Raw genomic sequence first — 72,089 nt, 5'->3', positions numbered from 1 at the left:
ATGAATCTTTGCCTAGCCTAGCCTTCTGGATGGAGTTTCATTAGACTGATCAAATGATCTTAGTATACCATATTTTATTAAAAATTCATGCTTGAAATTTGCTACATCCACTCTTTTTGGTAATTTTAAAAACCTAAAAGTTCACTATGAAGAAGAAATTTCAAGTGTAGAAATTTATAAGAAGAGACTTATTTCAACAATCAAATTTCAAATATCATTATCTTCAATTTGTTTCAGTATTGGCTAAAGCCCGTACTTTACAAGAAATATCATACAAATTTACATGACATGAGGGGTTTTCCCACTGTAGAAGTTCTTTAATTCCCTTCTCAATTTCTTTAGTCTCCTTCACAAGATTATCCATACAAAAACCAAATGCACTCAAACTTAAAACCAATTCTCCCTTGAGTTTCTCATCATTTTCACCACCTTTTAATATAACATCCACAACTTCATTTGAATGTTGAAGAAAAGAAACTAAGTTTTCCTCAATTTCCTCTTCATTTAAAGACCTTATATTATAAGGGGTTGGTAATTTTCCCAACTCAAGATCAATAGCAACTTTCTTCTTCTCAAATTCCTTGTCAAGTACCACAAGTGATTTTACCAAACTAACCTCCTCAAAACATTTTGTATAAGAGCCAATTAAATCCTTAAAAAGCATGAGGTCAGCATCTAGTTTTTTCACAATTGCTTTCCACATATTACTGTCTATTTTTTCAGATTCTTGTTCTAGGAATCTTAGTGCTTGTGACCCAAAAAGTAAATATTCCACCATTTTTGATAATGACCCCATAAGCTTACCATAGCAAGCATTACTAAAAGGCAAAAACCAGAAATTGGGCTCTGCCTCAGCTTCCGCAATGAATTTTCCTAATTCATTTACGTGGAATTTTAGCTTCTTTTGGCTTTCTTCTAAGCTATTTTTGCTATATGAACTGAAACTTATTGAGTCAATGCAATCATGCAAAATTCCAAAGCTCTTGGAAAGTTGGATTTTGGCTAATGTAGAAGCTCTCGTTGGTTGTAACAAAATTTCCACCATAATTGAACATGATAATCCAATGAAAGTTTCTGTAATTCTTGCTATGGCAAATTCACTTGGGGGACCAAATCCTTGTCTACCTAGAATTAGTACTGCCCCGATAACAGCAGAAATCCCACCTAAGCACAAAGCAAAATGAAAAAGATCAGAGACATAGCCAAAATTTTAAACTTAATTAATACGTTAAACTTTTGATTTTAATATTTGTTGACACGTTAATAATTTTTCACTTGTATACCTATATTCCATATAAAAAATAATGGTTCGATTGAACAAAGAAGAACTTTTTTTGAGTTCATAAATACCCTGCCCCCTTTTGTTTTAAATACTCAATAATAAATCTAAATAGTCGTCCACCTCACATCAGGAGTAAAGTGTGCGTACGTAGTATGTACCCTTCCCAAATCCCACTTGTAGGATTATAATATGTATGTTGTTATTGTAATCGCCCATATGCTCAAACTAAGAATAGGCGACGAATATGTACTATATTTATAGTTCATGTATAATGTATATAACCATATATAATCAGTATATAATCGATATATATTGGCTAGAAAAAATATACAGTGAAACCAGCCGATTTAATTGTGTTAAGATTCCTAAAATATTTTGCGTTGGACAAATTTCACTAGAAATGTTTGTAGTTTAATCTTAACTTAGTACTATAATATATATATAAATTTTATCTTTCAAAGCCACAAAAAAAAAAAAAAAAGGAAAAGAAATCCCACCTGCTTGGCCGTACATTTTGCTACGGCTCAAAAAGCTGCTGACAATGAACCAAGGAAGCAGGGACAAGAACCTTATTTGCACAAATCTTTCAAAGAGAAAACATCCTATGACACCATATACTGTTCCCAACACTGTCCCTTGAGCTTTAACATTTGCAACTTTGAATGTTGCTTCTCTTGTTGCTGCTAGGCTTATAGCAACAGGCAACCCAGCCCAAAATCCATTTTCCTTACTATAAATAGATCCAAAGAAAATTGCAAGGCCTAAAGAAAGTGAGAGTTTGAAAGCAGCCATAAATCTTCTGCTATTTATAGTAACTGCCAAATTGGTCCATGTCTTACTCATAAATCCTTCTTCTTCTTCTTGTTTCTTGGATTCTTTTTTGGATGAAAGGAAAATTGGTTTATTTAACAGGAGTTTTAGGCAAAAAAGAAAGAATAAAGAGGGTAAATCTTTTTTTGTTGGTTGAATTGTTTGAAGTGTTTGGAGGAACTTTTCAGCATTTTCTGCATTTGATTCTGGGACAGTTGCTGACTCAAGGGAAATGTTTTTGACTTGCTTTGAAATGTGATCACTTAGTTTTTCTAGACCATTTTTTAGCTCTGAGTTAAGAATATCAAGTGGAAATGGAGGAGATTTTTCCAATGCAATTTCCATTCCTCTTAACGGTGTTTGAATTTCTTGAAATTTATTTCCTGGATTGTCCCCATATGGTCTTAAAAACTTGAATGGAAATCGTTCCCACTTCATGCTTTCCTGTTACAAAATTATTTTACAAAAAATATGAGGACAAATTTAACTTAGAATTACTACTGAAATAGTAGTTAATAACTATGTTGTTCGGACTCTCCAAAAACGTTGTTGCATCCGTAACGGATCCTTAAAAGACGCACTATATTTGGAGAATCTGACATGCATGCGACGGTATTTTTGCTAGTCCGAACAACATAAGTTAAACATGTAGTAGTTTATCATGGGAGCTTACTTGTTTGGATTTAATAGCTTGGAGAAGTTTGGGTCCATTTTTAACTAAGGACTTGGCTTGAGAAATTAAAGCAAGTGCAGATTCTTTGTCTTCAGCTGAGAATGCCTTCACAAACAGGTTAATCCTCTCCGAAGCATTTTCTACGAAGAGCCTGCTTTTCTCTTTTACCTATAAACATTAACCAAAATCTTGTTAAAATAAAATATTTATTCAGTATATGTATATATATATATAATCTCTTGTAGAAGACTATAGAGATTATATATATATACGCACTAGGTAATCGCACACCACACAGAAAATGTAAACCGCACTAGGCAAGCCCTGTGCGACGAGCTCTGACTGAGAGACTGCTGGTGAGGGGAATCGGTCCTAGATTCGCCCAACCAACTCAGCTAACCCGTTATGCGCAGATTAAATTATATTGATAGTGTAAAGATATACTGATTTTTTTTGAAGAGAAAGTGCATGCAAATGTTGAAAATGAAACGAGTAATAATGCATTTCACACTAACTTTCATAACATTTAGTCAAGTAGTGATTAGTAGTATTTAAACTCGATATACCGCTAGTGCGCGCGCTACTACTTTTATTTTCAACAACCATGAGAATTAAAGAGAAGTTTAACAAAGAAATAATTCTAATTCTCACCTCACAACAAGCAAGGTTTGGGTAGGGTAACAGCAATGCTAAAACACAAGCCCCAACTCCAACAGCAGTGCTAGCCGCAACATGAACCGGGTGCATAACCGGTTCAGTTTTTCCACCATTAATATAACCTATTACGTACACAATAACAAGCTGTCCTAGCGCTATGCGCTTAGCTATCAAGTGAGTGTTTTCGGGTAGCACCACGACGAACGCGCTCAATGCCACCGCAATAGCCGTGGTACTGGCCGTGAGCCGGGCCGGGCCGATCAACCACAAGCTCAATATCGCAGGACAAACACCTTGGACCGTGGCGTAAAGCGCGAGCCAACAACAACGCAAAGTGTCACCTAATGTTGCATTAGTTATAACAAGAATAACAGTAACGTAGGAAAATGCTGGGAATGCAACTTGAGTCTTGAAACATTCTGGCCCGAAAAGGGTGACTACACCAACTATGGAGCAAGCTAAGGCGGTCCGAAAGGCGGACGCTAGGCACGTCCGCCATACAGCTCTAGCTCGATTGGATTCGAAGCTAGAGGTTGCCATTGGAGAGGAGATGATGACGTTTTCTAGTATTGGCTAAGTTCAGTTAAGGCTTTGAATTCCTTATTTTGTGACGTTCGAATGAGTGGAAAAAATTGGGACAGGAGAAAGGTTTTTATAGAGTTGGATTTTGTAGGACAGCACGTGAGAAGTGGTGGGATCCTTGTGGGGTTGGGGTACTAAAGTGGAAGGCTACGCCAGCCAAGAACGTTCTATGAGAAACTTAGGGTGAATGAGTTAATTAATTTAGTAATATATGGATGAGGATAAGAAGATTTTATAAATGAGTTGACAATGACCCTTAAACTTATTTTCTGGATTTCGTCATGATCTGAGTCTTTTTTTTTTGGTCAGTAGAAAATGCTACACTGAAGTAAAACTTTAAAAGACAAAGGAGAATCAATATTTTTAGTTATCTAATCCTCATTGATACATCCTTGAGCAAGCTCGTTCCTAAAATTATCCTTATAGGCATCCATTTCATTCATTTAAAAATCAAGGTTGAGACATAATTAAGTAAATTAAAGTCTTTTTTTCTTCTAACAGCTTAAATTATTAGGTGAGATATGTATATGATTCACTATGATATCAAAGCAGACAGTGGTTCTAATTCGAATCTTATCACCACCCTGTTATCTAAAAGAGAATTTCACATGCTGGACTATGAAAACTAATCAGATTCGTACGTGAGAGGACGTGTTCATATATGTAGTCCATCTTTTCATCTGTACCATGAAAACTATTGAGATTGACTCATATACGAGTTCTTCATGTGACCTTAAAAAGCTTGTGGTACGGCTTGGAATTATGTGTAACGACGTATTTATGTGGTACTCCTGATGAAATGGCACTTGGATATAGAACTTTGGTTAGCCACAATGAGTGACTCACATATATTTACAAAACAGTTTAGGATGAGCATCAAAAGAAAGTGTCTTTTTGCCCCCAATTAATAGCTCAATCTTCACCTTATCATCAGTGTAGAAAACAAGCTTGTTGTGCATAAGTCCAAAACCCATATGTCAAGACAATACGTTGAAAACCTGCACCTTGACCATTATCAATTTGTTGGTTAGCAGCACCCAGGGCAGAGCTAGAGAGAAGTAAGTATCTTTTGTTTTGATAATTATGTATTTATATTAGAAAATCCATTAATTATGTATAAAATATTATTGCGAACTCAATAACTAATTAAGACGAGTTATGGGCAGAGGCGGACTCCGGTTTTGGCGGTAGTGGAGACATCATAAAATTTAATATAAACTTATCACTGTTCATAAAGATTGGTAAGGGAGTCTATGCTAATATCTGACTATTTTTGAAGACATGTACAAGTATATATAAAGTTTTTGCAGAAATTTTCGAGTAAGAGTAATCCATCAACTCATCATGTGCGTCCGCATCTGATTATAGGTTCAACGGCAAGTGTAAAACTCATAAATTTCAAATTCTGGCCCACAAGCTTCCCATTTGCGTCCCTAAAGAATTCTAGAGGCGGCTTATTATCGTACATACATTTGGTACTTTCTTGTGATTCAAAGTAAATAAGGGTACAGTGCCTAAAGGATTACAAGAATATCCACTAAGAATAGTTTCAAGCACTAGCAACTTCATTTACTACTGTATTAGCTAGTGCTGGTTGGTATGTTAAACCAAAATCATGATATTATTGTCCGAAATTTACATCTCTTTGAAGATTATGTTATTATGAAAACAATTGTCATATCTGATGCTTTATGCCATTTCTTAGTCTTTCAAGTCATTTGAAAAGAAATATTACAAAGAAAATATTTTTACTTTTGGACATAAAAAAAAAAAGAAAAAAAATATATCTAGAAACTTCTATTCTTCTACCATGATCTCAATCTTGCTTCTTGAAATTTATGTTGAGGGTTTTAATGTAGGTTGGATTGTCAACACTAATATAATTAATTATTACTAACTGCATAACTTAGTATGAATAAACAAAGATTAGATCTACTAAGTTCGATGGGCAAACTAAAAAGAAAAGACAAGATATCATGTTCCTTAATAGTGTCTTATTCTGCACTTAATTACAGATTAATTAAAGATTAATATCCTTTGACAATAAGATGCCAAGCATGGTATTGCTCAGGCTTGATGTGGAAAAAGTTTAATGTGCTAATCACCTATAATGCTAAGTAAAAGAAACGCAAGCTTGTCGTACGGCTTGAGGACAAAAAACAATTTAGGTGAAGCAAAAAGCTAAATATTGAACAGTCAATATTTAATAATAAAAACATTGTGTGTAGAAAAATAGTGGCATAACCTTAGGATTTCCACTATGAATAAGTTAGGTTTTGGTTGCATGCCACATGAGTTAATTGATCTTTGAAGAGGGAAAGGGTCAATTGGGACGTGGAAAAAAGACTCACTTTTATATTTTTTTAATATCACACCAAGTTAGTTAAAGCTAAAGATTAACTAACATACTATTGTCCTAAAACTTTTTATATTCATAAGGATATATTTTTATAGTATCAAAATTTTTGAACAGACAATTACTGATAAGGAAATAGCAGTTTCCCTATTTCACGTATATCCATGAATACCTCAAGCAATTGGTCTATTATCGGAGGCAGCAACGGATTCAGAAAGTTACAAGTTAAATTATACTTATAGTGAATTTCTTTGGGTCCAATTAAATTTGGATTAGCTTCGGAAAGTAGCCCGGGACTTCTAACTTACCACAACCAGAGGCGGATCCAGGATTTAAATTATATGGGTTCAATTTTAATATTTTTAACGTTGAACCCACTATAATATGGGTTCATATCTACTATTTTTGCAATTTTAGTGAATTTTTACATACAAATTTTGACTCCGCATCGAAAATTATGAGTTCAGTTGAACCCGTAAGTTATACACTACATCCGCCTCTGACCACAACCCTGATCAATTTTACTCTACTTCTCTACATATATATACATATAGAGAGAAAGAAGAGGATAGTGCGGTTTTGGCTTATGTAAGCTATATTTGGTGGTTTTTTCTTCCTTTTGGTTGGGTCCTTGTTTGGTTGGTGGAGCATTACGTTAGTGCACGTACAAACACAAGCATATCACCATCTATCAACTTTCTACTAACAAAGCTGACATCAATAAAAGAATGTAATAAAAGGCTTCCTTTGAAATTGGTAGATTTTACATGATGGGTTCCAATATATATGTATTACATTACATTACATCAATATAAACAATCAGAAATTTGTCGACACTCAACCTAACTTTTTCTTCCAAATCTTTATATGGAAAAATCTCTCAATATGCTGTCTGTGTAGCATAAGATGTGGAACTAGGTTACGTTGTTATGTGGTTTATTTGCTTTTTCTTAAAGAATTTTTTTCTCTAACGAAACAAATATCAAAATTTATGTCAGGATAACTGAAGTAATTCAAACTAATAAGAAGTCGAATGTGAAGTTAATGGAAGTTGATAGGTCCTTCAATTATCGAGTATACCATCGACTTTTCATACTTATCATAATAATATTACCGATCTTTGGTGCTTATGGAAAACCCTATCATACACATTCACCTCTAGAGTCTTTGTAATAACTTGGCTTTTCTCTTCACTTGAGCTTTGAGATGATTTTAACCTGTAACGACCCAATTGGTCGTTTCGAGAGTCGTAGCCCCGTTCCTCCCATTTTCTGCTCCTTATGTGCTTTGTGGCTGTTATATGACTTATAACCGTGTTAGTTGGTTCGGGCCCGGTAGAATTTCGGAGTGAATTGAGACAATTAGTCTCATAATGGAAAGCTTAAGTTGGAATGGTTGACCGGATGTTGACTTATGTGTAAACGACTCGGGAATGGAGTTTTGATGGTCTGTTAGCTTCGTTGGGTGATTCTAGACTTAGGACCGTGTCCGGATTGTGATTTGAAGGTCCATAAAGGAATTAGTTAAAATGGCGAAAGTTGAATTTTTGGGAAGTTTGACTTGGAGTGGACTTTTTGATATCGGGGTCGAATTGAGATTCCGGAAGTTGAAGTAGGTCTGCGGTATCATTTATGATTTGTGTACAAAATTTGGGATCAATCAGACATGATTTGAGAGGTTTCGGCGTTGTTTGTAGAATTTGAAAATTTCAAAGTTCATTAGGCTTGAATTGAGGCGCAATTTGTGTTTTTGATGTTGTTTGAGGTGATTTGAAAGCTCGACTAAGTTCGTATCATATTTTAGGACTTATTGGTATGTTAGGTTGAGGTCCCGGGAGCCTCGGATTGATTTCGGGTGGTTAACGGACTTGGAATTGAATTAGTGAAGTTGTTGAAGTTTGGGTTCTGCTGGTATAACTGCACCTGCGGAGCTTTGATCGCAGGTGCGGGGAGGGCAGCGCAAATGAGGAGAGGAAGCAAATGGTTATAGGTGCGAAGGTTCTCCCGCACCTGCGTGACCGCAGATATGGCAGGAGGACCGCAGAATCGGAATTGGCCTATGGAGCTGGGCTCCGCAAAAGCGAGTCCGCAGGAGCGGAAATTTGGACGATGGTGCGAAGATAGCCACAAATGCGGGCTTTGAGTCGCTCCTGCAAGGCCGCAGAAGCGGCTAAGTGAGCCGCAGAAGTGAAATAGCTGGCAGAATATATATATATATATATATATATATATACGAGGATTTCTAGATTTTCACAATTTCTAACATTTTGAGCTCAGGTTTTGGAGATTTTTAGGGGATTCTTGAGGTAAGTCCCTTTATGTTTATTTTTCTTAGATAATTATGTTTCCCCACGGATTTTCCCACATAGTTGGTATATTTTTGAGGTGTAATTTGGGGGTTTGAGGTTAGGGATTTGGAGAGTTGATTTTGGAGATTTGAGTGATGATTTGATGTCGGATTTTGATAAATTTGGTATGGTTAGACTCGTAGTTGGATGAGCTTTCAGGTTTTATGACTTTTGTTGGATTTCGAGATGTGGGCCCGGGGTCCGGCTTGGAGCAAATTCCGGATTTTTTGAATTTATAACTTCATAATTTCTTGTAGAGTTGATTCCTTTAGCCTGTGTTGATTGTATCATATTATTTGTGGTAAGATTCGAGGCATTTGGAAATCAATTCGCAAGGCAAAGGCATATTAGAGGAGAGTTTTGCTCGGATTGAGGTAAGTAACAGTTCTAAATATGGTCCTGAGGGTATGAACCTCAAATTTTGTGTTATGTGATTGGTGTGGAGGTGACACACATGCTAGGTGACGGGCGTGTGAGCGTGCACCGTGGGAATTATGACTTGGTCCGTTCTATGAAACTGTAAAGTTGAATAACTTGTTGTTAGTTATATGCTCTCCCTGTGTTATAGAAATTTGACTGGAAATAATATTAGAAATCATGTTTAGGCTATGTGTTGATATTGTTGGGACCGCAGAGGTCGTGTACTTGTTGAATTATTTGCTAATTGATATCTTATCCTCAATCACAGTTTTACTTGCCTATCATATCTCCGTCTCTTTTTGTTTCTTGTTGATACATTACATCATTTCTGTTTAGCTGATTTTATTGAGAGCCCAAGAGACTGGAGAGGTTGGTGACTGAGTTAGGGCCTGAGTGCCGAGCTGTGAGCGATATATATATATATAGATCGGGTTGCATACCGCAATGAGCCTTAGGGCTGTATATATATGGATCGGGTTGCACGCCACAACGAGCCTTAAGGATCGGGATGCACGTCGCAGCGATATAATGCTGGGGCTGAAGGAGCCCTTCCGGAGTCTGTACACCACCGGTGAGTGCATGTACCTATTGAGTACGAGTGTTGAGTGCCGAGTGCTGAGCTATTGAGAAAGATTGAGTGACTGTTGCTCTGAGAGAATGCTCTCGACTTCATTATCGTTGCACTTAGCTGCCATATATCACTGTCTGGAATTTTTCTGAAAGATGTTATATTCTGTATTACGTAAATTTGATATGAGATAACTGACTTGGCCTAAATTGTCGAACTTGGAAGCATGCATATTTTCTTATGTTGAAGTTACTGAAGTTTAACTATAATTGCAGAGCTCATCATTACTTTCAGTTCTTTATTTAGTATTGTTACTTACTGAGTTGGTTGTACTCACGCTACACCCTGCACTTCGTGTGCAGATCCAGGTGTTTCTGAACACGGTGGGTATTGATACCTTGCACAATTTATCTTTGGAGACTTCAAGGTAGTTGTCCGGCGTTCGCAGTCCTTGTTTTTCCTTCCTTATCCTTCCTTTTATTGTTTTTCGATCCAAACTTTCATAGATATTACTTTTCTTGACTGGTGACGTATAGATGCTCATGAACCTAGTGACACCCCGATTTGAAGTTTTTCTCCATTTGTGTTTTGGGTTTTTACCCCGTTTATGAGAATTGTTGTCGTTTAAAACTACTTTGACTCATTTTTGTTAACTGTATGAAATATTTTGAAAATGTCGGTTTGCCTAGTACCACGATAAGCGCCATCAGGATATGTTAGAATTTGGGTCGTGACATAGCCATCAGAAACTCAATAAGCACCTTTGGGTGGTGCTTTTTCGATTAACTATCTGATGTATTTAGGACGACGGTGAACCAAGACATGAAAAAATGCAATGCAAAAGAAAGGGATATTAAAGGCCTAACATAAATAATTTATTTTTCTGAAACTCCGTTATAATTTCTAGTGGCAAAGGAAAAGAGAAAAGTTAAATTGAATTCATAAGTATTGCGTGAGAACTTCCACTAATACAATAGAAATACATACAGAATAATAAAAAAGTTAAAGTTGTTCGTTCTAAACTAAAATGGTTGTTTTAAACAACCAAATCTTTATCTTATCAAAGGTGTTGACATATGCAGTTAGGACAAGGAAATTGCTAGGACAGATGGTGGCATATGAAGCTTTTTCTAGTGATTGTCCATTTTCATTTTTTATAGTGATTGTCCATTTAGTGTCAAGAACTTGATGTGAAGAATAAACTATTCTATTAATATTCTTTGTCCACATAATAACCATTACTGAGGAAATATATAATAATGAATTGAAATGTTTGCTTTCGTATTAGGGAACGAGGAGTTATAAGTTATAACCTATCAAAATTTCAGACTAGTTTCCTATGTCAGCTGTTTTATCTGTTCAGGATCTGAAAGGTCACAAAATTTAAGTTGTTTAGGATTTTAATTTGTTAATTTTCCTTAAATGAAATCTTAGTGCACAATGTGTGTAAGACATTTGAATATTCTTTGATATGAGTCACCTTACTTTTTAACTAACAATTCTTTTTCCCCTTTTCTTGTACACGAACATTCTTAGCTACAATTTCAAATTAGTCCAATATAGTCTTATTTTAACTTATATAAATAATGGTAGCTGATGCATGAAGTATTTCGCGTGTATGCAGGGTCTGGAGAAGGGCCGCACCCCAAGAGTGTGATGTAAACAACCTACCCCGATGTAAGCATAACTCGAATTCGTGACCTATAGACCACGCAGAGACAACTATACTGAATAATTGTGCTCCAAGGCTCCCCTTCATTTATCTTATATACATTAATGATATAAAATTTTTTTAAAAAAATCAACTATGTTTTAACTTGTTGTAACACATAATTACTTTATTTTCTAGGTTACTAATCGAACTATTTGTGAATAAATATATGTACTTATCCTTTAAGTTTTCTAATAGTGTAAATATTTTTACACAGTAAATATATTAGTATATAGAGTTTAAATTCAATTTATTTATTTAAATATATATTAAAGTCCAATAGAAGCCTTCGTCGTTGAAATGTATGCAAGTGAAAGGGCCGCCTTGAGTACAAAAGTAAAAGTAAAGCAAAATATTGGAGGAATTCTGATTCAGAAACTCTTCAAATCTTGAACTATTTGAAAATAAGCAGAGTCAATCAAGATGGATAATTAAACTGCAACTTGCTTAAAAAGTATACAAAATGTGCGCCCCAAATTAAATCCAAGAAAATGAAAAGAAAAGATAGCATGCAAATGCAATTACAATATAGAATAAAGGAAGTGAACAAAAGAAGATACGATCTAGAATATATAATAAGAATAAATGAAAGAAAGATGTGGAGAAGCCTTAGAGCAAACGTTCAACTTGTATCCTTGTGATTTATATGCAGGGGTGGATCCAACTTTAAAGTTATAGGTTCCGATCCTATTAACGTAGCCTAATTGCTTTTGCCCAAAATTTATATTTGTATTAAAAAATTCACTAAATATTTATAAATTTTTAATTGTGAATCCAATTATTATTATATATAACTCGAAATGATTATAGGAACCCATAAAATTTAAATCCTGATCTATAGGTCACGAGTTCAAACCGTAAAATTAATCACTAATATTTGTATTAGGGTAAACTACTTACATCACACCATCTTAGATGCAACCTTTTTTTAGAATTTATGTGAACGCGGAATACTTTGTGAATCAGAATGTCCTTTAAAAATGTAGAGGAAGGGAAGCCTTATTTCCTCTCTATTTCCACTTTTCAACGAAGTAAAAAATAATCATGACGATCTTTCTCTTTTCGCCTTCCTTTATCATTCTAAAAAAAAAAAAATTGTAACCAAAGTATTGCAGTTAAGAATTTGAAGTCAAACACAAGTTAATGTTTGTTACGGTAGTCAAATCTTACAAAGCTGCCGATCGAACAACCAGATGCATAGTCAAATTAACAACTGGATCTCATTCATCAGTGAATTGCTTCTTTGTTTAAAAGATAAATTGCTTCTTAGTTTGCCGAGTCAGGGCCAGTGGTAACTGATATCGATACACATCCTAAAGTATGTGTGCTGAATCTTATATAATAAATATAAAAATTAAATAAAAAATAAAAGATACTGAGAGATCTATCTCATGAGGTAAGGTTGAAACGTGTGTGCGCAGAGTTAGAGTTTAAGTTTCATACATTATCGATATAAACAATATTTATACAATCTCATCTACCTGGTGTTGAAATATGTACTTTCTTTTCTAAAAACTCAAGCGGTTTGAGAGAATATACTCTTTATTACTCCATTTAGTTGTGTCTCAACACGTAGCCTCATATGCATGCTTAGTTCGTCTGTATATAGGTAAAACCGAGGGTAACGTGTACCTCAATTTCCCGGTGGTCAAACGAAGCGGAGACATAACTCCATGGGATCAGAATCGAAGCCAGGGACTTCTCGTATCAGGGGTCAAACGGAGTGTTTGCCATTGATCCCGGCAAGACAACACTCCCCGAACCCAGAGCGGGCTCCAAGACCTTGGGAAGCACTACGAACGGTTGCACGCGACTAACAGAAAGTTGTTATATCCGCACCCAACCAGGTATCACGGTACAAATCTCGCCCGACGTTGATAGCATATCAGTAATTGACGAGAAAGGAGCAATTTTTTTACCTTTTTAGAATTGTACTAGGGATGAAACTCTCCTACTATATAAAGGGGAAAGTTTTTCATTCAATAGATATTGTAACACGCATATCAAAGCAATACTAACTTGTTTTTCTGTTTTCTAGTTACTGAAAATTTCTTATAGCTCTTTATACATATTTGGCTCCGAGTTGAGGGTCCGGTCTAGGGCAGAACTATTGTTAAGTTAAAATTTGAGCCCGGACTTAACGTCTCAACTGGTTTGGCTATTTATTTTATCTTTAATTCGTTTATCTAACGTTCATGATTACTTAGAATCAATCCAAATATCTTTAAAACCGCGTACAAATTTAATTGTTATCCATTTTAAGAGTTACAGTTTGGCACCCACCGTGGGGCTAAGGATAATAGTGGTGGTTTGATACAAATCTCCATAACACACTCTATTTTGCATTTGTTTTTTGAGGTCTCAATTTTAGGTCAGCTAAAAAATGTCAAATTCTCAGTCCGCTCACTTGAACATTGAGGATGGGTCTGGCCATCATGGCGAAAACAACAATCAGGTGTCTAGCAATGAGGTGCCCCTGCTGATCCCAACGGGGTCCCAGTCATAGACCCAGTTGATCCTAACTCACATGTGACCAACGACGCCAACCTTCCTACCGACCCCGAAAATAGCATTTGCAAAGGAGCCCGATCGACAGCTCATGGAGCACCCGAAGGCGAAGGCAACGGGGTCAGTCTACGATTGATTTTCGAAATATTGTAGGCTCAACAGGCGGCGATAGCGCAACGACAAAACCAAAATCTCGCCACTAGTAGAGTTGAGATCGAACTGCCCTCAGGAAACACCCAAAGAAATGAGCAGATCATCGAAGGGCCTGGTGAAGCTCAGTCCGGTGTCACCCCTGAAGTAATAAAAATGCTAGAGGCATTAATGAAACAACTGGAATCTGGTGAAAATAAAATCCAGGCAAATGACAAGAAGGTAGAGACATATAATTCCCGGGTTGATCAAATCCCTGGAGTGCCTCAAATACTGAAAGGCCCGGACTCCAAGAAATTTGTCCAAAAACCTTTCCCTCCGAGCACGGCGCGGAAACCAATCCCGAAGAGGTTTCGTATGTCCGATATTCCAAAATATAACGGAATCACGGATCTAAATGAACATGTGACCTTCTACACATGAGCCATCAAAGGCAATGACTTGGAAGACGATGAGATCGAGTTGGTGTTATTAAAGAAGTTTTGGGAAACTCTGTCAAAAGGAGCGATGATATGGTACCATAACTTGCCCCCAAATTCCATTGATTCGTTCACTATGCTCGTGGATCTTTTATAAAGGCTTATGTCGGGGCCATCAAGGTCGATACTAGAAAATCAGACCTTTTCAAGGTTAAGCAAAGGGATAACGAGATGCTCAAGGAGTTCGTGTCAAGATTTCAAATGGAACAGATGGACCTACCTCCGGTTGCGGACGATTGAGCAGTTCAGACATTTACTTGGGGGCTCAACCCCGAAGCTCTTTGGCATCACAGCAGCTGAAACAAAGCTTGGTAGAATACCGGATGGTAACTTGGGCTGACGTCCACATCATGTACCAGTCAAAAATCAGAGTCGATGATGACCAATTCGGAACCCCTTCTGGGTTTGTTTGTCCCATCAGAACTGATGACAGACCTAAGAGAATTGTCAATCATGAATCAAGGTCGGTCCGAGATTGGTATCAACCATATAGTGCATATCGAAGGAAAAATGGATTCGGGTGCAACTCTACAAGAAACGATAAGAGAAGCGATTGAGGGTCCAATAACCGAGGCCTAATGAGCAAAAGTGGTTTCGACAGGCCGCTCGGCAGAAGGGAAACTCCAATATTGTCAAAGTATAACTTCAATGTTGACACAACAAGCATCGTATCGACCATTGGGCACATCAAGGAGACCCAGCGGCCTCTACAATTACAATCCGATGTGTAAGTATTATGATACTCATGGCCACAGGACCGAGGAGGATTCTCAGGGCATCGTGCAGCCTCATAATGATGCACTGGTAATATCCATACTTGTAAACAAATCCCGAGTTAAGAGTGTGTTGATTGATCTAGGTAGCTCGGCCAACATGATTAGATTGAGGGTCGTAGAATAGTTGGGGCTACAAGATCAAATAGTGTCGGCGGTCCTGGTGTTGAACGAATTTAACATGGCATGCGGAACTACCAAAGGAGAAATAACTTTGCTAGTAAAAACGGCCGGGACGATTCAGGATACCAAATTCTACGTGATCGAAGAGGACATGAGGTATAACACCTTATGCAGAAGGCCTTGGGTTCACAACATGAGGGCAGTACCCTGGACATTAAACAAGGCATTGAAGTTCCCCGCACCGGGAAGAATCAAGACGATTTACAGAGAGCAAGCAAGCGTAAAATAAATGTTCACAGTCGACAAGGTGATCCCGGTGCCCACAGTCTCGACATCAAAGAACACGTAGTTGACAAAGAAGGAAGAAATTAAATAGCAATTACCGATACTGGTCCCGACCGAACCGGAAGAGCGAGGAGTAGGCGCGGATGATGATTATGGAGTCCCTAGGTCGTTCATTGCCCCTGATGGTTCCGTTGCCACCAAATCAATGGTCGAGGAGCTGGAGCAAGTCATATTGATCGAATACTTACCCGATCGGAAGGTATACCTAGGCACGGGGTTAACTCCCGAGCTTAGGAAAAAATTTGTTAAATTTGTTATAGCTAACATAGATTGTTTCGTTTGGTCCCATCTTGATATGATAGGGATCTCGCTGGAGGTGACCATTCATAAGCTAAGTTTGGACCCGAAGTTCTATCCGTTTATACAGAAAAGGAGACCACAGTTCGAGGTCAAGCGCACATTCATCAAGGACGATGTATCTAAACTCCTTAAAATAGGATCCATACGGGAAATTAAGTACCTAGACTGGCTAGCTAACGTAGTGGTAGTACCTAAAAAGGGAAATAATTTAAGAATATGTGTATATTACAAAGACTTGAATAAGGCGTGCCCTAGGAATTCTTTTCCTTTGCCTAACATTAATCGGATGATCGACACGATGGACGGGCACGAGATACTCAGCTTTCACGATGCCTATTCTGGGTACAACCAAATTCGGATGGATCCGGGCAACCAAGAAAAGACTTCCTTTATCATTAAATTCGGCACCTACTGTTATAATGTAATACCATTCAGATTAAAGAACATCGGTGCCACCTATCAAAGCCTACTAAATCGGAAGTTCAAAGAATAGAAATGAAATTCAATGGAAGTTTATATTGACAACATGTTAGTTATGTACCAGTGCGTAGAGGACCATTTGAAACATTAGAAGGAAAACTTTGATATATTGAAAAAATATAATATGAAGTTGAATCCAGAGAAGTGCACATTCGGGGTTTGATCGAGAAAATTCCTCGGATTCATGGTATCCAATCGGGGGATCGAGATTAATCTTGACAAGATTAAGGACATAGAAGACATCACCATGGTAGGCACCGTCAAGGTCATTCAGAGGCTGACCGGGCATATAACTACCCTAGGCCGGTTCATATCAAGGTTCGTGGACAAAATCCAAAGATTTTTCTCACTGTTTAAAAAAGAAGAATAACTTTTCCTGGACCCCGGAATACCAACAAGCTTTAGAAGAACTCAAACGGTACCGTTCGAGTCCCCCTTCTCCACACTACGAAGGCAAATGAGCAACTGCATCTCTACTTGGCGGTGTCCGAGTGGCGGTAAATGGAGTTTTTGTCCGGGAAGAGGAAGGTACGCAATTTCCTATTTACTATGCCAGTAGAACTCTAGGCGAGAAAGAAACAAGGTATCCTCATTTGGAAAAATTGGCGTTCTCTTTGCTAAGCGCCTCTAGGAAACTAAAATCGTACTTTCAGTGTTCCCCCATATGTGTTGTAACCTCTTACTCACTAAGTAACATCATGCACAAGCCTGAGCTCTTGGTTCAATTGGCCAAATGGGTCGCCGAAATCGTGGTTGACTTTATGTCGGGCTTAGTGTCCGAAGCTGAAAGAGAATTATTATCAGCCATGGGGACTACCTCGAGAATCTGGACCTTTTTTACAAACGGTGCCTCGAACGCAAAGGGGTCTGGGCTTGGCATCGTGCCGAAGCCTCCTTCGGGGAATGTAGTTAGGCAGTTTATTAGAACTATGAAATTGATTAACAATGAGGCCGAGTATGAGGCCATGATTGCAGGTCTCGAATTGGCTAAAAGCCTTGTGGCCGAGGTGGTCGAAGTTAAGTGCGATTCCCTCATTGTGGTAAATAAAGTCAATGGGACGTTCGAAGTAAAAGAGGAACGAATGCAAATGTATTTAGACAAGTTACAGGTAACGTTGCATCAATTCAAGGAATGGACCCTACAACACATGCCCCGAGACTAGAACAGCAAGGCCGATGCTCTGCTAACTTAGGGTGCTTAGTTGATGATGATGAGTTCATCTCGGGGACAGTAGTACAACTCATGAAGTCAGTGATAGAAGAAGGTTACGCCAAAGTAAATTCCACGAGTTTAACTTGGGATTGGAGGAACAAGTACATAAATTACTTAAAGACTAGGAAATTGCCCTCGGATCCTAAAGAATTGAGAGTTTTGCGTACAAAGGCTGCCAGGTTTAGCTTGTCCGAAGGGGCTCTATTCAGACGAACGTTCGACGGTCCACTGTCCATATGTTTGGGGCCGGGAGATACGAGTATGCCTTGAGAGAAGTTTACGAAGGCACTTGCGAGAACTATTCAGGAGCGGAATCTTTGGTTCAAAAATTAATCAGGGCCGACCACTACTGGATCGACGTGGAGAAAGACGCGAAGGACTTTGTACGAAGATGTGACTGCTGCCAGAGACATGCACCGATGAGCCGTCAATCGGGAGAGCTACTCTATTTGGTTTTGTCCCCATGGTCGTTCATGAAATGAGGAATGGACATTGTCGGTCCCCTGCCATGGGCACCTGGTAAGGCTCAATTCATACTATTCATGACTGATTATTTTGCTAAATAGGTCAAAGCTCAAGCGTTTGAGAAAGTTCGGGAAAAAAGAAGTTATTGACTTCATTTGGGACCACATAATATGCCGATTCGGGATACCGGCCAAGATCATATGCGACAACGGGAAACAGTTCATCGGCAGCAAGGTAAATAAGTTCTTCGAAGATCACAGGACTAAGAAAATACTATCAACACCTTACTACCCGAGTGGAAACAGACAAGCAAAATCTACGAATAAGACCATTCTCCAAAACCTGAAAAAAAGGTTGACTGATGCCAAAGGGAAATGGAAGGAAATCCTGCCCGAAGTCCTGTGGGCGTACCGTACGACCTCAAAATCTAGTACCGGGGCCACCTGTTCTCACTGTTCTATGGTGTTGAAGCCTTAATACTGGTCGAAGTGGGAGAACCAAGCCTCAGGTTCCAATATGCGATCGAATAGTCGAATGGCGAGGCCATGATCATGAGCTTGGAACTATTGGATGAAAGGCGTGAGGCCACCCATAGCGAATAGAAAGATACTACAACCGAAGAGCCAACCTCCGACATTTCAAGATCGGGGACTCAGTGTTGAGGAAAGTAACATTACACACCCGAGACCCGAACGAGTAAAAGTTGGGACCGAATTAGAAAGGCCAACATCGAGTCATCAAAATTACAGGTTAAGGCTCATAAAAACTCGAAGCGGGAAACTGTGTGCAACTACCGAACAATTGAAACGTGACACACTTAAAATGGTACTACTATTAAGGTACAATCCCAACTACTCTTTTATCATGTTATGAATCAAACTAACACTTGTAGTGATAACTTAGATTTGAAGTCCGGTCTCAAATCGAAATCAATGGGCGTTCATTGTGCATCAATAGTATCTGAGCCTTCTCAAGCTCGGCCTCGAATATTGGGGGACATCACCCTCGGATTAAGGTTTTTAGCAAGGAAAAATTTGACAAGGAAAAATTTGGTGGTTAGGATTCATTTTAAGGGCTAAACAGCTGAGTGACTCGTGCCTACATAGTCCACTTTATCCACGATACAAGCTTTTATACGCTTTCGATCATGTACTTTACACACAGAAATGAATGAAAGTTCCGCCTTACTACTACATATTTCTGCCCCCTAAATTCCAGATCCTAAGAGCCTATGGGCTACCCCTATTCGGGAATATCGAACCCAAGGGCTACCCCCACTTGGGGACTGTCGTCCGAAAAACGTTCGGGCAATCCAGGCTACGAAACCTAGAGGCACCAAACCTATTAGGCGGTGCCTAAAGAAAAAATGCTACGGCTTCTCTAAAAACGGCTCAGAGACGTCTGAAGCTCGTAATCAAAGTTAGGCCTTTAGAAAAAATTCGAAACCTGTTGAAAGGTTACCCTCGGCAAAAGCATCGTCTAAAATCAATTAAGTATTTTGAAAAAACTTCCACCGAATATTCAAAGCCTCAAGCAAACAAAGTTGTATTGAATCCAGGCTTCGTCCGAACCTTTAAAGATCGGATGCCCTATAACTACAATCGATTTTACACTAAGGCATCAGAAACATTGCAAGAATAAAAATTATGAAGAGGTACTAAAAAAGTTAAGACCCCTTGGAACCCTCAGCACATTCAGGCTCGAAAAGCTTCTTCGCCTCACCCTCAGATCTTTTGATTTCTTCGATCTCAGTCAATAGGTCAAAACCTCAGGCATGGATCTCCTCGAAGGTCTCTCTGTGGGGTAGCAGCTTCATATATTTGTCCTTTACCTTCAGGCAGACTTCGGCTACCTCCACATCGGCCTTGTATTAGGCCACTATTTTGTTGTCATCGGTGGAGGTCATAGACAATTTGGACTTCACTGCCTCGTATTCTCTACTGAGGGCGTCCTTCTCTGTGATAGCCAAGCTCAATTTTGCTCGGAGATCGTTGTTCAGTTGAGACCACTTGTCAGCTTTCTCCTTCGCCACCCAGAGTTGGACCTCTACCAATGCCAACTTCGCCTTGGCAGTTTCCTTCTCCAAAGCCAGAAGGTCCATTTTGCTTTTCAACCTATTGTCCATGGATTAGACCTCATTCATCTCGGCTCGGAGTTGGTCCATCAGGTCGATCATTTGTTGGGCCTGCGAGGTTGTGTTGTTAGTCACCACTACTAGATCCTCATTTTTAACTTTAAAGACCTTTACCTTTTCAATCACATCGGCATGTTCTCGCCTCAGGATCGAAGCCTCCTTCTGAGCCCTGTCCAGTTCGACCTGAAGATCATTGATGGCCCCGTCCTGTTGCTCACTAAGGAGATTGAACATATCCTTTTTTCAGGCCTTCTACATGAGGTTGAACTCGAGCTGGCTGATTTCCAAGTGATACCGAAGGAAGCTCTCATGGTGAAGCACTGAAGCCTGTAAAGAAAGGAAACTAAGTAAGAAACGTCAAAGGGAAACTTTAGGTGGTTCATAAGGGGAGTTTAAAGTTTTTAGAACCTTACCCGGTTCAATGCCTGTTGTGCCTCGTTGAAGAGACTCGACATGCCCACCTCATTCATCTTTGACCGGTACTCCTAGGTTACCAGACATCGGAGGTAGCTGGCTACGCCTACTAGAGCGGATAGGATCCGAGCATCCTTCGGGACTGTGATAACAACCGTCCTCTTCTGCTCGGGGTCCGCACTCGGCACAGGGAACAACTTTACCAATCTTGGGCTCGTGCTCGTGCTCGGCCTGTCAGATCCTAAAGGCATGTCCTTCTTCGGTATATCCAGGTGACCCAGCCCCGAAAAATCTTCCAATGTAGACGTATCCAGCCCTTCGAAGAAGGAGTAGAAAGGGTCTTCTGCACCTTGTGCCCCTTCACTTGATTTTTCTTTGCCCGCTTGGACCTCTTCGATCATGGATTTGGTGTAGGAGGGGTTCTCCATGATGTCTATCACACCGGTCGCCTCTTTCGATACAGAAGCAGCTTCTTGGGAGGTCTTAGCCCTCGTCTCCATCTCAGCCTCTCGAATCAGAGGAAGATCAACATCTCTGATCTCATCGTAATCTCCCCGGTAAGTGTCGAAACGTGGGAAACAAAGATATCACCTTCTTCGGGCTCATCCCTGAGCCGGTAAAGCAAATCGGAGTCAGGTACCCGGGACCCGATATTCTTCATAAGCTTGCAGGACTGAGTGTACGACCTCTTTTTTATATTCACCTCGGACTCCTTCGAGACCGAGTCCCATAACGGAAGGATCAACGTACAGGGACATAACCTCGCCCCCTTTCAGTGGCCTAAGCTCTGTGGTCTTAGGCAAACTTGCAAAGAAAAGATAAAGGGTCAGTGTTATGTATGTTTAGGGCATCATATTAACTATTCTAAGAAGATACTTACCATATGAACTGGCCTCACATCGTCCCTTCGAAAGCTTGCGCCATGAGCACTCAAAATACGATATCGCTTGCAAATGCCTTCGATCCACTCCTTGAGCCGAGGGACCACATCAGGAACCCGAGCAAGCTGCACGATCACAAATACTGACAGTGAGAACAGGAACAAAGAAAACTCGACACTTAAGGAAAAATTGCACTTACAAGATGCATTCCACTTCTCGGGGAATGGCAAAAACTCAGGAGAGATTAAATCTTTGGTCTTCACTTGAACGAAGTGCCCTGCCATCCTTGGTCTTAATCCTCGTCAATAATCAAAAAGGGTTCCTCGCTGGCCCGGCGAGTGAGCTTGATTAGTCCCCTTCAGAAGATTCGGGAACTATATAGACGGAGCAGGTGATCGAGAGTGAACCGAGGAGACTCGGTGTTGTTTGTAAAGTAGGAGGAGGATTACGATCCTCTACAGAGACGAGTAGATTTACCCAAAGCACACCTCGTATCTCTTATAGAAGTCCATAACAACTGAGTCCACCAGACCCAGTGTGAAGGGATAAGTGTAAACACTCAAATACCCCTCCACATATTGGTGATATCATTTTTAGGCTCGGGGACTACCACGTCCTTACCTCCCCAGTTATAGTCCTCTCGGATAATGGGAAGGGTATCTTCGGTGTCAGAGCATATATATCTCGATGCCCCTTCACCTTGATCTTGTTTGGATGAGTCCTTCTCAACTTTGAAATCATCTAAGACTGAACAACCCCCGGGAATAAAACTTTTCATGGGGGCTCTGCGGCCGCTTCGACGGCAGCCACTTCAGGAGCATCCACCTGGGGAGCAGCCGTCTCGAGAACAACCACTTCGTGGATAGTCGCCTTGGTGCTTGTGGCCGCGTGAGAAGATGAAGAGGCAGCCTGCTGATGAACTAAATTGGAAGTCTTGGCCATCATAAATCTAGAAAATATGTGAAGATTTTCAAAGAGTTTATGAAGATTTAAAGTTTGAGAGTGAAGATATGAGGTTCTAGGTTGAAAATCCAAGAAAATGTATGAAGGTTTGAAAGTAGGATGAAGATCTGGCTAGAAACTTAAGAACAATTATAAAGATTTGAAGGTTAAAGGTAAAAAGATGAAGAGTTAGAAGCTGCTAGGAAATTCGAAGATAAAAACTAAGATCGGAAAGTGGAAAAGGTACAAAAGGTCAAAACTTTTATAAGAGAACATAATCATTACGCGATGCTTCGCATTTGAAGGCAATCAGTCAATGGTTGACACGTGTCTAAAGTCAGAACGACGCGACTGATGGGGCGTTTCAGCTCCTTCGCCATTTCAGTTGTAGCATATGAAGGATGGAACCGGGGAATATCTACCGTTTTCTATCGTTTCGGCAAACCTACTCTCTGGGAAATGAGGGGACTATCTGTATACGGGTAAAACTGAGGGTAACATGTACCTCGATTTCCCGGTGGGTCAAACGAAGCGGAGACATGACCGTATGGGATCATAATTGAAGCCAAGGACTTCTCGTACTAGGGATCGAACAGAGTATTCACCACTGAGCTTGGCAAGACAACAACCCCCGAACCCAGAGCGGGCTCCTAGACCTCGGGAAGCACTACAAACGGTGCACACGACTAACAGAAAGTCGTGATATCCGCACCCAACTAGTTATCACGATGCTAATCTCGCCCGACGTCGGTAGCATATCAGTAATTGACGAGAAAGTAGGATTTTTTTTATCTTTTTTAGAATTGTACTATGTATGGAACTCTCCTACTATATAAAAGGGAAGCTTTTTTATTCAATAGACATTGTAACACGTATATCAAAACAATACAAACTTGTTTCTTTATTTTCTAGTTACTTAGAATTCCTTACAGCTCTTTATACATATTTGGCTCTGAGTCGAGGGTCCGACCAAGGGCAGAACTATTGTTAAGTTAAAATTCGAGCCCAGACTTAATGTCTCAACTGGTGGTGCTCTTTATTTTATTTTTAATTCGTTTATATAAAGTTCTTGATTACTTGTGTCGAATCAATTCACATATCCTTAATATCGCGTACAAATTTGGTTTTTATTCATTTTAAGGATAAACAGAGTCAAGCGCGTGAAAATTATTTTTTATTATGGGTAGCGGCGCGACTCGACCAGAATCTCTAGTAAAAAAACTTTCTTTAATATCTTATGCTTTTTAAAAAAAGGTGATCGCACATATTAACTTATAAAATGGTTAACTAACTCGAATTAACTAATTGATAATACATCTTACTTAAATCATGAAATAATTTGGTCATGTCATATAGGACTAGGTGGGGGTTTAGAGATTGTGGCAACCATCTCGAAGCAAGGAAATTAAGAAAAATCAATGTTGCATTCCTTTCGCCGCATCTTTAGAGCAACAGCCCTAACTAGCACCGTCTCACCGAATATGCGAAAAATACAAATGGAAGAAAATGTAGTGCCCGTTGTCGTCCACTTGAAGGTAGTGGGTTGTAGGAACAGTTTTCGTTAATTATTACATTTTCTTTGTTGCTAAAATATCAACTTATGGAATGGCGAAAATATGGAGAACAAATTGCCTATATGAAACATAAATCTAAGAACAGATATTTCTTAAAAAGCATGCAATTAGTCGGTGGATTTAGGATTTAAATTCAATAGATTCAATCTTTAAAGTTTTTAGCATTCAATTAGTTATATTTCTTAAATTATGTTTTCATGCCTACTATTTATTATAATTTTAATAGATTTTTTTATATAAATTTATGCTCCACGTCAAAAATATTGTGTTCAGATGAATCTGAACGTTATTGTAGATCCCCTGCTAGTTGTCTTCTGAATAAATCCTTTTTCTTTTGGCCGCATCCTAGCAGGGTTAGACAAAGATTGACAATACAGTACTAGGGAATGACTGTGCTACACAATTCGAATAAAACAGTACTGTACACAAATTAAATTGAACGATATATTGCTTGTATTAAAGAAGCTATGATTAATTACGGAAAGAGCTATGGTAAAACGGGTAGTTTGATGCACGGAGTATCTCGCGTTCACGTATGGATCAGGAAAGAACTACAACCTAAGGTATTCTGATGCAGACAGTCTATCCCAATGTAACTATTAGCGATCGATTCCATGACTCGAACCTATGATCTTAAGTCACACAAAAACAACTGAAACCTTGGAAGAACTATGGTATAAAGTATAGACACATAATTTTAACACGTGCATGCAATACATCGAAAAGTTATGTAATTATATTAAACTCTAGGGTTGTCATTAATAATATTAAACTCTAGGGCTATCATACTTATATATTTGCAGAGATAAACATGAATCGGATCTAGTTAATATTTAAATAATAAAATTTTGAGCTTCTCCAGCTTCCGTGCAACTTAATGAATATAAGATCTAATCTAGTTTTATTTTGTTCTATTCTATTTTATGCATTTATTTCGTCTACTTTTAGGGTTTCTGTGTATCCTGACTCGGGTTGAATTTGATATTTAACAACACAGTAGGCTGGAAATGTCGTTAGGACTTTCTACATTTCGTCGATAAAAAATGTAAAATGTAAATCGTTTACGAAAATCACAAAATTATGTTATTTAATTATTGAATTGGTTTGGCTACTTGTGAAGAAAAAAAAATAAATTGTCCAAAGAATTGGTAATGCCGAGTGTAAAAGTGTGGGGGTGAAATAATTAGTTTACGCCATAATTTGGTTTTAAGTATCCATGCTGTGGTTTCGGGCACCACCTATAATGATGTATCAACTACCTGTGCTGAGGTGTATAATAACCGTGTTGAACATGAGTAAGCATCGGGGTCCGGGTACCCCTACTGATAATTTATACATTGATTATATATATTTATACGTATATTATAGATGAATTATATATATATATTATATATCCATCGATTATTTTTAGTTTAAGAGATTAAATGGGCGACTATTTAAGTTAGTTCTTCTATTTATTTTGGGCTGCTTGATCAGACCTCAGACCAACCCCAACTCCTAATCGCACATAGTGTTAAACTAGTAAAGAGGCTGCACTTTTTAGCCACAAGCCTCGGATGTTTCAAGCTACAGCCTGGAAACCAAGAATTTGCACCCGATGTCCCCACTCAAGTATAACTCTAGATCTTTATACAAATGGCCGATCCACAAAATTACATCCAATGACCTTAAAAACGGATGATTTTGATTTTTTGACTCCCGAACCTTTAAGGTCAAAAGTCAAAAAGCGTTAGCCATGGGGCAAACGAGGGGCAACACTTGTTAAACTTGAAGTTTTTTCATGAGGCAAGCGAGGTCAAAAATTCAATAGCGGTACCAAAGTGTCCTATTTGTGCAAATCACCCTAGCCGATCGGCTTCACAATTTACTTTTTTAGCCATTATATAAAAAATTATACACTGATTACATATACACATATTATAAACAAACCATACATATATTAAACAGTTGCAAGCTATTTTAATTTAAGCGGTCAGACAGGTGACTATGTGCCGCTAACCTACTTGCAGAACATATTTAGACGGAGACAAAAATTGAAGAGTGGCTTAAAATGATACTCTTTGTGCAAATATACCCCAGGAAAAGGGCCATACCAATAACATGGGCCTTTTCCCCCAAACTAGGAACTGTCACAAATGCCACCTTCAAAATGGCACCAGCTATTGTTTCAGATAAAGTCGAGCCAATGTGATATTTGGTGTATAATAGTATTAATTAACATTACCAATTTTATCAGCTTTTGTATCCTTTATTATTGTCATTATCTTTTTTTACGCAGAGAAGTGGAAAAGACTTAGTGGTGGTTTTCTCCTTAAAATATGTAAGAATTATTACGTCGAAATTCAATCTATGGACAATTATTGATGGATGCTATTATTTTAGTAAAAATAAGATATTTGGTGTATTATATAAACATTAACAATTCTATCATTGTTTTTAAAGTAAATAGAAACATAAAATTAAGATTATTTTAATTTTTTTAGTGTAATTCATGTATCAATTTGTTATTCATCTCACATACTTGTGGAGTGAACTTAGAAACAATGTGTTTGACATGTGAGAAGATATATTTTGAATCATCTGTAGAATTCAATCTCATATAGAGCCATCACAGCTGAAATTAATCAAGGAACATACCTTCAGTCATAGTTATTCAAGTATCATAGAGTCGCCTTGGAAGAATCTTGACAGAAAACCTAGGGAGCCTTCTAGCATGTATCTATCATTGGATGCCAGACTAATGGAGTCACATGTGTATTTATAGGAAGGTTAGGGACTCTTAGGCAAATACTTTAGCCCCAGAGACTTCTCCATAAATTATAATTGTCCTAGGGACTCCTAATAAAAATTGTTTCTTCCCATCAGAGAAACTACCATATATGCATAACTACAGAATATTATCTGATATATTATTTCCTTTGGGAGACAAGGTAAATAATTTATTACCTTATATGTGAGCTACACTAGAAGTCTCTAGAAGAGACAGTAAATTTCTAACATTCTTTCACTTGGCCCACATATTAAAATCAGATAATCCTTTATGAGAGATAAACATATAATATGGCCATAGATTTTATCACTCAACTAAAAGTTATGCAACAATCACTTTAACTAGAATATATTATTACACGAATCATGGTAGTCATGCTTTTAAACAAACACTTCCTTTCATGTATTACAATGCACAATACATTCTAACAAAGTGTCTAACAACTTTATGAATGAACTTAATATAAGTCATTCAGAGTCCAACTTTATTGTTCCAATGAGCACAAATAATATATGAAAAATCAAAAGTGTGCATTGTCATGTATATCAAAATAAACATAATATTTTGACAAACCATTTGAGAGCAAAGCAAGACTAAATTGATCTACTAAGCCCCATATGAGTTACATGATCCTTAAAAATATTAGCTGGCAGACCTTTAGTCATAGGATCAACAATCATCAAAGTAGTACTAACATGCTCAAAACTCGCATCTTGCTTCTTCACATAGTCTCTAACCATCAAGTACTTTAGGTCGATGTGCTTGCTTCGGTTGCCACTTTTATTGTTCTTAGAGAAGAACACTGCGACTACATTGTCACATAAGATTCTAAATGGCCTTGAAATGGAATTGACAATCCTAAGGCCAGAAATAAAGATTTTCAACCATAACGCCTATGATGTAGCTTCATAGCATGCTATAAATTGAGCTTTCATGATGTTGCAACAATGGTTTGCTTGACACTTCTCCAAGACACAACACCTCAAGCAAGAAGAAAAATTTATCGTGAAGTAGATTTATTAGTATCTTTGCATCTATCCAAATCAAATTCTGAATATCCAATCACCTCCAATGAGTCAGAGTATTTATATGTGAGCTTAAAACCCTTGGTTCCTTGCAAATAGCTCAAAACCCATTTACTAGCTTTCCAATGGTCAAGACCAGAGTTACTTTGATATCTGCCAAACATTTGTACAACGAAAGCAATATCAGGTCTAGTACAAATTTGTGCATACATAAGGCTCCCAACAATCGAAGCATAGGGAATGTCTTTTATTTGCTCCTTTTCCAATGCATTTTGTGGACATTGATTTAAAGAGAATTTGTCACATTTAATTATGGGTGCTGCTATAGTTGAACAGTTTTTCATTGCGAATCTTTCCAGAATTCTTTCAATGTAGGTCTTTTGAGGCAGTCCAAGTAATCTTTGGGATCTGTCTCTGTGAATCTCTATGTCAATGACATAAGAGGCTTCACCCATATTCTTCATCTCAAAATTTTGGATAAGGAACTATTTAGTCTCGTACAACAATTCCAAATCACTACTTGCAAGCAAAATGTCACACATATAGGATTAGAAAAATATATTTGCTCCCACTTATCTAAAGGTATATATAGTGATCAATGATGTTCTCCGTAAATCCAAATGAAGAAATAACATTATAAAATTTAATATACCATTGGCGAAAAGCCTGCTTTAGCCCATAAATGGATTTATTCAACTTGCAAACAAGGTGACTTTTGTCCAAATGAAGAATCAACATTATAAAATTTAATATACCATTGGCGGAAAGCCTGCTTTAGCCCATAAATGGATTAATTCAACTTGAAAACAAGGTGACTTTTGTCCTTATCACAAAATCCTTCAGGCTGATGCATGTATACCTCCTCTTCAAGATCTCCATTTAGGAAAGTTGTTTTCACATCCATTTGATGTAACTCTAAATCAAAATGTGCTACTAATGCCATAATTATTCTATATGAATCTTTCTTTGATACTAGAGAGAAGGTTTTATGGTAATCAATACCTTCCCTTTGAGTAAAACCTTGGCTACAAGTCTGGCTTTATATCGTTCGATATTGCCAGATGAGTCTCTTTTAGTTTTAAAGAACCATTTGGAACCTATGGTAGAGTATCCATTTGGTAATTCGATGAGATCCCAGACTTTGTTTTTAGCCATAGATTCTAACTCTTCTTTCATGGCACCATACCAAAGTATGGAGTTTTCTCCACTCTTGGCTTGTGAAAACGAGCATGGATTATCTTTTAGTCCAATATCATAATCAAACTCTTGGAGATATACAATATAATCACTAGAAATTGCTGGTTTTTAAACTCTTGAGGATTTTCTCACTCCCACTGGTTCAAGCACTTCTTCAGTGGGTTCAGGTAAAGCGGATTGATTCATATGGCTCCTCAAGTGGTGGTGTGTGACGACCCGATCGGTCATCGTAAGAATTAATGCCCTGATCCCCTATTAACTGCTTTTCCCGAGTTTATTTTTGCTATTTTGATTTGCCAGGATGTTCGATTTTGAGTTTCGGGGAATTTTGGGACACTTAGTCCCTAAATGTGAGCTTAAGTGTTGGAAAGTTGACCGTAGTTGGAACAGTATGAAGACTGCCTCGGAATGGGAATCTGATGATTCTGTTAGCTCCGTTAGGTGATTTCGGGCTTAGGGGCGTGTTCGGATTGTGTTTTGGAGGTCCGTAGCTAATTTAGGCTTAAAATGCCGAAAGTTGAATTTTTGAAGTTTCCGGTCCGATAGTGAGATTTTGATCCGAGGGTCGGAATGGGATTCCGGAAAAGGGAGTAGTTCCGTAGTGTCGAATGTGACGTGTGTGCAAAATTTAGGTCATTTGGACAAGGTTTGATAAACTTTTTGATCGAAAACGTATTTTGAGAAATTTGAAGTTCTTAGGCTTAAATCCATGGTTAATTCGAGGTTTCGATGTTGTTTTAGGTGTTTTAAGGATTGGTACAAGTTTGGATAGTGGTTTGTGACTTGTTGGTGCCTTTGGTTGAGGTCCCGGAGGCCTCGGGATGATTTCGGATGGTTGACGGAAAGATTTTGGAATTTAAGTTGCAGCTTCAGCTGCTGGTTCTGTCATAACCGAACCTGCGGTTTGGTTCCGCGGGTGAGGCACCGCAGAAGCGACCAAGTGTCAGTAGAAGTGGAATTTGGCCATCTCTTCAGGAACCGCAGATGCGGGTAGTTCACCGCAGAAGCAGTATCGCATCTGCGGGAGGTAACCGCAGATGCGGAAAATGGGCCTTTAAGTGAAAGTCGCAGATGCGATGAAGTCTCCACAGAAGCGGGACCGCAGATGCGGTCACAGGACCTCAAATGCGGAAATCACTGGACAGAACATATAAATTCTTGCCTTCGCGAGAATTAGCTATTTTTCATATTTTTCAAAACGGGAAGAAGCTTGGGGAGCACTTTTCAAGAGAGATTCTCAGAGGAGTTCATTGGGGTAAGGTCTTTGGTCCCTAAAATCGTTATTGTAATTATTTTGATCAATATAAGCATGAAAAATTAAGGAAAATCAGTGGTAATTGAGGGTTTAGGGCTTGTCTAATTGTAGACCTTTGAGTGATGATTTGAGGGACAAATTGAGGTCCGATTTTGGTACTTTTGATATGAATGGACTCATGAGAGTGAGGGGTTTCTGTAAATATAAATTTTACCCGATTCCGAGACGTGGTCCCGAGGGGCATTTTGGTCATTTTACCTAATTTCGCGTATTAGCTTAGAATTTAATCGTAGAATCAGTTATTTGAAGTGTTATTCACATTATGAAATTGAATTTAATAGATTTGAGTCATTTGGAGTCGAGTACTTGTGGCAAGAGCATGGTTTCGGATTGATTATTGAGCCGGTTCGAGGTAGTGGCTTGTCTAACCTTGTGTGGGGGACCTTCCCCTTAGGATATGATGTATTTGATAAATTGAAATGCCTTGTACGTGAGGTGACGAGTGCTTACTTGAGCTAATTGTTGAAAATCCGATTTTTCCTTAAGTATTTCAATTGAGTTCTTTTTCCTGTTTTATTCTACTTGCGAATTTAGCATGTTGCTAGTTTAGAAAAACATGTTTAGTTGACTTAATTGCCTATTTGCTTATACTGCCTTAATTGCATTACGTGAAGCATGTTAGGCTAGAATTAATTGTTTACTTGGTACGAAATTTAGCTTAACCGGGTATTCATGTGTTGTTGTTGTGTGTTTTTACTTTGGGATTACGGGAAGACATCCCAGAAGATCCCATGTACATATTTATGATCTGAACTGAGGTGCGGGATACCAAGAAATCCCTGACATGTGTATTGAGGATACCAAGAGATCCTCGGGATACCAGAGATCCCTAGCATATATTGAGGATACCAAGAGATCCTCGGGATACCGAGAGATCCCCGGCTATCATCCTTGTTATGAGTGGTACTTCCTGGTGTTTGCCTTTATGTCTATTTTCGTTATTGTACTCCTTATTATCCTGTGTAGATTCTTACTGTAGATTCTCAATTGTACTGTTTATCTTATCCTGTCATCTTATTATTTATTTAACCTCAGTAGGGCCCTGACCTTTCCTCGTCACTACCCAACTGAGGTTAGGCTTGGCACTTACTGAGTACCACTGTGGTGTACTCATGCCCCTTCTGCGCATGTTTTTCATGTGCAGATCCAGGTACCGCTACTCAGACCTACCATCCTTGAGGGAGGCGACTGCACTAGAGACTTCGAGGTACATCTGCAGTGTTCGCAGACCGAGAAGTCCCTTTCTATTCTAGCTGTTAAACATTGCCCTTCTGTATTTTTCTTTATTATTAGATATTCTGGAGTTAGACTGTTAGATATTCCAAAGACTTGTGTTTCCGTGAGTTTTCGGGTTTTGGGACAGTGTACTTGGTTTTGAGAATGTTGTGTTGTATATGCCGAGCGACATTATAACTATTGTTCCCTTTCAATTATTTTGGTTTTGATTATTTCTTCCACAAGTTTCGTTTATGTTCCGCATTTGTTAGGCTTACCTAGTCGTAGAGACTAGGTGTCATCACGATAGTTCACAGAGGGTGAACTGGGGTCGTGACATGGTGGATCTTGAACTTGTTCTTGTTCAGATAATTCATAAGAATTTTTTTTAGTAACATTCAAGTTCCCAATATATAAAGGTGTCACACCTCCTTTTTTACCTACACCCCCGGAAAGGGGCGTAAATAGGAGTTTTTTCAATTAAAGGACAATCAAAATGAGATTTATTATAAAGATTCAGAGTCGCCACTTGGGAGATTTATGGTGTCCCAAGTCACCGATTGAATCCCGAATCGAGGAAAAGATTGGCTTAGTTTAATAGTCCGCGAACCAGAAATCCGAGTAAGGAATTCTGTTAACCCGGGAGAAGGTGTTAGGCATTCCCGAGTTCCGTGGTTCTAGCACGGTCGCTCAACTGTTATGTTCGGCTTAATTAACTGATTTTAAACAGTTTTAAACTTATGTGCAAATTTTAGTTTTAAAACCGCCTTTATTTATTTAAAGAATTAATTCAAGGTCATTTAAAACATATCGCAAGCCACACCACATGAAATGCACTCGTGGTTCACGACACGCTTTATTTAACCTTGTTGAAAATTAGAACCGGGTTACATGAAATGCACCCCCAGATTTTAACATGCTTATTTCATTATTATTATCCAAAATTATGGCAGGGTCACATGAAATGCATACCCGAGCTCCTTTAATCTAATTGACATAGTTCAGCAATCCAATTTTTATACTGTGATAAAATCACGTTCAGCTATAACCAATTCGAGTAAACACGAATATTTAACCGAGCAAGCAAATTCAAAACCACGGAGAATAATTACAGAAATAAGGGGGTCGCGTCACCAAACAAATAATTAGTAAGAGCTTGCATAAAAAGAGTAGAGGATGAAAGAGTTGAACCCCAATATAGCCGGAAAATTTATTGTTTCACTACTTTGAACTCGAGATACAACGAATCGCAGACGGGAACCGAATTAACACCGAAAAGCTGAAAAACGGACGGAATCTCGAATCGTCACCTGAAACTCAACCAAACACGGATTCAAACCCACATTTTAATCAAAATTCGCTCTTAGTTTCGGGGCACCACAAGTATATGAGAAATGTCAACTTAGCTTAGATGTACATTGAAACCCACGAAACAAAAGCGTCACCAATCACAAACTATCAATACATAACTAAGATCCAATACTAGCATCAACAAAAACGAAGCTCCTGAATATTAGGTGTATTCTTTCCACTTTTTAAAACACTCATAAGCAGGATAAACATAACCGAAGATCAACAAACAGATATTCGAACCACAAACGAAAATAACGAACGGACGATCTCGTCAGACCCGAACTCGAACCGGTGACTGACCTGAACCTCGAACCTCAGTTTCCGTTCCCTACTCGGTTTTTCTGTCACTCGACCTGCCCTTTGAGAGAGAAAGAAGGGCTACTCTAGGGTGCGTCGTTCATGTCTTTTCCGTGCGAAGAAGAAGAAACAACGACAACGGAATTTTTTTGATTCCGGCGAACTTGGTTGACGGGGGGATGTAGAGGGTCGTCGTCTGGGTGATCGGCGTGAGGTCAGGAGCGGGGTGTGGTGATTTCCGGCGAAGGGTCACTATTTTGGGTTGTTCTGCTGAAGAAAATGAACAATGGCAATGGGTCGTTTGGAGAAGATGGAAACGGGGGGTATGGGGTCTGTTTTTGCGCAGCTTTTGTGTGTATTGCTGCTTGTTTTGTTTCAGCTGTTTCCGTTCTCTTCAGCCCTTTTTTTTCGTTGTCTTTCGTTCTTCAGCCTAGGTCTTTAGGCGTTTTTTCCTTCGTGGATTTTTGTTCCGTTTTTTTCGATTTTCCCAGCGTTCTTCTTCGTTGAAGAAGGTTCAGAACGAGGGGGGGTTGAAGAAGAAGACGCGCAGGGGGGAGGTCTCATTTGTGCGCAGCCTTCTCAGCTGCTGCCTGCTTTTTTGTTCAACTTTTCCCGTTCTTTTTTTTTGTTCCTCCCCCTTAGTCTTAGGCTTTGCTTTTATATATATAGGTCAAGGTTAGTTTTTTGTAGGGTTTTTTTAGGTTAAGGGGTATGGGCCTTGGAATCATGGGCTTGGGGATTATGGGTTAGGTCCAAAATTAGGCCTAAAAATGGGTTGCTAGAGCCCAAGTTCTATTCTTTCGCTGCGAACGAGATTAAAAATACGGGCCCATTTATTACTTAGTCCTACTATTAAAATAATTATTAAAATAAAACTAACCATTAAAACAAATCTATTTTTGGTATTTTTAAATATCATATTAAAATAAAAATACGATACTATTTTTGTATTATATATTTTTTAAGATTTTTTTTTTAGATTAAAAATGGCTACAAAACATTAATGAACATATTTTTGTGATTTTTTGTTTTCAATAAAATAAAGTAGAAGAGTCAAAATTACTTAAAATATCTATATTATGCCTAAATTAAATATTTTACGCTAATATATAAAAAATCTTGGGGAGGGTCAAAAATCACATGTCTACAAAAGGTACCACAGGTGGTTCCCTTATTTCTTCCAATTCCACCGTTTGAGTCAAACAACTTCCACTTTCTTCATGTTCCTCAAGAAATTTAGCATTTCTAGCCTCAACAATTTTAAGAGAATGAGAAGGACAATAAAACCTAAATCTCTTAGAGTTAATTGCATAGCCTATAGAATAACCGTTTATTATTCTTTCATCCAACTTCTTTAGTTGTGGGTTATAAACCCTAACTTTAGTTGGACATCCCCAAACGTGTAAATGATTTAAACTAGATTTCCATCCTTTCCATAACTCAAAAGGTGTCTTAGGGACAGCACTAGATGAAACCATATTTAAAATATGCACGATGGTTTTTAAGGCTTCACTCCATAAGGATAAAGGTAAACTTGATCTACTAATCATGCTTCTTACCATGTCCATTAATGTCCGGTTCCTTCTTTCTGCCACACCATTTTGTTGTGGTGTTCCTGGCATGGTATATTGGTCAATTTATACTTCACTTTCAAGGAACTCAACAAATGGACCCTTAACTTGTCCCTTATCTGGGTACCTACCATACTATTCTCCATCCCTATCAAATCTTACAATTTTAATCTGAGCACCAATTTGTTTCTCTACTTCTGTTTTGCAAACTTTAAAAACATCATGTGCTTCTCTAAGTAGGCATAAATTTTATTGGGATGATGACGTCCATATGCTTTATAAAATAGTATTTACACCTATTAGGCTTAATTGGATTAAGTGGACACATGGTCACTATCTTGCTTTATTCTTACCATTTTTTCATATTAGTAGATGCATTTTCTAGTGCTTGTCTTCGTTTTCTTGCAAGGTCAAAATTCGAGGACAAGTTTTCTTCAAGAAAAGAGGAATGATAGCATCCTAGGAAGCTCAAATCTATTCAAGGATAAAGATGAAGCTTTGGAATCTCAAAGAGGGTCTTTAACAAGATCTCAAACTAAAAAGTTGCAAAACAAGGTCATTGGACTTCAAGAACGATCAAAGAAGTTGTTAGTTGGGAGGAAGAGCTTAAGGATAAAAGATATGAGTTATCTAGGTATTACAATTATTTTATGGCCCAAATTCATGTCCAATAAGATGTGGATTAGATCTAGAGAAACATCCTCTGAAGAAGGTCCAAATCAGGTCACTGTTGGACCAATTTAGCACCTAAAATGTGTCCAAACTTGCAGCCCATGAAGTCCTACATAAAGCCACTTTTTTATAGCATTAAAAGGACTTACTTGACGTCCAATAATGGTACAATAGTCGTGCTAGATGTTGAGTTCAAGTTGGTGTCAAGTTGCTTGCAAATTTCCATCAAGATTTTCAGGATTCTATCCAAGATTGGTTTGAGACTTATTTCCATGTATTATGGACTATATTTATTGCTTTCCTAGTTAGTTAAGGTTATGTTTTCCTTTTACTAAGATTTTTAGAATTATTTTTCAACAATGACTTGGTTTTTGCTTCCTAATATTTTTCTTTTCCTTAGTATGCGTTTGGACATGAACTCCAAAAAAAAAAAATTCAAATTTGGAATTTCACTAAAATTTGAATTGAAGATGAAGTTGTGTATGGTTATAATTTTTACAAAATATTTGGATGTCTTTTTTTCAAAATCATAAAACATGATTTATACCCCACAACTTGTAAAAAATATTAAAACCACCCCAATTTGATTATCCTACTTGAAATAAACAATCAAACATGCTATTATGTAATTGTTATCATATTCCGCTTTACTGCAATACACAGAAGATGCAAAATCAATATCACATTTTCTAACATAGTCTGCTTCCTATTACTATTACCATTGTTATCAAACATGTAGGTTAATAAAAAGAGGGTCATTTTATAAATTTTAAAGGTATAGGATAAATTTGTAAAATTAAAAACTAGCAAATTCTCATTTTCAATTGAAACACTGCTAAGAACCAATTTTTCAAATTTGAAAATGCATTTTCAAGTGAAATTGGAAAAATTGGGAAGATTTTGATAACCAAACATTGTTTTCAAAAAAAAATTGGAAAAAAGGAAAAAATTTGTATGTTCAAACGGGCTCTAAGGTAGTTGGACTTGTTGTCCAAAGTAGTTTAGGACTTTATTTACTAGTTTTTTTAGGTAGAATTTCGTAACCCCTCTCTATATAAAGGGGTGTATTATTTTTTTAAGACTGAGATTATTCAGACTATTATCAATAAAATTTGTCAGATTTTTCTTGCACTCTTGTGTGTGGATAGTCTTGAATTTATTCTTCAACCTTCAAGACTCAACTTAAGCTGGTAAGATTAAACTCTTTCGAAATCTTAGATCACTTCTAGGTATTCAAAAAAGGTGATAAGTTTAGACTTATTATTGTTCTTGTTATTCTAAAGGATCGGGTTTCACAATCTATCTCTTATTTTTAATTCTCTACCAAAGGCGATTAGTTCTTTGTTAGCTAATTATTGTAGTTAGGATTCAACTTCAAGAATATGCTTCTTGAATTCAAGAAACTCTTTCTTGAATTCAATTTATCTTTAATTTCTGTCTTCTTTTTTGTTTCTTTATTTTCTTTTAGCTTCCGCATATTCTTGATTTTTCTTTTTTCTTTTTTACTAATTCTTGAATCCCCTTATCGTGTTGTTATCAAGTGGTATCAGAGCATAGGCTAATCAAGATTTCAATCTTGATAATCTTGGGAGGTTCTTAAGCAACAAAAAAGCAAAAAACAAATCAGCCAAAAAAGTGTTATTGCTCATTATTATTTTTAGAATTTAACTATTATTTGGTTTCCAAGTCAAGAAAGGAAACAAGAAGAGGGGCCCGTGTTCTTGAAGATTAAGGAAACTTCTTTCCTTATTCTTGTGGGTTTGGGGTTTCCTTAAATTCTTTCCTTTTTTTTTCTACTAACCGATTCTTATTCTTTCTGGGTTTGGTCATTCACTTTTCTTTCTTTTCTAGCTTCATATTCTTATTACTAAGGGTTGTGACTAGTAAGGTTTATTAATAAATCTAAAGATTAACGACCAAGAGTTGCATTGAATGGAAAAAGGCGAGAGAGGTGAGAATATTAGAAGGAAAAAGCCAAATTTGATAGAGACATAATTCTTCTAATCTTTGTTCAAGATGTTTCAAACATGTAGTTATTGTGAAAGGAGGCGAGCTATGACTCAACAACTTGAAAAGTCGAACTTACAGTATACCGAATGGAAGGAAGACAATGGTAAAGTTATTTTTCAAACAAGAGCTAAAGTGATGTCTGCAATTTGTGCCCTTAGAATTGATAAAGAATTTGGCTATAACTCAATTAGCACTTATATGGTTGAGAAATTGAACTTGCATTGTGTTGAGCATATTAAACCCTACATGTTGAGAGGAGTAAAGGTAGATAAATATGTGTTATTACTATTCTCTATTGGAAGGTATGAGGATGCAATCTGATGTGATGTGATTCCCATGAATAATTATCATATCTTGTTGGGAAAGCCGTGGTATGTTTACAGAAGAGCTTCATATAACATGGAAAAAAAATACTCTTTTGAGGTTAACAGGAAGAAACACATTCTTGGACCTTTGACTCCCTCACAAATTTGTGAAGATGAAAAGACCATTAACGAGAATATAGAAAAATATGAGAGAGAAAAGAATGAGAGGAGTAAGGGAGTACATGTCGACATCCCAAGAGAGGAAAAAAGAGAGGTTGTGTTGAGTGAAGAGAATAGGATGTCAAGTGAGAAAGAGAATAAGCTTGAGGAAAAGAAAAGAGAAAAGGCAATGAGATAACAAAAGTATGTGAGGTAGAGATAGAAAAACATAAGGGTTTGAGTGAAGAAAAAGAAAAAAACTTTAGTGAGAGAAAAGAGGCTAAGAGTGAGGAAAAAGTTAGTCTTGAGATAAAAGCCAAAAAGAGTGTAAGCAAGAAAATATATTCTTTACTTTCTAACTCATTAACACTTTGTTGTTTTAGTTCTTGTGATTTTGTGTAGCCAAGTATTGACAGACCTTTTGAAAGGGAAGATAAAGTGTAAGAGATAGTGGCAAAAGAGCCAATTGGATTCCAACATGAATTTGGCGATATCTCTTCTTGTTGGATGGTGGAAGATAAAAACTTGAATAATTTCTTTGTTGTTGTTGAATCTTTTGACTCTTTTGATCCTTATTTACAGGTTTATAACATGGAGTTCCCTAAATACATTGCTAAGTTAGAGCCATTGCATCAAAGAATAAAAGGTGATGATGTTCCATTAGTAAATAAGTCCAAGTATGGTATGTGTAGTTGGTTTATTCACATTCTTGGCCTTTTTAGAACACCTAAGGTATTTCGGGAGGTAATGAACAATACTATTATTTCTTATGTTGGTGGCTTTATAATTTTTGTGGATGATAGTATTTTTATGCATATCAAGTCACTAACTATAATATCTAAGTTCAAGTGCAAGCGTAATTTGCTTCCTTTTGAAATTGAGTATGACATAGATGATTATATGTTCGAACTTGGTGGAAGGAGGCATGAAATTTATGAGAAGAGATTTGGAAATGAGTTTTCATGTGATAAATTGCTAGAATGTGAGTTTGTTGTGTGATAGGAAGTCATTCTTATAGTCATGTTGATTGTGAGCATGTAAAAGTATTTGATACTAGTAAAGAGGCTATGCATGATTATTGCGACGTTAGTGATCAAATACTCTTTCATGATCTTATCTATGACTCTTTCTGTGACACTTTGAGCAATTGTTTAGAATCCTTTGATATTGAGAATATTATTTGGGAAAGTTATAATCATGAGCTTGAATGTATTGAAACTTTTATTTTGGGAATTGTGGGTTCTTCTAACCTTCTTGTAAATTTATGTGCTTCTTTGAATTGCTTACATGTAGAAGAATCCATGAGATTTGAATTGATACTTGGCTATATCATAAAAGTATCTTATTTGATAAATGTGGTAGAGATACTTGTTTTAAATGGATGCGTGATCAATCTTTTGTAATTTCATTGTCATACACATCTTTTGACTACCTTAAGAGAGGTTTTATGGGACAAATCTAAGTAGGCATAAATTTTATTGGGATGATGACTTCTATATTCTTTATAAAGTAGTATTTACAGATATTAGGCTTAATTGGGTTAAGTGGACACATGGTCGCTATCTTATTTTATTCTTACCATTTTTTCTGATCAGTGGATGCCATTTTCTAGTGTCTGTCTTCGTTTTCTTGCAAGGTCAAAATTTGAGGACAAATTTTCTTTAAGAAGAGGGGAATGATAGCATCCTAGGAAGCTCAAATATATTCAAGGACAAAGATGAAACTTTGGAATCTCAAAGATAGCCTTTAACAAGATCTCAAGCTAAAAAGTTGCAAAATAAGGTCATTGAACTTAGGAACGATCAAAGAAGTTGTTAGTCAGGAGGAAGAGCTTAAGGATAAACGATATGAGCTATATAGGTGTTATAATTATTTTATGGCCAAAATTCATGTCCAATAATATGTGGATTAGATCCAAGGAAATATCCTCTAAAGAAGGTCCAAATCATGCCACTGTTGAACCAATTTAGCACCTAAAATATGTCCAAACTTGCAGCTCATGAAGTCCTACATAAAGCCAGATTTTCATAGCATAAAAAGGACTTACTTGATGTCCAAGAATGGTACAATAGTCGTGTTAGATGTTGAGTGCAAGTTGGTGCCAAGTTGCTTGCAAATTTCTTTCAAGATTTTCAAGATTCTATCAAAGATTGGTTTGAGACTTATTTCCATATATTATGGGACTATATTTATTGCTTTCATAGTTAGTTAAGGTTATATTTTCCTTTTACTATGATTTTTGGAATTATTTTCCAAGAATAACTTGGTTTTTGCTTCCTAGTATTTTTCTTTTCCTAAAGTAGTTGGACTTGTTGTCCAAAGTAGTTTAGGACTTTATTTACTTTTTTTAGGTAGAATTTCGTGACCCCTCTCTATATAAAGGGGTGTATTCTTTGTTTTTAGATTGAGATTATTCAGACTATTATCAATAAAATTTGTGAGACTTTTCTTGCACTCTTGTGTGCGACTACTCTTGGATTTATTCTTCAACCTTCAAGACTCAACTTAAGGTGGTGAAATTAAACTCTTTCGGATCACTTCTAGGTATTCAAGAAAGGTGATAAGTTTAGGCTTATTGTTGTTCTTGTTATTCTAAAGGGTCGGGCTTCACAATCTATCTCTTGTTTTTAATTCTCTACCAAAGACGATTAGTTTTTTGTTAGCTAGTTGTTGTTGTTAGGATTCAACTTCAAGAATAGACTTCTTGAATTCAAGAAACTCTTTCTTGAATTCAATCTATCTTTAATTTTTGTCTCTTTTTTTTCTTTTAGCTTTCGCATATTCTTGATTTTTTTTTTTTTACTAATTCTTGAATCTCCTATCGTATTGTTATCACTTCCTCTAAGTTTGAAAGACCTGCATGATTTTGGCAATGTGAATTGTAGCACCATAATCAATCCACCATGTATTATCAGAAACTCCAGTAAAATTAGATTCATAACATTCAAAGGTAAATTACCTTTTTTCTCAAGCCATTTCTTGTATTTTAGGCAATCCTTCTTCTAGTGTCCCTTCTTCTTTTAGAAACGACAATCATCTTTGTCAAAGGTGGTTTTCTTCTTCATGGGAACACTCTTGCCCTTCCTTGCATTTCTATTATCATGAGTCACCATATTAACTCTTTCAGGTGTCTCATTCTTCAACCTCTCTTCTTCTTGAACACACATGGTCAAGAGTTCATTGATTGACCATTTATCCTTATGTGTGTTGTAAGAAATTTTGAACTGGCCATATTCCGCAGGAAGTGAGTTGAGAATGAAATGCACAAGAAATGGTTCAGACATATCAACCTCAAGGGACTTGAATTTAGTATCAATGTCTCTCATCTCCATAATGTGCTCACGCACTGTACGACTTTTGTCGAAAGTCATACTTGAGAGCCTCTTCATAAGGGTGCTGGCCAATACACTACAAGAAATCTGTCTTTTAGTGGCGATATTTAGTAGCGACTTTATTTATTGCTACAAATGGTATATTTATTGTGGCGACCTAGTAGTCGCTACAAAATATAAACTTTTAATGGCGACGTTTCCGAGTCGCCTGTAAAGATGTTTTTGGGGCAACTGGGTCGCCTCTAATTGTGTAAATATCTGACATTTAAAAATAAAAAAACTAAATAAAAGACCCTAAAAATACTAAGTTCTAAAGGAGCTCTGTACAAAAGAGACCGAAGCTCCATTTTTCTTCTTCCCTCTTCTCGATTCTCTCTGCAAAAGCTACATTACTTCTTGAAGTTTCTCAAATTAAATCTTTCAGTTTTGTTTAATCACAAGATGTGAACCTAATTTATGAAACCCAAAAGCCCTAAGACCACTTGTTTTCTAAGATTGTATTCAAATCAGGTAATGCTCTCAAACCCCAAATCCTTTTGGGTGTTAAATGCAGTTAGCGAGAGTGACTATTTCATCAATTTTACCTCTAATTTCTTTAACCCATTTGAAATCTACAGGAGTATAAAGTAATTTCCCCCCCACTTTCCTTCGTGTACAGCCCTTTCTCGGTGTTGATGATCTCTTTCGCTGGGTAAGTTTTTTTTTTTTTAATTCTGAACTTTTTGGTGATTGCATGTTTGGTATTCCTCTCAAAATGCTGAAATGAGATGTTTTGTGATATGGGTCTGTTATTTTTCCTGATATTTTTCGATAAAATCTCATATGTTTCATAAATCTTCACCCAATAATATTTTAGGTAGTGAAATCAGTGAAGATTCTTTTGAGCTATACATTAAGAAAGATATCAGAAGTAAAAAACATTAGGATTTATTTGATTTATTTTTAAGATGTTACTTCATTTATTTTGTTCATCATTCCTTCTCTATTTGTTCATCATCTTTGTGATATACATATGTTTTCATTTTTTGAGCTTCTTTATGTCTCTACCAAGTGCTGAATTAGCTCTTATTATTTTTTGCTAATTGATTTAATAGATAATATAATTGGTCAATTTATAGTGTTAAATTAAAAGCAACTTAGACAAACTAAAATAGATAAATGGTGTTAATTAAGTTCTAGTTCGTCTATTTATTGCAGCCAAGGTGTTTTAATGATATCCTCTTAGACAACTTAATTTTGCTTTTGAAAGTTATATTTTCTTAACTTTTTGGTCGGCTGAAATTTCCATAATCTTGAAATGAATTGTTTCTTAGTCTTATTAGTTCATAAATGTATCTAGGTTCTAGCCTTGTCATTCCTTATGTAAAATATTTCATGATGTTGTCATTCTTTATCTTTAAAAATATACCGGAAAAGAACTCTTGGTTGTGTTATACAATTTTATTTGTTGACAGATGCAACTATTGGTTTAAAGTTAATTGCAACACTCTTTATACCATATTTTTAAGATTATATTTTGCTATGACATATATCATATGTAAGTATTGACTGTAACCAATGTAGAACTCTTTGTAAAGAGAAAATTTGTCTTACTTTAAGCAAGATGAGTTATAGTAACATCTGGTTATGTTCTTGTAGTTGTGTTGGTTTTTGTGGTCCTTGAGATTTATTAACTAATTGATTGATTGAATGTTATTCTAAAATAGGAATGGATAAAAGTTGGTTGAATATTAGAAATAGAGGTGATCAAAGGTATAGAGATGGAGTAGATGGCTTTCTTAGTTGGGCATTCAGTCAACCAAGGGGGAAGAAGGCGAAGAAGATTGGCTTGATGATAATGATGGATAAGATATTGATGATGCTCTTGAATACTGAGAAGCAAGATAATATAGATTTCTACTTTTTGTTTTGAAAAGTTCTCTGTATTTTGTTCCTTATTAACATGACAATGAAATTAATTCATTATGCTTGTAACGTTTAATTTCATAACTAGATTATATATTAAGCTTTTGTGAAATGTTACTTGCCTTCTATATGCACTGAGTATCATTATATTTTTCATGTATAACGAAAAGTATTTACCCCTAATCGTGCTTCAATTCTTACTGATGTTTTTCTACATCATGTAGGAGGGTCCAAATGACAGGATGAGGTAAAGGTCGAAGTGGAACTGGTCGTGGACGTGTCCATTTTCAAGGACGTGGTAATTCTAGAGTGATGCCTCAGTCACAAGTACAACCAATAGGGAATACTACAGCATCTCCTAAGATAGGAGAATCAAATAATCTCAGTCAAGAACCTCTAGACAGAGGACAAGTATCAAGTAACCCTTGGCAGAGACCTTCTCTAAAGATAGTATCGTCAAGGAATCTGGATAGAAGTGTGCTTCCTCTCCTGAAGTTGAAAATGGTGCAGGTTAGGTTTTGTTTTACTAATTCTCTTTACTTATTGCAAAATATAATACTGGTATATGTTGGATTGATACGTGTTTATCCCAAATTGGGATTAATTTTACGAGGCATATGACGTGTTTGATAAAATACCTTAGAGAAATCTTTGTTTATATTCTATGCAGCTTTGAGAATGCTAGCTTATTTTATGTTATTGTTGTAAAGAAGTGTCATCTTACGTTAAATTTGGATTTGTTTCGGACGTTTATATTCTGATGTAATTCTGAAATTCTGGATATGCAAAATTTGGTTGGACAATTTTAGAAATAGGAGAAAATTCAGACTCCTAAGTGTTTATGTTGAGTAGAATCTAATGCATCTAATGATTGGCAAAAAATATATTTTGGTAAATTTTGGTGTGTGCTTTAACTCTTTATATGTTACCATTTTGGCTAGCATGAACCTCTCATTCTTGGTGTCATTTCTTTGGAATTGGTTTACAGTGAAGTAAAAAAGAACCAACTTTAGGATATGTGGCTGCAAGAGAATACCATTGGGAGTTGACATCAGCTTCCCCCGTCAATTTGTTGTATATGTGGCTGAATTTATGTTATATTTCGCTGTGTCTATTCAGAAAGTAACGAAGAAAACATGTACTATTCAACTAACTTTAGGATATGTGGCTGGAAGAGAATACCATTCAAGTAATCTTTTCAAGTATTTGTTCGCATCTCCTAAAGTAGTTCTGCCTAAGGATCTAAACCATAGTTGATATGTTCTTGTATATAATTTTTTTTCTCCTCAATGTTACCTTCAAGCTAAAACAAAAGAATTTTAATTAAAGTTGAATTCTGCCTGAAACATTTCCACCTTGAATTCTGCCTGAAACATTTCCACCTTAATAGATGCACAAACGCGAACCATAAAAAAATATTACACTTATGCTCATGTTTCTATTTTATTGTTTTCTTGACTTCTTTTTAGCTATTCGTGTACTTGATTTTTTGGTAATAGATGTGTTGCGTCGTTATTGAATGTCATAATTGCACTGATATGTGTCCACCTTCAGTAAATGCATTTTCTTTTCCATCTACTGTATGTCTTATTCAAACTTGAATGGCCATAGCCAATGCAACCCCAAAATTCTTTAAGCCAGAGTGAAAAACTAGCACTCAACATAGTGGTCTATGGATAGCTTTTGTTAAACATGAGCTAATGAGCAGGGAAATGATCATACTTTGCATTAGATAATACCGAATAAGTGGATGAAGAGCTGCACTACCAAAAAAAGTAGGAATTAAACACATTATAAACTTCCCAAATTCATGTAAAATCTTAGGATCTTGTCCGACTAACATGAGCAATCATCCTACGTATAGCCATAACATTGAAAAGGTGATGCAAATAATAAAGAGACAGAATATAGCAGTGTATGTTTGTGTTCCAATTTTCTTGTATTGCTTTGCTCCATAAGCCTGTCCACAGAGAATACTAGCCATTCCTAGCTGCAAATCACATGTAATAAGAGCTTTTCAGCTAACTAAAACAAAATTAGCATCAACTGCATTTCCTATTCAAACTTGAAGCTATACTTAGGAGACGTGGTTAATGGTTGAAATTGTCATAATATATTTTTCCACTTCTATGTCATCCATTGTACTATTAGCATTAGATTATGAGCATTGTCAAACTGATCTTGTGTTTTTTTCGTGTAATAACTGGAACACGGTTCTTAAACAATGAAGACAATGAAGAAGAAGGCACTTAGTATTTTGCTTTTTTGGGATGTATATGCATACAATGGCAATGAAGTATTCTGCATTATATATGTAATTCGCATTTTAGCAATGGAAGTATTTAATATCCGACTTAAGAAATTCTTTTGGTGTTTGTAAAATACTATTGAATGCGTTAATATAATTTTGGCCATTAGAGTTGCTGAATTAAATAGGTTTCATTGGTGGCAAAATCTTATTCAGAAAATTATTTGTTGCAATATTGGAAGTTGCCACTGATTGTTTAACAGTTTTTGTAGCAATTATCACCGCCACTAAATGTCATTCTCCAGCAGCGAGCTCGCGACATCAATTGCTACTAAAAGTAACTCTCCAGTAGCGATATGAGAGTTGCTGCTAATAGCTAATTGTTTATGTGGCGACTTAAGTTGCTACTAAAAGCAACTTCTAGTAGCGATAAAGTAGCTGCCACCGATAGTCATTTATTTTTGTGGCGACAATTGTCGCTGCTAAATGTCACTCTTCAGTGGTGGCTTGCCCCTGAATCTGTTTGGTGGAACTACCTTTTGTGGCGATTTGGCTTACTTTTTGTAGCGATAATGTTGCCACAAAATATCACCATTCTGTTGTAACAACCTGTAGTCGTCACAAATAACATTTAGTAATGGACTTAATTGCAGCAAGTCCAATGTCGCTACTATAAACATTTAGTGGCGACATATGATGATTTCGTAGCGACATGGTCGCTATCTTATTTTATTCTTACCATTTTTTCTGATCAGTGGATGCCATTTTCTAGTGCGTGTCTTCATTTTCTTGCAAGATCGAAATTTGAGGACAAATTTTCTTCAAGAAGAGGGGAATGATAGCATCCTAGGAAGCTCAAATATATTCAAGGACAAGGATGAAGCTTTGGAATCTCAAAGATAGCCTTTAACAAGATCTCAAGCTAAAAAGTTGCAAAACAAGGTCATTGAACTTAGGAACGATCAAAGTTGTTAGTCAGGAGGAAGAGCTTAAGGATAAATGATATGAGCTAACTAGGTGTTATAATTATTTTATGGCCCAAATTCATGTCCAATAATGTATGGATTAGATCGAAGGAAATATCCTCTAAAGAAGGTCCAAATCATGCCACTGTTGAACCAATTTAGCACCTAAAATGTGTCCAAACTTGCAGCTCATGAAGTCCTACATAAAGCCAGATTTTCATAGCATAAAAAGGACTTACTTGATGTCCAAGAATGGTACAATAGTCGTGTTAGATGTTGAGTGCAAGTTGGTGCCAGGTTGCTTGCAAATTTCCATCAAGATTTTCAAGATTCTATCAAAGATTGGTTTGGGATTTATTTCCATATATTATGGGACTATATTTATTGCTTTCATAGTTAGTTAAGGTTATATTTTCCTTTTACTATGATTTTTGGAATTACTTTCCAAGAATAACTTGATTTTTGCTTCCTAGTATTTTTCTTTTCCTAAAGTAGTTGGACTTGTTGTCCAAAGTAGTTTGGACTTTATTTACTTTTTTTAGGTAGAATTTCGTGACCTCTCTCTATATAAAGGGATGTATTCTTTGTTTTTAGACTGAGATTATTCAGACTATTATCAATAAAATTTGTGAGACTTTTCTTGCACTCTTGTGTGCGACTACTCTTGGATTTATTCTTCAACCTTCAAGACTCAACTTAAGGTGGTGAAATTAAACTCTTTCGGATCACTTCTAGGTATTCAAGAAAGGTGATAAGTTTAGGCTTATTGTTGTTCTTGTTATTCTAAAGGGTCGGGCTTCACAATCTATCTCTTGTTTTTAATTCTCTACCAAAGACGATTAGTTTTTTGTTAGCTAGTTGTTGTTGTTAGGATTCAACTTCAAGAATAGACTTCTTGAATTCAAGAAACTCTTTCTTGAATTCAATCTATCTTTAATTTTTGTCTCTTTTTTTTCTTTTAGCTTTCGCATATTCTTGATTTTTTTTTTTTTACTAATTCTTGAATCTCCTATCGTATTGTTATCACTTCCTCTAAGTTTGAAAGCCCTGCATGATTTTGGCAATGTGAATTGTAGCACCAGAATCAATCCACCATGTATTATCAGAAATTCAAGTAAAATTAGATTCATAACATTCAAAGGTAAATTACCTTTTTTCTCAAGCTATTTCTTGTATTTTAGGCAATCCTTCTTCTAGTGTCCCTTCTTCTTATAGAAACGACAATCATCTTTGTCAAAGGTGGTTTTCTTCTTCATGGGAACACTCTTGCCCTTCCTTGCATTTCTATTATCATGAGTCACCATATTAACTCTTTCAGGTGTCTCATTCTTCAACCTCTCTTCTTCTTGAACACACATGGGCAAGAGTTCATTGATTGATCATTTATCCTTATGTGTGTTGTAAGAAATTTTGAACTGGCCATATTCCGCAGGAAGTGAGTTGAGAATGAAATGCACAAGAAATGGTTCAGACATATCAACCTCAAGGGACTTGAATTTAGTATCAATGTCTCTCATCTCCATAATGTGCTCACGCAATGTACGACTTTTGTCGAAAGTCATACTCGAGAGCCTCTTTATAAGGGTGCTGGCCAATACCTTGTCAGAGCTTACAAATTGTTCATCAATTGCCTTCATGTAAGCTTTGACCTTATCGCTATTAGGGATAGAACCCCTAATGCTTTGGCTTATGTGGGATTTGATGAGCATTAAACTTAAGCGATTATATCGCTCCCACCGCTCATAATTAGCCTTATTCTCTAGCGTACTTAATTCCGTGAGAATGGGTGGTTCTTCCACCCAGAGTACCAGGTCCAGATCCGAACACCCTAAAGCTAGAAGGACTTTCTCCTTCCATTCAACATAATTGTCACCAGAAAACATTAGAATTCGAGCATTCTCATTAAAAATCCTAGTAGGAAAAGCGGTAAAGACTGCAAAACAAGTTAAACATACATAAACTATGAAGTACAATCCATCAAAGGTGAATCGCGTAAAATACCGATTTCAAGTAAATTCTTGACCTTCTTGTGGGCAGAGGTTGCAACCCATGCATAGAATTTACTTTACTTTATTAGACTATTAAACCAAGATATACGAACATTAAACCGTACCTGTCGACATAAGATTATTTTCAACTTAAAGGTTTACTCTCTTATTCAAGTTAATCTCACCAAAATGGTTGCCTCCCTGTAGGGCCGACTTACCATTTTAATAAGATAACTGGACTAATTGGATGTCATTATAATTTTAATTACTAAACTTTATGTTATTAAATAACTTAATTTTTTTTATATCAAGTATTCAAGATGTTGTGGCTATTCCTAAGTACATCACATAAAAGAAAACTCAAATATGACATCTCAAAATAATCAACTTAACGAAGATGTTGACTAGTTTCAAAGTAGGCACATAAAAGATAAGCCCAATGCCTATACTGTTCCAAAAAACAAGTCTTATTCTTATAATTAATCTAAATATTAGAAGAATCTCCTTGAACAGTGCAACTCTATTTACAAGCAAACAATTGCTCTAAGTACTTAAATGAATAAATGTTTTCATTCACGTCTAAATATATAACTAAGCAAATAATGATCATGATGAATCTAAACTAAATATGTGTCTAAAAAGCAACACTTACGGGGCATCAACTATTATCGTTTTCTAAGAATTAAGCATGACCCATGAAGGAATTAAATTAATTTCATATAGCCAAGTAAGAGTATACTTGAAACAAGATTCAAAACCTTTCTGACCAAACAAGTTCAATAGCTTAGAAGAATAAAAATACTATTTCTATAGAAAACAGTTTTAAGAGCTTGTTATAATTCCCAATTAACGGAATAATATTTCAAGGGTTAAAATATTGGCTGGTTCCAATGTTTAATTAAGTATTCTTGGTCTACAGTGGTTAAAGAAATAATGGAATCCAAACCAAGAGAATCATAAAACGAAAATACCAAACTTGGGTCCAATATTGAAAACGAGTAGGAGACAAAGGCAGGGATGTCAATAACATAAAACAGTAAAATATATCACCAATGATATAAATTATATCATGCCGTTATTTAACCCATTGAACTATTAAACTGAAAGCCTACACAAGATGATATAATATCAGAACACCAGTATTGTTTCAGTTATTCAGTCATACAAGAATTTGAATTGCCATATATTGCGTCAACAGATTTTTCGAACAGTGGACAAAACAGCTAAAGGATGGCTCTGATATCATGATGTAGAATTTAATTTCATACATAGAGCCATCGCAATGAAAATTAATTAAGGAATGTACCTTCAATCATAGTTGTTCAAGTATCGTAGAGTCGTCTTGAAAGAATCTTGACAGAAAATTTAGGGAGCCGTCTAGCGTGTGCCTATCATTGGATGCCAGAATGATGGAGTCACAAGCGTATTTATAGGTAGGCTAGGGACTCTTAGGCAAATATTTTAGCCCTAGCCCCCTAGGGACTTCTCCATAAATTATAATTGCCCTAGGGACTCCTAATAAAAATTGTTTATTTCCATCAAAGAAACTATCATATATGCATAACTACAAAATATTATCTGATATATTATTTCCTTTGAGAGACAAGGTAAATAATTTATTACCTTATATGTGGGCCACACTAAAAGTTTCTAGAAGAGACAGTAAATTTCTAACATTGTCACCTTAAGATCTTCAACCAAGGGAAATCAATCGACACCTATTTGCAGGAAAATTATATGATATTGCTAATAATTCTTTTTAATTCTATGTATCTTTATTATATATTGATTCCCCTTAACCTTTTGAGATATATATATTATTTTGATACCTCTCGGGGAAAATCCTGACGCTGCCATTACTCTAAGGGATGTACCAAATATCTTTCTAATTAAGTCCACAAGAAGACATTCAGATCGAGAAAGAGGAATATTAATACAAATTGGCCTTTTAATAACGTAAACAGGCAATAGGAAAGTTGTTTTTGGGTTGATAGCATCATTGTCGGTTGGAAGCATAATCTTTGTTCTTTTTTTGCACCATAATCCTTGTTCTTCTATTTAGCTAATTATAGCTCTGCACTCTGGGAACTGTGAATAATGAACAATCTTTTTATGTATCGTAACGACCAAAATAGTAGGAGTAGTAAATTTCACAACCCTCGAAGCTCACTCTTCCATAGACATCTCCATTAGCTAACACTTCAGTGATAAATAGTTTACTTTTGCAAATGGTTAATTGTTATAAATGTAGTTAATCAGAATACTTAATATTTGAAATTGAATAGAATAAAAAAACATACGTATGAAAAAGGAAAAAAGGGGATAAAGGCAAAAGAGTAGACAGGATAAGGGCAAAGTTATAGGGGGACACGTGAGAACCGATGGGATAAGATTATTTGGCCAAGTTAAAGCATAGAGAAAAAAGCATGTCACAAAAGAAATAAAAGTTGGAACAGATGTTCTAGCTTTGAATTATGCTCCTTTACACTAATTTTTTCAGAACTATTTATTAGACTCAATTACGACCTTAATCTCTTCGTAGCAAGGATAGCAAAAATAGTTAAAAGAAAACAGTTAACCATCTATATTATGCATTAAAAAATAAGTTGGATAATGAACTATTTAAAAATAAATTAAATATGAATAAGAATCATATTATTGATTTAAAAAATGGATAGTCAATAGATAACTAATGGGTTTAACTTTTACATTTGTAAAGCCTCAAATTTGAGGTTCTTCAAGTTTGGGAGATTAAGAACTCTCCCAAAAATGATCATATTCAAGAAGTCATAGATAATATAGTTACTTATATTATCCACCGGTTAACTCGTTTTCTATACGTATTAAATATGGGTCGAGTCGAATAACTTATTCGTTTTTTTATTACCCGTTTTTGACCCGAACCATATCCAACCCGATCTGCGCGTTTGTCACTCCTAGTCCATAATAAGTCACCTATTGTCTTTAGACACACCCCTTAAAAAATAGTACTCCTAAAAAAAATAAGAATTTTGACTAAATTATCTTTAATTAAAATTTGCATATTATTAACTAGACACTAGACACACTGAAATATATAAATAAGGGTAAATTTTTTTAAAAAAAATCCTTCTTAATTATGAAAAATATTACTTATTTTAAATCAAAATAAAAAAGATAAAAAGTCATATATCATATACGGAGGAAGTAGCTTGGTTCTATATTCATGCCAATGTCGAGAAAGGGCCGAGTAATATTTTAATACAAATATTAGTGATTACTTTTACGATACAAACATATATTTTATAAGTTATACGAAAATAACCTTACCATTATTTCAACGCAAAAGGAAGAAAAAAAATATTACTATGAGAAAAAGTGGGAAAGAGACGTTGGTTTTTTGAGAAATTCAATGAGGAGTGTGGTATATATGTCAGGAACTTAGAAAACACTCCACGCAAGTTTGCATGAGATATCCTCAGAGATTCGTGCCCTACCCTCTTACTGCTACTGGTCAGCTTTGTATTTTCTTGATTAAAATTATCGAATAAGTCCAAAGTTTTTGAACTTTCAAAGTACTGATAGGGTTGGCTCCCTTTTTCAGAACACAGGAAATGGCATCCAATGTTTAACCATATGGACCATATTATCTCAATTTAGACTACAAGATATTTTAATAATTAAAGTTTGAAGTGGATATTGTTAAATTTTTTGAAAATTAACTTTTCGAGTTAGTACGTTCACATTAAAATAAGTTACACAAAGATTTAAATTCAAAGTTTTTTTTTTGCGTCACATAAGTGTCTGTTTGGGAAATTGCACATGCTATTATGGAAAAGAGACATTAAAATTTAAAATTAAGTCCCAAAATAGACCATTCTTTCATCTTGAAAATCAAAGTATATCCCAATTCATTCATACAAACAAAACTAATGCCTAATATTTGGATAACAAATACTCCATCCGTCCTACTTTAACTTTTTATCACTTTTATTAAAAGAATAATAAATACAAAACAAATAAGAATAGTATATACACAATCCTTATCAATACCTTAATAAAATAAAGAACTTTTTTTCAGTAGAACCTTATCAAACAAAACCAAAAAGGAACAATAATTTACTAAGTTACTTTCTATTAAATACTTTTTTGAGAATTGAGTAGTTTAAAAAAGAACTACTACTTTTTTAAAATTAAGGTTATATATAGTTGGAAAGAATTAATAAATCTAATATTAAATTCCTCAAATAATAATTAATTTCAACTACCTTTTTTTTAGCTAAAACAACAATTAGAATGGGACGAAAGAGTATAATAAGTATCACATTAATTAATAATTTTAGACATAACACAAACAAATACTGGACATCTAACTAAGAAAAAAAAATAGGCCAGGGCTAGTATGAAAGCAACAAACTTCAACATTATGGAAACACATAAGAAGATAAAATGATTAATCCAAACACTATTGCAATAAACTTGAACAACATTGGCATTACCTTACAAACTTCAAATCCCATACAGCACAAAAACACCTTAACCTCCTACCCCCCAAACCCCCACCCAGCCCACCCCACCCCACCCAGCTAAAGTTAACAAAGCAAACCCTAGGTCTAATAGTCCTAATCCAAACTCACCTTCCCCACATCAAACTCTATTTTTCTTGTACTTCCAAATTAAATAAGATCCTCTTCGCTCACCACCAATGTGGAAGATTAGTGACAGAAAATGATCTTTAGCTCACGCGGAGACGAGCACTCGTGCATGAGTGAAGGACTATCATGAGCATAAGTAAAAGTAGCAGGACAAGCATGCTTAAAAAACTCTGAATAACTCGAACCCTTACAAGTCTGTGGACTATTGAAATGATTCCTACAACAGAGTTCATCAGTTTTAAAAGCCTCACACCCACTCTTACACCCAACAACAGGTCCATGTCCACCATGTGACCTTAACTGCAAAACTGCTGGACAAGTTTGCAAAATTTCAGCCCTGCACCCAACAACTGGACACTGTCCTTTACCTGTTACAAAAATTAAAACTATAAGAAAAAAGGAAATCTACACTGTATAGCCACCCTATAAATTAATAATATTTTTTGTATATTGAATTAATATACAATTATATAGTCCATATTTTATATATTATTGGTGTATATTTTCTGTATATTTGGCTAGTGTTGTAATTATTTTCAATGACTGGCCAAATGTGTTAAAAGCCCAAGAAAAACCGCTTTCAGCATTTTGTCTGAAAAATATAGATAAATCTCTTCAGAATATAATAAAGTATAACAATATGTTACAAATTAGCTGAGTCACTTCAAATAAAAGGCCTAAATGCATGAAAGTAGTTTAAGAGACTATTCGGGATATTCATATTTCATGAAGAGATATGTCCTGCTAAATTTAAAAACAAGTAAGAAAAATTTATATTTAAAATTTTGAATGATATTTAAATGAAAATAAAGAATTTTCAAATATTCAAGTAGTAATATACAAAGCCCCAAACTCATTTTTACCTTAATATGTGTGATATCCTACTTTATACTCCATATAGCTGGATTTACGTTCTATACATTTACAACGTGTGACATCTTGTTACACTTTTAGTAAGTGTTCGGCCATAAGTTTTGAATTTTTTTTTTTAAAAACATACATTTTTTTAGAGGTTTTTAACATGTACTAATAGCCAGTACAGTCAAACCTCTTCCTAACATGTCATTTGTTCCGTTTTTTATTATAGGGCAATACTATTGTAAAAAACATATATTAAGTTTATAGTAAATGACCGGTATATAGTGATACTGTTGTAAAATCCTTACTTCAAACAAATCAGTGAAACTCGCCAGTGGTATCTGGGAGGGTAGTATGTACACGAACGTAACTTCTATTTGTGGAGGTAAAGAGGCTGTTTCCGACACTAATCCTTATTTCTTATGAATAATTACTTGCAAATATGTACGTTTTTAGTAGTATTTTTTCAGGGTATATAAAAATTAAACTCTAGATTACAAACTAATTTAACATTAATTACCTTCGTGTGGAGTTACAGTTAGAGGAATATTGAAACCATCGACAAGGCTAACACCATAAGACGAGAAATCAGCATGTCCATGGTGTAGAGCAAACTGTGCCAACGTGGCAGGGGTGGCCCCACCAAGTCCTTCACACTCAATACGGCCCCCACAGTCACCGGTGGCGCAGCTGAACTTACCGTGAGCATAACTACAACCAGTTCTAGCCCAGATTCTACCGGACCAGTGGGTAGTCGGTGCGGCAAAAGAGCGGTGTGTGAGTGTGTGAAGTGCAAAGCCACCGCGTTCGAGAACTGGGTGACCGGCATTTGGTTGAATGGCAGGCCAGATAGTGTAAGGACAGTTGTTAACTAGGGTTAGAATTAAACCAGAGTAAGTGGCTTGAGAGAGAGCACAAAGGGTTAAACAGAGAGAGAGTGAAAGTAAAGTTTTTGTAGAAGAAGAAGCCATGCTTAGCTTTTGACTGATGCCAAATGGTTGATAGTTGAGGGGTGGTTATATAGGGGGGAAAGTGAAGTAGAGATGATCAAATAACGAAATTGTCCACTGTTTTTTTTTTTCACAGCGGGTGTTAGGTAGAGGTCCCACTTATATGCACCGTGTAAGATCCTTTCAATTTTTTTTTTTTTATTCTCAAGATTTAAATATATAAGCTTTAATTAAGGATAAAAATTATTATTCATCTATCACAATCTTAGTAATATGTGGAGGCGGACCTATACTGTGCAATGGGATTACTGGCCGACATAAAATTTGGTAAAATTATATATATATATATATATATATATATATATATATATATATATTTTAATAATTAAAAAGACTTTCTAAACTATATAAAATATATTTTGGTTGAATAAAAAATACACCCGCATTTTTTGAGGATCCGCCTCTAGTAACACGAGATTGTCCATTGTTTGTTCGTTCATTGAAACTAGAATGGCATTATGGCAAGGAAAAAAGGAAAAGTTTTTGTGCTGGTTTTGAGGCACGTAAAGTCCTTGAACAATGCAACTTTTCTGACTCGGAAAAGATTCATTTTTTAAAAGGGAAATGAAAGTTGCTATTCTCGTCTTTGTTTAGGAGTAAAAAAAGGGATGGGACTATTAACGGACCAACTAGTGTAGCGTATTGTTTAACTGAAAATATGAGTAACAATTAAATTTAATTTGTAGTTTTAAAGATATTTAATTTAGTTCAATATCAATTAGTAATTAAGAAATATGAAGTAGAAATGAAAAAGACAAGTGAATCAAACTAATGTTACCCAACAGCGGTGACCTCGAGGTGAGCTTAAAACAATAAGAACAATTAAGCAAGAAAAGTAAAATAAGAACAGTAGAGCTAAAGGATAATTCTGATGAACAATAGGCAAAAAATAGAGAGTATATTCTTTGCTCAATGATTAGATGATGTTACAAATGATTGGGGTTCACTTTATATAATAGGGAACCCTAAATAAGGTATTTCTATTTACAGTAAGGAATATTCTTGGTACAGTTGTCTAACCGCCTAGTACGAAATCGTAGAATCCTATTCCGGAATTTGCGTCATGATCTCGGGGACGTGGCAGGAATCTAACTCATTCTATTACAAATCCATAACGGTACTATTTCGGGGTCGAGCATACTTAACCCCGGCATTCCTCGTACTTCTATCTCCGGGCATTGCGCTCTGTCTTCGAGCTCGAGTCTAGTCCACCGATCTCGAACTCGACCTAACCCGAACTCGGACCTAGGACGAACCCTCGAGCTATAAATCGGAGGCATATGATTTTGACCGTATACAGATAGTCCCCGCATTTCTTAGAATAGGATGATAAGAAACGACTTGAACCTCGATGTCTCGATCATGATGTTGATCTCGTGATGTCAGCGTCTGAAATGATTGAAAGGTCGTGTCCGTACAGTTTCCAAGGTCATTAATTAGAGGCGGCTGACTGTCGGCCTTTTGGCTTCCCCAATACGCTTAAGTGACTTCTATAAATAGGCCAACTTCACAATTTTGCAAACTTTACTTCTCAATTCGTTCCCAAATCTTGTTAGCTCCTTCAACTTCCTAGAGACCACACTTCTCTCAATTTGTTCTTTACTCCATCATCAAACTTTTCTTCTTCACTTGAACCGCAATGGCTAAAACATCCAAAATTGTTCCCCAACAAGAAAAAACCTCTTCGTCATCACGGCCATCCAGAAGTAAACCGGTAGTGCCACCTCGCATCGAGGAGTGCATTCCCCCACCGTGTGAAATAACATCCGATTTCAAAATTGAAAAGCTTGTATCGATACCAGGCCGATGTGAGTTCATGTCTCGATACATCTGTTTGATAACCAAGGATGAGCTTGAGCAAGTAAAGAAGAATTACGACTGGAATGACAAAGATGTGGCGATTCCTTCCCCAGAAGAGGACATTACTACCCATAAAGCGGGGTACTTAAGCGTGTACACCTACCCATTCATGATGGGTTCCGTAGTTCCAGCCCTGGGTCCTATAGACCCAGTTATCCTTGCTTTCTACCAACGATACCAAGTGACGCTTGGTCAGGTCTACCCTTCATTCTGGTGAATTGTCAATTTGATTAGATACTTATCGAGTCAAGTCGAGGGGATGCCTCTTACTCTCGACGATTTGATCAGGCTGTATAACCCTTGCCTTTATCGAGGTGGCTTGATAAAGTTGCAACGTCGATCTTCGAAATCTCTATTCTACAGCACCGATGAGGACAAAGACTAAGAGTGGATGAGCCGGTTTGTCCGATTCAGGACCCCCGACCTGATTCCTGCTGAGAGGATGCCATTCCCCGAGGAATGGAACATGAAACGTAAGTACATGCTTTTTGATAATAACTTACTATCCTATTTCTTCTTCTCTTTCTCGACTTCATCTTTTTCTCGATCTAACTCATTTCTGATGGTGTAGCCGTTTCTTGGTTTCCTAGCACGGTCCCAGACCTCGAAGGTTGGGTCCAAAAACTAGCCTCTACTTCCTCTTACGCGGAGCGCTGCTGGCGTGATCTGTCCAAGGCTGGATGGGAGGCTAAAAATCATGGTGAGTCCCTTTGTTTGTTTACTTGTTTTTCTTAGAGAAATACTTGCTTTGTTTTATATGTACGCCTCGGAGACGCCGTTGCTATATGGCCACCCCTACCTGGCGAAGAAGAGATGCCAAAGCCTTCCAAGGAAAAGAAAAGAAAAGGGAGGTCGCATGCAAATTCCCCGAGGCCGAAGAAAAGCAAAGCTCGAAATCCCAAGGTTGACACCGTGGCCCTATCTCTAGAAACGACCCAATGCCTTCAGGATCAAGAGGAAGATGATGATGACTACCTGCTGCTAGCTCAGGAAAGAGGAAGCTCTGACGCTCGAAGGCTGCTGAACCGACAGATTCAATCTCAAACTGAAGAAATTTCAGAGGGGAGATCAAGCAAAGTCCCCGAGCCATCAGGCAGAAAAAGTGCACCTTATCCCGGGGGACGCCTGGTGGATGAGCTCAAAGAGCCTAACTCCGAGGCTCTTCAAAGAATAGATAACACCCCAAGTGAATCACTTGGGATAATCAACATAGATGACTCGCCTCAAGGCCCGGTGTTCTCTGAAGGGCAATTGCGAGATGCCCAGGACATAGGGACTCCCGATGTGGCAGCGACTCATAAAGGGAGCGATATTTTTCGGGAGTGTCTTGCGGGAATCGAAGAAGGTCCCAATCTCGATGCCTCATTTATTCTTGAGGAGGCCGAAAAGCTTCTCAAACAAGTAAGTTTTACCTTTCTTTATTTCGAGTTTAATCTTCATCTTTCTGATCCTGACCTCTTTTTCTTGTAAGTAGGCCGTGTCGCTTTACCGACAAGCATTCTCCAAATCTCGGACTAAGCTTGACCGATGCGAAGCCGAACTTAAGAAGCTCGTGGAGGAGAGGGACAACCTTAAGATCCTTTATGTCAAAAAAGAGGGGGAGATCAGTGATCTCCGAGTTGAATTGACGAAGGCTTGTCAAGAACGGACCGAGCTCGTTGAAAAGGTAATATAGCCTTTGAGGGTCTGCTACGTGCTTGTTTGTTTTGATGACTAATACTTCAATTTCGCATTTTCAGTAGAAAGGCGAGTTGCTAGAGCAGCTTTGGGAGGAGCTCAAGATAAAGGAGGCTGAGAACCTAGGGTGGAGGCAAGGCATGGACAGTCTTGCCTCGGAGAAAGATACTCCTTGGGAGCAGTTGGCTTCATCGAATGCCAACTTCAAAGTGTGTAGGAGGAGAGCCTAGCTCGAGGCTGCAAAATCGAAGAGCTTGAAGCTAAATTAGCTGTTGAGCTTGCCAAGGTCAAATCTGACGCTGAGGCATTTATATCTTCGTACCGAGCTGACGCTGAAGCAGCCAATACTTGGGCAAAGGAGATCTGCACTGCGGCCAAAGTCAGGTTATCGTGTGCACTTGACCATGCCAGGTGTTAGTTCCGGAGAGAAACCCTCGAGGAGGTGCATGCTCACGGCTTCGATCTCTCGGCCGATATTGAAAAGGCTAAGACTTCGGAGGAAGAGGCCGCTACTTTGCTTTCTAATGACGAGGATTCAGCCAGTGGCTCCAACAGTGGGGGAGGCAAAGATGAAGACCCATAATATGAAGCTCTCAAAGAAGCAGCTCCCGAAGAAGATGCAACTGCCGAATATGTGGCCCCAGAGTAGTTTTAGGTTTCTTTATTTTGCCTTAGTGTTTTTGTGTAAGGACCCATCGCAAGTATTTGTAAATATCTTTTAGAAATACAAAGGAACTCTTTGTTTCAACCTTGGCTTGTGATGAATCCCATTTTGTCTTTATTTATGGAAAATTCAATTGTACAACCCAAATTATCAGTCCAAGTATTGGTTTGAACTAAGAACATAATGGACCTTTAGGTTTTCTACTGATCAACATAATGCCTCTTAAGGTCTTAGGTAATTTTCTAGCTTAAATCAACTGGATGCGAGCTCGTAACAATGGAACTCTTGGGTCCGAGTTGAGTGAGAATGAGGTCTCGACCTCTATATGTTTTGGCCCTTAGGCCTTTTTAAGTTGGCCCTTAGGCTTTATATATCGGCCTTTAGGCTCTTTAAGTTGGCCCTTAGGCTTTTATTCATCTTCCCTTAGGCTCTTTAAGTTGTCCAATTCGGCCTCTAAAGTGACTATAATTTTTTCCTCTTTTCAGCTAAAAGTCTTAATGAAAATTTTTGTATGCCTTAGCGTGTGTTATTTTTGTACCCGTTTGGGTTTTTCAAAGGTTTGACGTATCGGAACCTTATTAGTAATTAATTTGTATAAACATAATCGAATACCTCTTGAGATCTTTTCAAAGGCTAATGTTATCGAAGACTTTAAATTATTCGAGGGCTGAATTTATCGAAGCTCTTTATATTTTGCTTTTGCCGAAGGTAGCCTGATTTAACCGTTTTTTCCAAAGTGTTTGAAGGCCTTTAATTTATGGTGGAAGTCGTACATCTTCGAGCCGCATTATTTTCGCCGTAGCCTTTTTATATGACCGTAGTCTTTAATATGGCTGTAGCCTTCAGGTATATCACTTGGACTTGTTTCCCGGTAACTTTTTGGACTTGTCCGAAAAGTTAGTCTCCGAGTATATTGGCCTTGGCCTTTTTTTTGAAGGGATGCCTCTTTGAGGTCTTATGAGTCCGAGTTTCGATGACTCGAATGTGCTGACTGTCGATGATAGTCCCCGAGTATTTCGAGCTGCATTTGTGTTTTGGCTCTTGAGCCACATCCCGTAGGATTGTAAGTGTAGAGCTCATATAATAGTAAACTTCTTTGAGACACAAAGTGTTTTTGATATAAATAGAATGCTTCTTCAAATAATTTGATACATGTGTACATGTTTTCCCGTCAGGGCTCGACTATTCTATATGGACATGGTTCATCTGACTGTTTGGCCCATTACAAAGTTTTCCTATCGAGGCCCTCTTAGGTGTGAAGTATTTTCCTTGAAAATATAACCTCCGAGGGTGATGCCCCCCAGTATTCGAGGTTGATTGAAAAGAAGCCTTGGATACTGTTGATTTCTCCTTAGGTAGCATATAGTTGTTGCCTCGTTAAAAATCTTGCCGGTAAAACCCATTTGGGACAAAATCCGATCAAAGGGAAAAAGAGTGCAATACATGCTTTAAAACCTAAGGCCTCTGTGTCAAAAGGATTTCTTCGAGATTGCGTGCCTTCGATAGCTTCGATCGAAAATCTGTAAGAAGTTAGTTTTAAACTCAAATTGGACAAAAGGATAAAGTCATACCTTAGCAGTAGTATCGTTTGAGTAATGATATGTTCCAATTGTTTGGCAGTTGTTCTCCTTCCATTGTGCTAAGTTTGTAAGATCCCTTACCAACAACTCCGATGACTCGGTACGTTCCTTCCCAATTCGGGCCCAGTTTTCCTTCATTCGGGTCTCGAGTATTGAGGGTGGCCTTTCGTAGAACTAAGTCCCCGATTCCAAAGTGTGGAAGGTTGGTCCTTCTATTGCAGTATCTTTCGATCCTTTACTTCTGCGCAGCCATCCGAACAAGCGCTGCTTTTCGCTTTTCATCTAATAACTTAAGGCTAGCATTCATGGCCTCGTGATTTGACTCCTCCGATGCATGTCGAAACCTAGCACTGGGTTCTCTAACCTAGACGGGGATGAGGGCCTCAGAGCCATGTACTAGAGAAAATGGGGTGGCTCCCATGCTAGACTTCGATGTTGTTCGATATGCCCAAAGGACCTCGGGTAGAACTTCTCTCCATTTCCCCTTTGTATCGTCCAACCTTTTCTTCAGGTTTTGAATGATTTTGTTTGTTGACTCGGCCTGTCTGTTTTTAGTCGGGTGGTACGGTGTTGATAAGGTACTCTTTATTTTATGCGCCTCGAGGAACTCCGTCACCTTGCTGCCGATGAACTATTTTTCATTGTCACATACAATCTCGGGAGGTATCCCGAACTGACATATGATGTGGTCCTAGATGAAGTCAATAACTTCCTTTTCTCTGACCTTCTCGAAGGCTTGTGCTTCCACCCACTTAGAAAAATAATTAGTCATAAACAACATAAATTTAGCTTTATCTAGGGCCGTTGGTAGAGGGACAATTATGTCCATTCCCCATTTCATAAAAGGCCACGTGGATAGGACCGAATGGAGTTGTTCTCCGGGTTAATGGATCATCGATGCAAATTATTGACACTTATCACATTTTTTGACAAATTCCTTAGTATCTTTTTCCATGGTATCCCAGTAGTAACCTGCTCTGATAATTTTACGAACCAAAGATTCGGCACTGGAATGGTTCCCAGAAGTACCTTCGTGGATTTCTCGTAGATTATAACCGGTGTCCCCTGTCCCCAAGAATACCGCCAATGGTCCATTGAATGTTCTTCAGTATAATGTTCCATCTTCATCTAACACAAACCTATCAGCCTTGGCTCGTAGGGCCCTCGAATCTTTGTGGTCTGATGGGAGTTTTCCACTCTTCAAATAGTCTATATACTTATTCCTCCAGTCCCACGTTAAACTCGTTGAATTTATCTCGGCATGACCCTCTTCAACCACAAACCTCGATAATTGGATGATAGTCCCCGAGACGATGTCACCTTCTTCTACCGAGGATCCCGGATTAGCAAGTGCATTTGCCTCGCTATTTTGTTATCGAGGCACATGATCTAGAGTCCACTCCTTGAAGTGGTGCAAAGTTACCTGTAGCTTGTCCAAGTACCGTTGCATTCTATCCTCTCGAACCTCGAAACTTTTGTTTACTTGGTTTACCACCAATAGAGAATCGCACTTTGCCTCGATGACTTCTGCTCCCAATCTTTTAGCTAGATCGAGACCTGTATCATGGCCTCACACTCGGCCTCATTGTTAGTTAATCTTGGAGTTTTGATAGATTTCCTAATGGTATCACCCGTGGGAGGCTTCAAGATAATGCCGAGCCCGGACCCCTTCACATTCGAGGCACCGTCTGTGAAATGGGTCCATACCCCCGATGTTGTACCCGAGCTTAGGAGGAGTTCTTTCTCCACTTCGGGTACGAGGGTCGGCGTAAAATCGACCACAAAGGCAGCTAGGATTTGAGACTTGATAGTCGTGCGGAGTTGATATTCGATATCGTACCCGCTAAGTTCGACGGCCCATTTGGCCAATCGGTCCGATAGCTCGGGCTTATGCAAAACATTTCAAAGGGGGTAAGTGGTTAATACACATATAGGATGACATTGAAAATATGATTTTAACTTTCGAGATGTGTTTATTAATGCAAGTGCTAATTTTTCTAAGTGAAGGTACATAGTTTCAGCATCTCCTAGAGTTCGGCTTACGTAATAAATAGGAAATTCTGTACCTTGCTCTTCTCGAACTAGTACCCCACTTACTGCTATCTCGGACACTGCCAATTATAGGTAAAAATTTTCATCTACCTTCGTGGTGTGAATCAAAGGCGGGCGCGACAGATATCGCTTTAATTCTTCTAAGGCTTACTGACATTCCGGGGTCCATAAGAAAACCTTTTTCTTTTTTAGCAAGGAAAAAACCCGGTGACTCCGATCCGACGACCTCGAAATGAATCGACCCAAGGAAGCTATTCGCCTAGTTAGCCTTTGCACAGCCTTCACACTATCCACAATCATGATATCCTCGATAGCCTTGATCTTATGGGGTTGATTTTGATACCCTGATTTGACATCATGAAGTCGGGGAACTTACCCGAGCCAACTCCGAATGCACATTTCTCCAGGTTAAGCTTCATGTTGTATTTCCTCAAAACTGCAAATGTTTCATGCAAATGAACTAAATGGTCCTCTGCTTGCAAGAACTTAACCAACATATCATCAATATAGACTTCCATTGTTTTACCTATTTGTTCTTCGAATATTTTGTTAACTAGGCGTTGGTATGTAGCTCCTGCATTTTTTAGCCAGAAGGGCATTACGTCGTAACAATAAGTTCCAAATTTAATAATAAATAAAGTCTTTTCCTGGTCCTCCAGGTTCATCTGAATCTGATTGTATCCGGAGTAGGCATCGAGAAAAGTTAGGGTTTCGTGGCCTACCGTGGCATCGATCATACGATCGATGTTTGACATGGGGAAAGAATCTTTTGGACATGTTTTATTTAAGTCTTTATAGTCTACGCACATTCTAAGTTTGTTTCCTTTTTAAGAACTACAACTACGTTGGCTAACCCCTCGGGGTACTTTACCTCCCGAATAGATCCTTTCCTAAGAAGTTTGGTTACCGTCTTTTATGAAAGCATGCTTTACCTCGGACTAAGGCCTCCTTTTTTGCTTCATCGGTTTGAACCTGGGATCGGTGCTTAGCCGATGTGTGCTGATTTCCGGTGGAATACCTGTCATATCTAAATGAGACCAAGAAAAGCAATCCATATTATCAATAAGAAATTGAATGAGTTTTTTCCTGAGTTCGGGGGTCAATCCTGTTCCCAGGTATACCTTTTCCTCGGGCATGTATTCGATCAAAATGACCTGCTCCAATTCCTCGATAGTTTTATTTGGTTGCATAGGATTCTTCGGTAACGCCGAAGGTTCGAGGAGTAAGGAAATCCTCATCTTCGTCTTCGATTACCTATTGCTCCGACTCCATCGAGGCTGGAGGCGGTGATTGCTATTTGGTCTTCTGCTTGCCTTTGGTGCTCGATTTCTCCAAGGTCAAAGGCTTTGGTATCGACACCACTTCCTTGATTGCAAACATCTCTTTTGCAACATGTTGCTCTCCATATACTGTTTTCACTCCTTCCTCTGTTGGGAATTTCATCATCTGGTGAAGAGTTGAAGGCACTCCTTCCTCCATAGACATGTAATTTTTGACCCTCCCCAAGATTCTACACATTTTAGCGTAAATATTTAATTTAGGTTTAGTATTGCTATTCTAAATAGTGTTGACTCTTTTACTTTATTTTTATCACAAAAATACAAAAAAATTATTTTTTTTTCATTTTTAGGTTAAACTCAATTAGTATATTTATATTTATAGTATTATAACATTTGAAAATACAAAAATAAAATTAGTTTCAATCGTAGTATTTAGTTTTATATTAGTTTATTTTAATTTAGAGTGATTTTTATATTTTTATAGATACATTGTATTATTTGGTCATTTTAGCCTAAGTTCAAACCCAAAATACATGGTCCAACCCAATTACCCTTAGCCCATTCATCCCAACCCATTAGCCCATTTAAGTGCAAGATTTAATCCTAGCCATCTATTTCTTTCTAATCCAATGATCATCATTCCTTCCCACCTCCATATAAAATACCCAATTATAGCCAAACCCTAGCTTACCTTTTTAATCTCCTAAGAGACCAAAAAAAAAAAGAGTAGACGACTAACTTAGCGGAACGGGTCCTGAATTTGGCAATTCTAAGCCGCCAAATTCCTTCCCCTCTGAAACCCATCAGCGACACACACACACGCAGAGAGCAAGAACAGAAAAAGAGGGGAACGAATATGGGGAATTGAAAAAACGGAATAGAAAAGAGAAAGGGGGGGGGGGGGAACGGACGAAAGACAAAAGAAAAAGATACAATAAAAGAATGGAAAGGAATTTTGGACAGAACTTATGAAAAGGGGAGGAAAAATCGGATAGAGAATTTTGAGGTGATTTTTCATTTTTCGTTGGTTTCCAGTATATTTTTTATTATTTCATTCCATTTCGAATTTCAATTCAAAAATCAAAAACAAAAAGGGATTGGAATTTTTCTTCTCTTGGATTTTGGGCTTCAATGGATTTCGTTTGAGGTACTGTGGTTTAGTTCAAGTTCGTCGTCGATCGAGGTTCCGGTTCGAAATTTTGGCGTTTCAGTCCAACGATTGTTGCTTTGTTATTCCTATTGATTTACAATTTTCAGCTTTGTTCATCAATAAAAGGTCAATTTCTCAATTTTCATTCTCGTTTCAATGTGTTATGATAGCTTGGTGCGCGTATTGGTTGATTTGTGATTCGATGTTGTTTGAGTAGCATGTCTTAGTTTTCATTTAAATTATTTTAATTAGTTTTTATTTCGATTGTGATGTATGTAGTTTTGGTTCTTGAATAAATGCTTTTAATCGGGTAGATGGAAAAAATTGGAGTTGTTTCTTTCTTGGCAAGGAATAAGAATGGCCATAAGGTGGGTTTTGAATCATAAAGAATCTGGCCAAGTAATAGAATATGTTAGCTAGCCTATTTAACCCCAATAATATCTTGTTCATAAATTTGACATCACAACAATCTCAAAGATTAGAAAAATAGTTAAATGTGCTAGTTGCTTTAGGCGCGTTATAGTAAATCATCATAACTACCGGTACGGTTCCCATGATGTAGTTGTGATACGTAATCCCCAAATCCGGGTGCACATTTCATGTGACCCGACAACAACTTCGAACCACTAATAAAAATAAACATGTTATAGATCGCGGGTACGATTCCCGTGATGCGGTTTACAATGTGTACCAAAATGACAAGTGTACGACAATCGTAACTTGTTCCAGAATAATTCCATAAATAATTAAAAGCGGTCAAAAAGCTAAAAATGCACAATAGGTGTAAAATATGTAACTAATCAGATAATCAGGCCAATATTAATAGTTGAGCGACCGTGCTAAAATCACGAAATCCGGGAATGCCTAACACCTTCTCCCGGGTTAATAGAATTCCTTACCTGATCTTCTGTGTTCGTGGACCAAAAAATAGAGTCAAACTTCCTCGATTTGGGATTTAAAATAAATCGGTGACTTGGGACACCATATAATTATCCCAAGTGGCAACTCTGAATAAAATAAATAATCTCATTTCGATATTGCCACTTTAATTGGAAAAACTCCCTTATATTCCCCTTCAGGTGTAAAAAGGAGGTGTGACAGCTCTGGCGACTCTGCTGGGGATAAGAACCCAGAACTTTTTGTTTAGGTTTCAGAGTTCGAGCTTAGAATAACTGTTATAGTTGGCTTTTGTTTATTATCTGATCTGTTACGTGTTTGGGCCTAATGTGCTAAATGCCATTTTTTACAACTTTGATATTATTTGAACTATATATAAACTGCTACGAAACTCCTCTCTTCTAATCTCCTTGGAAGTGCACGCTGGCGTGACTTCTTTTCTGTTAGTGTCATACCCTAATTTAGAATGAGGATCAGATCAGTTACAAAGCCGGATGTATTTTTGGTTACTGGTACGTTGGCCCTCCCCCCTCCCCCGGCTCGAGTTGTCCGCTCGGGTAAGCCAGGTCTAGAACAATACACCCAGGTTTTAAACCTAAAATAACATAGTCTCATGTCAGATCCCTAGTAGGAATGCTTGTTTGCATCACGTGCATTTGACTTTGGGGACTCAACACAAGGGTTGGGTCCGTCTAGGACAAGTGTACCCAAATTAAAAGTCCATCCTGATGCATCTTACGTGCTACTTGCGTATCTGTCTGTTTCAGCTTGCATGTTGACTGGCTTCTAGAATAGGGAAAGAAATTGAAAAAAAGAGAAAAGAGAAAATCAAAAAAAAAAGTGAGAGGTAGGTATTTGAATTATCCTGAAACTCTGCCAAAATTTTGAAAAAAGAAAAAGAAAAGTCATTTCAAAATAAGTCAATTTCTGTTCCGTCAAAATTTGACGAACTACAGGGGTCTGATTCTCACTGGATGTGAGATACGTAGGCAAACCTCATCGGTTCCGGCCCACCATTTTCAAAAAATCCAAAAATATTTTCCTTTACTTCCTTCTTTAGAAAATCTTTCTTTTAAACCCCAATTTTTTTTAAAACAAAATACAAAAATAATTTCTTTTAATCTCTCTCAAAATCCAAAAATATTTTCATTCTTCTTTCAAAAATTCAAAAGAAAATTCAAGATTTAAAAAATATTTTCTCTTTTCTTTAGAAGTATTTCTTTCGAAATTCCAAAAACAAAAAATCGAAATTCAAAAAAAAGAGAAAATATTTTCTTTCTTCTTTAGAAGCTTTTTTTCCCCCTAAATTCTCAGGAAAAAAAAACAAAACAAAAAATTGAAAAATATTTTCTTTTTTCTTTATAAGTCTTTCTTTCGAAAAAAGTCCAAAATCCAAAAAAAATAAGTTAGTTTATATACTTTATTCCTAATCTTCCCGAACTACGCAAGATCTTATTCATGTTCCCGCATGATATGTAGGCAACCCACATGATAATAATGAAGACTAACTGAGTCCATTCTAACGTGTCTTTTGTTTTGAATTGTGAAGAAAGTTTGAGGTGGTCGGTTTGTGGTAAGCGAACAACACAAGGTCCAAGAAAAATGATAACTGACATCGAAGCTGTTACAAGTGCTCAAGAAACTCAGGGTCAGAGGGTTCAACAAGAGTCTACTGTGTTTGAGGAAAATAGAATACTGAAATAGCAAATGACCCAAATATGTCAAGCATGGACCAATAGCTAAGGACAACATTGTCATTGATGTTTAAGCGTCAATACCGCACAAGAAGGGGGAGGGGTGATTTGTGTGGTACCCAATTTTTGCTTAACTACTCTATAGAAGAACCTGGTTCTTCTAGGTGTTCCAACTACTACTATTTGCAGAATAATAAATACAGAAAATAAAGAACACAGAGATTTTTACGTGGAAAACACCTCGCTCAAAAGGTGAAAAAAACCACGACCTACCACTCAGTAGGATTTTCCCAAACTTCCACTAAAATTACTGAGTCAAAACAACATTTACAAAAATACTTTGTAAATCTAAGGATTAACTCTAATTCTGTTGTGGCACACAGCCTCAACTGTTGCGACAACTTCAAGTTAACTCTAACTTGAACACTCTAGGTACCTAATACAATTGCTTCTATAAAAGCTGAAAGGTACAATGTAAAATCACCTACTACAATTAAACTAGAATAAAAGATAGACACACGAAACTCTTTATGGAGCTGGTTCTTCAATCTGGTTCATGTAGTTTCAGGTTTGCACACTTGAATCACACACGAATTGCTTGCAAAAAGCCTTGCTATTTTTCTCTCAATTCACGTTTAACTTCTGAGTTTTGTGCAACACTTGTAATGTGAGAATATCCTGCAATTTATAGAGTTAGTAGATGAAGAAATAACTAGAGTTCTGATGTAACTCTTCCTTGGTGGAAGAGTTCTAGTTGATTTCAACTTCTAACTCCTTCCCTATCTTGGATAGTGTTCTCTTTGATTAAGGAGTCCTTCTCCTTATCAATTATGCAACCTTTTCAATCAGGAGATATTAAATACACCAAGTTAAGCTTATCTCCTTCACGTGCAACCCACATGCTCGAATCTACCCGTTTTTGTGCACCTGAGGGATGGACCTGGTTCATCCTGAGTTCCTTTGTCAGTCTTCAAAACTAACCTTTACTTGGGCCAACAAATTCCCCCTTTATGATGATGACAAACTCTGTGCTTTTTATAAGCTTAGGCCCTGTTTCAACTCATCTCAACATCAACACAATGTTAGAAACATTTTTCTTTTTTATCACTTATCATCAAGGACCAGGTACATTAGGTTATAAACATCACTTGTTTAAAGCACAACATTTTTTCCCCTTTTGGCATCATCAAAAAGTTGCATAAAAATATGAGATAACCTGATTTTAAAGTTTACTCATGGCCACTGAGGCTACTTCAAATGCAATCATGGATTAATCATCATAGATCAAGCTAATAATTTTAACCATCAAAGAAATATAAACAAACAGTTAGAGCAAAAGACAGTGAATTTCATTGATGATTGATAAGATTCTACCACAAAGCATAAGAAGAAATAAAAATACTGAAAATATGAGCAAAAGAAACAAAAATCCCAAACTGGGTCACTGGTTAATCTACACTAAGCTAGTAGGCTTAAGGCTGGGAAGAACTAGGTGCTTGGTTTTTGACTTGGAGGAGTTTCAGCATACCTTGAAGAATGCCATCATTCTTCTCTCTTTCTCTTGTCAGCTCAGTTCTGAGAGCATCTCTCTTAGTCTCCACCCCAACCAACCTCTTCTTCAGCCTTTCAATCTCAGCATCCTTAGCCCCACTTTCTTGCACCGAGGCTCTAACCTTGCTATTCACTGGTACATTTTTGGATGAACTAGGTTCTTTAGGAGTGACATTGACTTCATAATATCAATCAAGCAGAGTATTAACCCAAAAATAATCCATGTTTGTACTAACCTCCCACTTTTTCATAGGTACATTGAAATGTGCAAGCACAGTTGTGAGAATGAAGCCATAGGGAATGGTATGAGTTTTGGTGCCATTGATAACTCTATCAAGAAGCTGGATTATAGCTTTCAGTCATTTTCTTTTGCAGGTCTGCGAGGGTTTCCTCTACAGATGAACCAGGTTCATCTCCCCAAACAACCATTGCACCTGCGTCTTTGGTTAAACTCACAGGAGTGGGTGAAGAATCAACCACTCTTGTCCCCTTCCCCTCACAATACTCCTAGAACCCTTGCTCTCCTTTTTTCTTTTTCATTACCACCAACTTCTCCAAATTATGTAGTCTCAACACCTGCTATAGATCCTACAAATCTATTCTCCAAATTTGTAGCAACTTTAGAAATTGTCTCAGGAGAAACTTTAGAATCAGAAGATATCTGTTCAGTTTTGGAAGAACCACTTTCTTCCCCCTGAGTAGCACACTTAAAAGAATCTAAGTAATTTAATACGGGATAAGTTCAAAAGAACTTTGGTATTTGGTAGGACTCTGATCATGATCCAAATATAGTTATTTCAAATTATGCAGAGTGTAGAAAACATACTGTGATATCTTGATGAACCAGGTTCTTCACTGATAATTCTCTTGTGTAAGTCTAAATTTGCCAAAATAGAGAAAATATCATTAGATATTAATGAGTCATTTTAACACATCGCACAAGAGTATACTATGGAAAGTATGAGACTGAGAAAGATTTAATCTAACTATATATAATTTACAGACTTTCTAACCAATTTTTTTTTCAATTTTTTACATTTTTTTCTCGTTTAACCTTGAACTGGTCCTTTTAGGTGATATTAATCATCTCTAATTCCAACCAGTTCCTCTCAAAGTGATCTCTACTTAAGGCTTTTGAGAAGATGTCATCAATTTTCTTGTCAGTAGCACAAAAATCCTCGGTGATCAAGCTTTTCTCATAGTTGTCCCTCGAAAAATGGTGCCTAACATCTATGTGCTTAGTTCTCTTATGATGAACCGGTTTCTTTGTCATACTAATAGCACTAGTGTTATCACAAAAATAGGGATGCAACCAACATTAATTCCAAAATCCATCAACTGCTGTTTGATCCACAACAATTGAGCATAACAGGAAGCAACAACAACATACTCAGCTTCAGCAATGGATAAGGCCACTGAATTTTGCTTTTTAGTAGCCCATGACACAAGACATGAACCAAGGAAGTCTACCATACCTGAGGTTCTCTTCCTATCCACAAGGAAACATGTATAGTCAGCGTCAATATATCTCACTAGGTTAAAGTTACTACCTTTTGGATACCAAAGGCAAAGGTCAGTAGTGCCTTTCAAGTATCTTAATATTCTCTTGATAGCAGCCAAGTGGGATTCCTTTGGATTTGCTTGAAATCGGTCACAAAGCCCTACACTGAAAACAATGTCAGGTCTGCTAGCAGTAAGATACAAAAGAGAACCAATCATTCCCCTATACAACTTCTGATCAACAGATGAACCAGGTTCATCTATATCCAATTTTATGGATGTTGCAATAGGAGTGTCAATTTCTTTGGATGTTCCTTCCTGGTTTTGTTACTGAGGAATAGGTTCATGGACAGGTTCCCTCGAGGTTTGAGGATCAGCTACTCTCTAGTCAGTTCCCCCTGTCATGTTGCCCTGGGTAGAAAGACATGTTCCATCACTTGTTCCTTCCTGCGATGCATCTTCAGGCTAGACTGTGGTTTCACCATTTGAATTTCTTATTAACTCAATCTCTTCATTATCTTGTTCCTGCCTCTCAGAAAGAATGTTAGTTTTTTTTAAAAATAACATATACATTTTTTCCCTACACATATAGTTCTTTTATTGTATATCTTATAAGCTTTACTATGTGAAGAATATCCCGAGAATACTCCCTCATCACTTCTGGGATCATACTTACCTAGGGAGTCTTTGTCATTATTGTGCACAAAGCACTTGCATCTAAATGCCCTAAGATGGGATATATTTAGCTTTCTCCTTTTAAGTGACTCATAGGGAATCTTCTTAACAAGAGGTCTAGTCATGCAACTATTTATGATGTAGAATGCAAAAATTCAGCAAACTTAGCATTTTCAAATTCAGTTCCATGATCAGACCTAATTGATGCAAGTTGATTACCTAGTTATTTCTGAGTTTTTCTAACAAAAGAAGTAAACATGTCAAATGCTTCATCTTTAGATGTTAAAAACAATGTCTAAGAAAATCTAGAGTAATCATCAACAAGCACCATCACATATCTTTTACCACTTATGCTTAATGTTTTCATTGGACTATAGAGATCTATATGGACCAGTTCCATCGTTCTGGTGGTGCTTACTACTTTCTTGCATTTAAAAGAGCATCTTACCTGCTTCCCCCTTGCACAAGCCTCACAAACTTTGTCTTCCTTGAA

At 37.0% G+C, this 72,089-nt stretch overlaps 3 protein-coding genes and 1 long non-coding RNA gene across 7 annotated transcripts; 1 reads left to right on the top strand and 3 right to left on the bottom strand.

Annotated features, from left to right (window-relative positions):
- Positions 1 to 191: 191 nt before the first annotated feature.
- LOC107802693 (uncharacterized) lies at positions 192 to 4,046 on the bottom strand. The gene is made up of 4 exons (XM_016626232.2): positions 3,417 to 4,046; positions 2,766 to 2,933; positions 1,780 to 2,536; positions 192 to 1,164 (listed from the first exon to the last, which is right to left on the bottom strand). The coding sequence occupies exons 1-4, from the start codon at positions 3,960 to 3,962 to the stop codon at positions 224 to 226; spliced, it is 2,412 nt and encodes an 803-aa protein (XP_016481718.1). The 5' UTR covers positions 3,963 to 4,046; the 3' UTR covers positions 192 to 223.
- Positions 4,047 to 41,686: 37,640 nt separating this feature from the next.
- On the top strand, positions 41,687 to 47,171 carry LOC107802696 (uncharacterized). 4 transcript variants are annotated; one of them, XR_012702380.1, is made up of 4 exons: positions 41,687 to 41,918; positions 42,026 to 42,099; positions 43,538 to 43,823; positions 46,334 to 47,171. It is a non-coding gene; the product is annotated as an uncharacterized LOC107802696 (long non-coding RNA). The 4 variants fall into 4 exon arrangements; XR_012702379.1 differs by having other exon boundaries at positions 45,544 to 47,171; XR_001651869.2 differs by having other exon boundaries at positions 44,302 to 47,171.
- A 734-nt stretch (positions 47,172 to 47,905) lies between these two features.
- Positions 47,906 to 50,371, bottom strand: LOC107802694 (uncharacterized). Its single transcript, XM_016626234.1, has 2 exons — positions 50,344 to 50,371; positions 47,906 to 48,459 (listed from the first exon to the last, which is right to left on the bottom strand). Exons 1-2 carry the CDS (start codon positions 50,369 to 50,371, stop codon positions 47,906 to 47,908), a joined length of 582 nt encoding a protein of 193 aa, XP_016481720.1.
- A 2,701-nt stretch (positions 50,372 to 53,072) lies between these two features.
- Positions 53,073 to 55,012, bottom strand: LOC107824127 (osmotin-like protein). The gene is made up of 2 exons (XM_016650867.2): positions 54,527 to 55,012; positions 53,073 to 53,516 (listed from the first exon to the last, which is right to left on the bottom strand). Exons 1-2 carry the CDS (start codon positions 54,975 to 54,977, stop codon positions 53,209 to 53,211), a joined length of 759 nt encoding a protein of 252 aa, XP_016506353.1. The 5' UTR covers positions 54,978 to 55,012; the 3' UTR covers positions 53,073 to 53,208.
- Between the last annotated feature and the right edge of the window lie 17,077 nt (positions 55,013 to 72,089).

Source organism: Nicotiana tabacum, chromosome 18, assembly GCF_000715075.1.
Source record: "Nicotiana tabacum cultivar K326 chromosome 18, ASM71507v2, whole genome shotgun sequence".
NCBI lineage: Eukaryota > Viridiplantae > Streptophyta > Magnoliopsida > Solanales > Solanaceae > Nicotiana > Nicotiana tabacum.
The sequence above is the reverse complement of the archived record's forward strand: the minus strand, read 5'-3'. Positions and strand labels throughout refer to the sequence as shown.

Bases quoted from the DNA above. Each gene is read 5' to 3' on its own strand.
- LOC107802693 (XM_016626232.2), bottom strand. From the start codon at position 3,962: ATGGCAACCTCTAGCTTCGAATCCAATCGAGCTAGAGCTGTATGGCGG. The intron at 2,934-3,416 runs GTGAGAATTAGA...TAATGTTTATAG, and splicing joins CAAACCTTGCTTGTTGTGAG to GTAAAAGAGAAAAGCAGGCT. The intron at 1,165-1,779 runs GTGGGATTTCTT...CTTTGTGCTTAG, and splicing joins CAAAATGTACGGCCAAGCAG to GTGGGATTTCTGCTGTTATC.
- LOC107802694 (XM_016626234.1), bottom strand. From the start codon at position 50,371: ATGGCAGCGTCAGGATTTTCCCCGAGAG. The intron at 48,460-50,343 runs GTATCAAAATAA...CTTGTTTTGCAG, and splicing joins GTCAGGATTTTCCCCGAGAG to TCTTTACCGCTTTTCCTACT.
- LOC107824127 (XM_016650867.2), bottom strand. From the start codon at position 54,977: ATGGCTTCTTCTTCTACAAAAACTTTACTTTCACTCTCTCTCTGTTTA. The intron at 53,517-54,526 runs GTAATTAATGTT...TTTTTGTAACAG, and splicing joins AACTGTAACTCCACACGAAG to GTAAAGGACAGTGTCCAGTT.